The 61,757-nt window shown below is 57.3% G+C and overlaps 2 protein-coding genes and 1 pseudogene across 4 annotated transcripts; 1 reads left to right on the top strand and 2 right to left on the bottom strand.

Moving 5' to 3' along the window:
* Nucleotides 1-26,272: 26,272 nt before the first annotated feature.
* On the bottom strand, nucleotides 26,273-29,525 carry LOC308228787 (annotated as a pseudogene). Its single transcript has 5 exons — nucleotides 28,383-29,525; nucleotides 28,078-28,175; nucleotides 27,262-27,357; nucleotides 26,787-26,843; nucleotides 26,273-26,372 (listed from the first exon to the last, which is right to left on the bottom strand). The product of its transcript is annotated as an uncharacterized misc_RNA (transcript).
* Nucleotides 29,526-32,545: 3,020 nt separating this feature from the next.
* YARS1 (tyrosyl-tRNA synthetase 1) lies at nucleotides 32,546-37,203 on the top strand. 2 transcript variants are annotated; one of them, XM_080632322.1, is made up of 14 exons: nucleotides 32,546-32,583; nucleotides 32,674-32,738; nucleotides 32,882-33,028; nucleotides 33,099-33,274; nucleotides 33,436-33,565; nucleotides 33,890-33,970; nucleotides 34,310-34,402; nucleotides 34,589-34,724; nucleotides 34,911-34,996; nucleotides 35,443-35,578; nucleotides 35,734-35,828; nucleotides 35,936-36,129; nucleotides 36,252-36,393; nucleotides 36,565-37,203. In XM_080632322.1, the coding sequence occupies exons 1-14, from the start codon at nucleotides 32,568-32,570 to the stop codon at nucleotides 36,673-36,675; spliced, it is 1,608 nt and encodes a 535-aa protein (XP_080488448.1). In that variant the 5' UTR covers nucleotides 32,546-32,567; the 3' UTR covers nucleotides 36,676-37,203. The 2 variants fall into 2 exon arrangements, with proteins under 2 accessions (XP_080488448.1, XP_080488449.1); XM_080632323.1 differs by lacking the exon at nucleotides 34,310-34,402.
* On the bottom strand, nucleotides 37,023-60,089 carry NHSL3 (NHS like 3; the record flags this gene model as incomplete). Its single annotated transcript, XM_080632350.1, has 7 exons — nucleotides 37,023-37,141; nucleotides 38,294-41,206; nucleotides 41,294-41,410; nucleotides 41,810-41,927; nucleotides 42,951-43,006; nucleotides 43,442-43,597; nucleotides 59,903-60,089. 7 exons carry the CDS (start codon nucleotides 60,087-60,089, stop codon nucleotides 37,023-37,025), a joined length of 3,666 nt encoding a protein of 1,221 aa, XP_080488476.1.
* Nucleotides 60,090-61,757: the final 1,668 nt, after the last annotated feature.

The following is a 61,757-nucleotide window of genomic DNA, read 5'->3' on the forward strand; positions in this document are numbered from 1 at the left end:
ACCTCAAGTTTTTTGCCCTACCTCTTCGGAAGTGGGAGCAGAGGCCAACCGTTCGTGCTCTACTCCCTGGAATGCTGGGCAGCCCAGCACGGGTGCCAAAGAGGTTCCATTGTAATGGACTTTGAGTTGGGAAATCGAGGAGCGACAGCAATGCGGATGGCACCGTTGCAAAGCTGACTTTCTGCAGAAGAGGCACAGCTCAAGTTTTTTGCCCTGGCTCTTCGGCAGTGGGAGCAGAGGCCAACCGTTCCTGCTCTACTCCCTGGGATGCTGGGCAGCCCAGCACGGGTGCCAAAGAGGTTCCATTGTAATGGACTTTGAGTTGGGAAATCGAGGAGCGACAGCAATGCGGATGGCACCATTGCAAAGCGACTTTCTGCAGAAGAGGCACAGCTCATATTTTTTGCCCTGGCTCTTCGGTTGTGGGAGCAGAGGCCAAACGTTCGTGCTCTAATCCCTGGGATGCTGGGCAGCCCAGCACGGGTGCCAAAGAGGTTCCATTGTAATGGACTTTGAGTTGGGAAATCGAGGAGCGACAGCAATGCGGGTGGCACCGTTGCAAAGCTGACTTTCTGCAGAAGAGGCACAGCTCAAGTTTTTTGCCCTGCCTCTTCGCCTGTGGGAGCAGAGGCCAACCGTTCGTGCTCTACTCCCTGGAATGCTGAGCAGCCCAGCACGGGTGCCAAAGAGGTTCCATTGAAATGGACTTTGAGTTGGGAAATCAAGGAGCGACAGCAATGCGGATGGCACCGTTGCAAAGCTGACTTTCTGCAGAAGAGGCACAGCTCAAGTTTTTTGCCCTGCCTCTTCGGCTGTGGGAGCAGAGCCCAAACGTTCGTGCTCTACTCCATCGGGTGCTGGGCAACCGAGAATGGTGCCAAAGAGGTTCCATTGTAATGGACTTTGAGTTGGGAAATCGAGGAGCGACAGCAATGCGGATGGCACCGTTGCAAAGCTGACTTTCTGCAGAAGAGGCACAGCTCAAGTTTTTTGCCCTGGCTCTTCGGCTGTGGGAGCAGAGCCCAAACATTCGTGCTCTACTCCCTGGGATGCTGGGCAGCCCAGCACGGGTGCCAAAGAGGTTCCATTGTAATGGACTTTGAGTTGGGAAATCGAGGAGCGACAGCAATGCGGATGGCGCCGTTGCAAAGCTGACTTTCTGCAGAAGAGGCACAGCTCAAGTTTTTTGCCCTGCCTCTTCGGCAGTGGGAGCAGAGGCCAACCGTTCGTGCTCTACTCCCTGGGATGCTGGGCAGCCCAGCACGGGTGCCAAAGAGGTTCCATTGTAATGGATTTTGAGTTGGGAAATCGAGGAGCGACAGCAATCCAGATGGCACCGTTGCAAAGCTGACTTTCTGCAGAAGAGGCACACCTCAAGTTTTTTGCCCTGGCTCTTCGCCTGTGGGAGCAGAGGCCAAACGTTCGTGCTCTACTCCCTGGGATTCTGGGCAGCCCAGCACGGGTGCCAAAGAGGTTCCATTCTAATGGACTTTGAGTTGGGAAATCGAGGAGCGACAGCAATGCGGATGGCACCATTGCAAAGCGACTTTCTGCAGAAGAGGCACAGCTCAAGTTTTTTGCCCTGGCTCTTCGACTCTTGGAACAGAGGCCAAACATTCGTACTCTACTCCCTGGAATGCTGGGCAGCCCAGCACGGGTGCCAAAGAGGTTCCTTTGTGATGGAATTTGAGTTGGGAAATCGAGGAGCGACAGCAATGCGGATGGCACCGTTGCAAAGCTGACTTTCTGCAGAAGAGGCACAGCTCAAGTTTTTTGCCCTGGCTCTTCGGCTGTGGGAGCAGAGGCCAACCTTTCGTGCTCTACTCCCTGGAATGCTGGGCAGCCCAGCACGGGTGCCAAAGAGGTTCCATTGTAATGGACTTTGAGTTGGGAACTCGAGGAGCGACAGCAATGCGGATGGCACCATTGCAAAGCTGACTTTCTGCAGAAGAGGCACACCTCAAGTTTTTGCCCTGCCTCTTCGGCAGTGGGAGCAGAGGCCAACCGTTCGTGCTCTACTCCCTGGGATGCTGGGCAGCCGAGCACGGGTGCCAAAGAGGTTCCATTGTAATGGACTTTGAGTTGGGAAATCGAGGAGCGACAGCAATGCGGATGGCACCGTTGCAAAGCTGACTTTCTGCAGAAGAGGCACAGCTCAGGTTTTTTGCCCTGGCTCTTCGGCTGTGGGAGCAGAGGCCAACCGTTCGTGCTCTAATCCCTGGGATGCTGGGCAGCCCAGCACGGGTGCCAAAGAGGTTCCATTGTAATGGACTTTGAGTTGGGAAATCGAGGAGCGACAGCAATGCGGATGGCACCGTTGCAAAGCTGACTTTCTGCAGAAGAGGCACAGCTCAAGTTTCTTGCCCTGGCTCTTCGGCTGTGGGAGCAGAGCCCAAACGTTCGTGCTCTACTCCCTGGGATGCTGGGCAGCCCAGCACGGGTGCCAAAGACGTTCCATTGTAATGGACTTTGAGTTGGGAAATCGAGGAGCGACAGCAATGCGGATGGCACCGTTGCAAAGCTGACTTTCTGCAGAAGAGGCACACCTCAAGTTTTTTGCCCTGCCTCTTCGCCTGTGGGAGCAGAGGCCAACCGTTCGTGGTCTACTCCCTGGGATGCCGGGCAGCCCAGCACGGGTGCCAAAGAGGTTCCATTGTAATGGACTTTGAGTTGGGAAATCGAGGAGCGACAGCAATGCGGATGGCACCATTGCAAAGCGACTTTCTGCAGAAGAGGCACACCTCAAGTTTTTTGCCCTGGCTCTTCGACTCTTGGAACAGAGGCCAAACATTCGAACTCTACTCCCTGGAATGCTGGGCAGCCCAGCACGGGTGCCAAAGAGGTTCCTTTGTGATGGACTTTGAGTTGGGAAATCGAGGAGCGACAGCAATGCGGATGGCACCGTTGCAAAGCTGACTTTCTGCAGAAGAGGCACACCTCAAGTTTTTTGCCCTACCTCTTCGGAAGTGGGAGCAGAGGCCAACCGTTCGTGCTCTACTCCCTGGAATGCTGGGCAGCCCAGCACGGGTGCCAAAGAGGTTCCATTGTAATGGACTTTGAGTTGGGAAATCGAGGAGCGACAGCAATGCGGATGGCACCGTTGCAAAGCTGACTTTCTGCAGAAGAGGCACAGCTCAAGTTTTTTGCCCTGGCTCTTCGGCAGTGGGAGCAGAGGCCAACCGTTCCTGCTCTACTCCCTGGGATGCTGGGCAGCCCAGCACGGGTGCCAAAGAGGTTCCATTGTAATGGACTTTGAGTTGGGAAATCGAGGAGCGACAGCAATGCGGATGGCACCATTGCAAAGCGACTTTCTGCAGAAGAGGCACAGCTCATATTTTTTGCCCTGGCTCTTCGGTTGTGGGAGCAGAGGCCAACCGTTCGTGCTCTAATCCCTGGGATGCTGGGCAGCCGAGCCCGGGTGCCAAAGAGGTTCCATTGTAATGGACTTTGAGTTGGGAAATCGAGGAGAGACAGCAATGCGGGTGGCACCGTTGCAAAGCTGACTTTCTGCAGAAGAGGCACAGCTCAAGTTTTTTGCCCTGCCTCTTCGGCTGTGGGAGCAGAGCCCAAACGTTCGTGCTCTACTCCATCGGGTGCTGGGCAACCGAGAATGGTGCCAAAGAGGTTCCATTGTAATGGACTTTGAGTTGGGAAATCGAGGAGCGACAGCAATGCGGATGGCACCGTTGCAAAGCTGACTTTCTGCAGAAGAGGCAGAGCTCAAGTTTTTTGCCCTGGCTCTTCGGCTGTGGGAGCAGAGGCCAACCGTTCGTGCTCTACTCCCTGGGATGCTGGGCAGCCCAGCACGGGTGCCAAAGAGGTTCCATTGTAATGGACTTTGAGTTGGGAAATCGAGGAGCGACAGCAATGCGGATGGCGCCGTTGCAAAGCTGACTTTCTGCAGAAGAGGCACAGCTCAAGTTTTTTGCCCTGCCTCTTCGGCAGTGGGAGCAGAGGCCAACCGTTCGTGCTCTACTCCCTGGGATGCTGGGCAGCCGAGCACGGGTGCCAAAGAGGTTCCATTCTAATGGACTTTGAGTTGGGAAATCGAGGAGCGACAGCAATGCGGATGGCACCATTGCAAAGCGACTTTCTGCAGAAGAGGCACAGCTCAAGTTTTTTGCCCTGGCTCTTCGACTCTTGGAACAGAGGCCAAACATTCGTACTCTACTCCCTGGAATGCTGGGCAGCCCAGCACGGGTGCCAAAGAGGTTCCTTTGTGATGGAATTTGAGTTGGGAAATCGAGGAGCGACAGCAATGCGGATGGCACCGTTGCAAAGCTGACTTTCTGCAGAAGAGGCACAGCTCAAGTTTTTTGCCCTGGCTCTTCGGCAGTGGGAGCAGAGGCCAACCTTTCGTGCTCTACTCGTTGGAATGCTGGGCAGCCCAGCACGGGTGCCAAAGAGGTTCCATTGTAATGGACTTTGAGTTGGGAACTCGAGGAGCGACAGCAATGCGGATGGCACCATTGCAAAGCTGACTTTCTGCAGAAGAGGCACAGATCAAGTTTTTTGCCCTGCCTCTTCGGCAGTGGGAGCAGAGGCCAACCGTTCGTGCTCTACTCCCTGGGATGCTGGGCAGCCCAGCACGGGTGCCAAAGAGGTTCCATTGTAATGGACTTTGAGTTGGGAAATCGAGGAGCGACAGCAATGCGGATGGCACCGTTGCAAAGCTGACTTTCTGCAGAAGAGGCAGAGCTCAGGTTTTTTGCCCTGGCTCTTCGGCTGTGGGAGCAGAGGCCAACCGTTCGTGCTCTACTCCCTGGGATGCTGGGCAGCCCAGCACGGGTGCCAAAGAGGTTCCATTGTAATGGACTTTGAGTTGGGAAATCGAGGAGCGACAGCAATGCGGATGGCACCGTTGCAAAGCTGACTTTCTGCAGAAAAGGCACACCTCAAGTTTTTTGCCCTGGCTCTTCGGCAGTGGGAGCAGAGGCCAAACGTTCGTACTCTACTCCCTGGGATTCTGGGCAGCCGAGCACGGGTGCCAAAGAGGTTCCATTGTAATGGACTTTGAGTTGGGATATCGAGGAGCGACAGCAATGCGGATGGCACCGTTGCAAAGCTGACTTTCTGCAGAAGAGGCACAGCTCATGTTTTTTGCCCTGCCTCTTCAGCAGTGGGAGCACAGCCCAAACGTTCGTGCTCTACTCCCTGGGATGCTGGGCAGCCGAGCCCGGGTGCCAAAGAGGTTCCATTGTAATGGACTTTGAGTTGGGAAATCGAGGAGCGACAGCAATGCGGATGGCACCGTTGCAAAGCTGACTTTCTGCAGAAGAGGCAGAGCTCAGGTTTTTTGCCCTGGCTCTTCGGCTGTGGGAGCAGAGGCCAACCGTTCGTGCTCTACTCCCTGGGATGCTGGGCAGCCCAGCACGGGTGCCAAAGAGGTTCCATTGTAATGGACTTTGAGTTGGGAAATCGAGGAGCGACAGCAATGCGGATGGCACCGTTGCAAAGCTGACTTTCTGCAGAAAAGGCACACCTCAAATTTTTTGCCCTGGCTCTTCGGCAGTGGGAGCAGAGCCCAAACGTTCGTGCTCTACTCCCTGGGATGCCGGGCAGCCCAGCACGGGTGCCAAAGAGGTTCCATTCTAATGGACTTTGAGTTGGGATATCGAGGAGCGACAGCAATGCGGATGGCACCGTTGCAAAGCTGACTTTCTGCAGAAGAGGCACAGCTCATGTTTTTTGCCCTGCCTCTTCAGCAGTGGGAGCAGAGCCCAAACGTTCGTGCTCTACTCCCTGGGATGCTGGGCAGCCCAGCACGGGTGCCAAAGAGGTTCCATTGTAATGGACTTTGAGTTGGGAAATCGAGGAGCGACAGCAATGCGGATGGCACCGTTGCAAAGCTGACTTTCTGCAGAAGAGGCACAGCTCAAGTTTTTTGCCCTGCCTCTTCGCCTGTGGGAGCAGAGGCCAACCGTTCGTGCTCTACTCCCTGGGATTCTGGGCAGCCCAGCACGGGTGCCAAAGAGGTTCCAGTGTAATGGACTTTGAGTTGGGAAATCGAGGAGCGACAGCAATGCGGATGGCACCATTGCAAAGCGACTTTCTGCAGAAGAGGCACAGCTCAAGTTTTTTGCCCTGCCTCTTCGGCTGTGGGAGCAGAGGCCAACCGTTCGTGCTCTACTCCCTGGGATGCTGGGCAGCCCAGCATGGGTGCCAAAGAGGTTCCATTGTAATGGACTTTGAGTTGGGAAATCGAGGAGCGACAGCAATGCGGATGGCACCGTTGCAAAGCTGACTTTCTGCAGAAGAGGCACAGCTCAAGTTTTTTGCCCTGGCTCTTCGGCTGTGGGAGCAGAGCCCAAACGTTCGTGCTCTACTCCATCGGATGCTGGGCAACCGAGAATGGTGCCAAAGAGGTTCCATTTTAATGGACTTTGAGTTGGGAAATCGAGGAGCGACAGCAATGCGGATGGCATCGTTGCAAAGCTGACTTTCTGCAGAAGAGGCACACCTCAAGTTTTTTGCCCTGGCTCTTCGGCTGTGGGAGCAGAGGCCAAACGTTCGTGCTCTACTCCCTGGGATGCTGGGCAGCCCAGCACGGGTGCCAAAGAGGTTCCATTGTAATGGACTTTGAGTTGGGAAATCGAGGAGCGACAGCAATGCAGATGGCACCGTTGCAAAGCTGACTTTCTGCAGAAGAGGCACAGCTCAAGTTTTTTGCCCTGCCTCTTCGGCTGTGGGAGCAGAGGCCAACCGTTCGTGCTCTACTCCCTGGGATGCTGGGCAGCCCAGCACGGGTGCCAAAGAGGTTCCATTGTAATGGACTTTGAGTTGGGAAATCGAGGAGCGACAGCAATGCGGATGGCACCGTTGCAAAGCTGACTTTCTGCAGAAGAGGCAGAGCTCAGGTTTTTTGCCCTGGCTCTTCGGCTGTGGGAGCAGAGGCCAACCGTTCGTGCTCTACTCCCTGGGATGCTGGGCAGCCCAGCACGGGTGCCAAAGAGGTTCCATTGTAATGGACTTTGAGTTGGGAAATCGAGGAGCGACAGCAATGCGGATGGCACCGTTGCAAAGCTGACTTTCTGCAGAAGAGGCACAGCTCAAGTTTTTTGCCCTGCCTCTTCAGCTGTGGGAGCAGAGCCCAAACGTTCGTGCTCTACTCCCTGGGATTCTGGGCAGCCCAGCACGGGTGCCAAAGAGGTTCCATTCTAATGGACTTTGAGTTGGGAAATCGAGGAGCGACAGCAATGCGGATGGCACCATTGCAAAGCGACTTTCTGCAGAAGAGGCACACCTCAAGTTTTTTGCCCTGGCTCTTCGACTCTTGGAATAGAGGCCAAACATTCGTACTCTACTCCCTGGAATGCTGGGCAGCCCAGCACGGGTGCCAAAGAGGTTCCTTTGTGATGGACTTTGAGTTGGGAAATCGAGGAGCGACAGCAATGCGGATGGCACCGCTGCAAAGCTGACTTTCTGCAGAAGAGGCACACCTCAAGTTTTTTGCCCTGACTCTTCGGCAGTGGGAGCAGAGCCCAAACCTTCGTGCTCTACTCCATCGGATGCTGGGCAGCCCAGCACAGGTGCCAAAGAGGTTCCATTGTAATGGACTTTGAGTTGGGAAATCGAGGATCGACAGCAATGAGGATGGCACCGTTGCAAAGCTGACTTTCTGCAGAAGAGGCACAGCTCAAGTTTTTTGCCCTGCTTCTTCGCCTGAGGGAGCAGAGGCCAACCGTTCCTGCTCTACTCCCTGGGATGCTGGGCAGCCCAGCACGGGCGCCAAAGAGGTTCCATTGTAATGGACTTTGAGTTGGGAAATAGAGGAGCGACAGCAATGCGGGTGGCACCGTTGCAAAGCTGACTTTCTGCAGAAGAGGCACACCTCAAGTTTTTTGCCCTGCCTCTTCGGCTGTGGGAGCAGAGGCCAACCGTTCGTGCTCTACTCCCTGGGATGCTGGGCAACCGAGAATGGTGCCAAAGAGGTTCCATTGTAATGGACTTTGAGTTGGGAAATCGAGGAGCGACAGCAATGCGGATGGCACCGTTGCAAAGCTGACTTTCTGCAGAAGAGGCACACCTCAAGTTTTTTGCCCTGCCTCTTCGGCTGTGGGAGCAGAGGCCAACCGTTCGTGCTCTACTCCCTGGGATGCTGGGCAGCCGAGCACGGGTGCCAAAGAGGTTCCATTGTAATGGACTTTGAGTTGGGAAATCGAGGAGCGACAGCAATGCGGATGGCAACATTGCAAAGCGACTTTCTGCAGAAGAGGCACAGCTCAAGTTTTTTGCCCTGGCTCTTCGGCTGTGGGAGCAGAGGCCAGCCGTTCGTGCTCTACTCCCTGGAATGCTGGGCAGCCGAGCACGGGTGCCAAAGAGGTTCCATTGTAATGGACTTTGAGTTGGGAAATCGAGGAGCGACAGCAATGCGGGTGGCACCGTTGCAAAGCTGACTTTCTGCAGAAGAGGCAGAGCTCAAGTTTTTTGCCCTGGCTCTTCGGCTGTGGGAGCAGAGGCCAAACGCTCGTGCTCTACTCCATCGGATGTTGGCAACCGAGAATGGTGCCAAAGAGGTTCCATTGTAATGGACTTTGAGTTGGGAAATCGAGGAGCGACAGCAATGCGGATGGCTCCGTTGCAAAGCTGACTTTCTGCAGAAGAGGCACAGCTCAAGTTTTTTGCCCTGGCTCTTCGGCTGTGGGAGCAGAGGCCAACCGTTCGTGCTCTACTCCCTGGGATGCTGGGCAGCCCAGCACGGGTGCCAAAGAGGTTCCATTGTAATGGACTTTGAGTTGGGAAATCGAGGAGCGACAGCAATGCGGATGGCACCGTTGCAAAGCTGACTTTCTGCAGAAGAGGCACACCTCAAGTTTTTTGCCCTGGCTCTTCGGCAGTGGGAGCAGAGGCCAACCGTTCGTGCTCTACTCCCTGGGATGCTGGGCAGCCCAGCACGGGTGCCAAAGAGGTTCCATTGTAATGGACTTTGAGTTGGGAAATCGAGGAGCGACAGCAATGCGGATGGCACCGTTGCAAAGCTGACTTTCTGCAGAAGAGGCACACCTCAAGTTTTTTGCCCTGCCTCTTCGGCTGTGGGAGCAGAGGCCAACCGTTCGTGCTCTAATCCTTGGGATGCTGGGCAGCCCAGCACGGGTGCCAAAGAGGTTCCATTGTAATGGACTTTGAGTTGGGAAATCGAGGAGCGACAGCAATGCGGATGGCACCATTGCAAAGCTGACTTTCTGCAGAAGAGGCACACCTCAAGTTTTTTGCCCTGCCTCTTCGGCTGTGGGAGCAGAAGCCAAACGTTCGTGCTCTACTCCCTGGGATGCTGGGCAGCCCAGCACGGGTGCCAAAGAGGTTCCATTGTAATGGACTTTGAGTTGGGAAATCGAGGAGCGACAGCAATGCGGATGGCACCATTGCAAAGCGACTTTCTGCAGAAGAGGCACAGCTCAAGTTTTTTGCCCTGCCTCTTCGGCTGTGGGAGCAGAGGCCAACCGTTCGTGCTCTAATCCTTGGGATGCTGGGCAGCCCAGCACGGGTGCCAAAGAGGTTCCATTGTAATGGACTTTGAGTTGGGAAATCGAGGAGCGACAGCAATGAGGATGGCACCGTTGCAAAGCTGACTTTCTGCAGAAGAGGCACACCTCAAGTTTTTTGCCCTGCCTCTTCGCCTGTGGGAGCAGAGGCCAACCGTTCGTGCTCTACTCCCTGGGATGCTGGGCAGCCGAGAATGGTGCCAAAGAGATTCCATTGTAATGGACTTTGAGTTGGGAAATCGAGGACCGACAGCAATGCGGATGGCACCGTTGCAAAGCTGACTTTCTGCAGAAGAGGCACACCTCAAGTTTTTTGCCCTGGCTCTTCGGCTGTGGGAGCAGAAGCCAACCGTTCGTGCTCTAATCCCTGGGATGCTGGGCAGCTCAGCACGGGTGCCAAAGAGGTTCCATTGTAATGGACTTTGAGTTGGGAAATCGAGGAGCGACAGCAATGCGGATGGCTCCGTTGCAAAGCTGACTTTCTGCAGAAGAGGCAGAGCTCAAGTTTTTTGCCCTGGCTCTTCGGCTGTGGGAGCAGAGGCCAAACGTTCGTGCTCTACTCCCTGGGATTCTGGGCAGCCCAGCACGGGTGCCAAAGAGGTTCCATTGTAATGGACTTTGAGTTGGGAAATCGAGGAGCGACAGCAATGCGGATGGCACCGTTGCAAAGCTGACTTTCTGCAGAAGAGGCACAGCTCAAGTTTTTTGCCCTGCCTCTTCGGCTGTGGGAGCAGAAGCCAAACGTTCGTGCTCTACTCCCTGGGATGCTGGGCAGCCCAGCACGGGTGCCAAAGAGGTTCCATTGTAATGGACTTTGAGTTGGGAAATCGAGGAGCGACAGCAATGAGGATGGCACCGTTGCAAAGCTGACTTTCTGCAGAAGAGGCACACCTCAAGTTTTTTGCCCTGCCTCTTCGGCTGTGGGAGCAGAGGCCAACCGTTCGTGCTCTACTCCCTGGGATGCTGGGCAGCCGAGCATGGGGGCCAAAGAGGTTCCATTCTAATGGACGTTGAGTTGGGAAATCGAGGAGCGACAGCAATGCGGATGGCACCGTTGCAAAGCTGACTTTCTGCAGAAGAGGCACACCTCAAGTTTTTTGCCCTGGCTCTTCGGCTGTGGGAGCAGAGGCCAACCGTTCGTGCTCTACTCCCTGGGATGCTGGGCAGCCCAGCACGGGTGCCAAAGAGGTTCCATTGTAATGGACTTTGAGTTGGGAAATCGAGGAGCAACAGCAATGCGGATGGCACCGTTGCAAAGCTGACTTTCTGCAGAAGAGGCACACCTCAAGTTTTTTGCCCTGCCTCTTCGGCTGTGGGAGCAGAGGCCAACCGTTCGTGCTCTACTCCCTGGGATGCTGGGCAGCCGAGCATGGGGGCCAAAGAGGTTCCATTCTAATGGACTTTGAGTTGGGAAATCGAGGAGCGACAGCAATGCGGATGGCACCGTTGCAAAGCTGACTTTCTGCAGAAGAGGCACAGCTCAAGTTTTTTGCCCTGCCTCTTCAGCTGTGGGAGCAGAGGCCAACCGTTCGTGCTCTACTCCCTGGGATGCTGGGCAGCCCAGCACGGGTGCCAAAGAGGTTCCATTGTAATGGACTTTGAGTTGGGAAATCGAGGAGCGACAGCAATGCAGATGGCACCGTTGCAAAGCGACTTTCTGCAGAAGAGGCACAGCTCAAGTTTTTTGCCCTGCCTCTTCGGCTGTGGGAGCAGAGGCCAACCGTTCGTGCTCTACTCCCTGGGATGCTGGGCAGCCCAGCACGGGTGCCAAAGAGGTTCCATTGTAATGGACTTTGAGTTGGGAAATCGAGGAGCGACAGCAATGCGGATGGCTCCGTTGCAAAGCTGACTTTCTGCAGAAGAGGCACACCTCAAGTTTTTTGCCCTGGCTCTTCGGCTGTGGGAGCAGAGGCCAACCGTTCGTGCTCTACTCCCTGGGATGCTGGGCAGCCCAGCACGGGTGCCAAAGAGGTTCCATTGTAATGGACTTTGAGTTGGGAAATCAAGGAGCGACAGCAATGCGGATGGCACCATTGCAAAGCTGACTTTCTGCAGAAGAGGCACACCTCAAGTTTTTTGCCCTGCCTCTTCGGCAGTGGGAGCAGAAGCCAAACGTTCGTGCTCTACTCCCTGGGATGCTGGGCAGCCCAGCACGGGTGCCAAAGAGGTTCCATTGTAATGGACTTTGAGTTGGGAAATCGAGGAGCGACAGCAATGCGGATGGCACCGTTGCAAAGCGACTTTCTGCAGAAGAGGCACAGCTCAAGTTTTTTGCCCTGCCTCTTCGGCTGTGGGAACAGAGGCCAAACATTCGTGCTCTACTCCATCGGATGCTGGGCAGCCCAGCACGGGTGCCAAAGAGGTTCCATTGTAATGGACTTTGAGTTGGGAAATCGAGGAGCGACAGCAATGCGGATGGCACCATTGCAAAGCTGACTTTCTGCAGAAGAGGCACACCTCAAGTTTTTTGCCCTGCCTCTTCGGCTGTGGGAGCAGAAGCCAAACGTTCGTGCTCTACTCCCTGGGATGCTGGGCAGCCCAGCACGGGTGCCAAAGAGGTTCCATTGTAATGGACTTTGAGTTGGGAAATCGAGGAGCGACAGCAATGAGGATGGCACCGTTGCAAAGCTGACTTTCTGCAGAAGAGGCACACCTCAAGTTTTTTGCCCTGCCTCTTCGCCTGTGGGAGCAGAGGCCAACCGTTCGTGCTCTACTCCCTGGGATGCTGGGCAGCCGAGCATGGGGGCCAAAGAGGTTCCATTCTAATGGACTTTGAGTTGGGAAATCGAGGAGCGACAGCAATGCGGATGGCACCGTTGCAAAGCTGACTTTCTGCAGAAGAGGCACAGATCAAGTTTTTTGCCCTGGCTCTTCGGCTGTGGGAGCAGAGGCCAACCGTTCGTGCTCTACTCCCTGGGATGCTGGGCAGCCGAGCACGGGTGCCAAAGAGGTTCCATTGTAATGGACTTTCAGTTGGGAAATCGAGGAGCAACAGCAATGCGGATGGCACCGTTGCAAAGCTGACTTTCTGCAGAAGAGGCACACCTCAAGTTTTTTGCCCTGGCTCTTCGGCTGTGGGAGCAGAGGCCAACCGTTCGTGCTCTACTCCCTGGGATGCTGGGCAGCCGAGCATGGGGGCCAAAGAGGTTCCATTGTAATGGACTTTGAGTTGGGAAATCGAGGACCGACAGCAATGCGGATGGCACCGTTGCAAAGCTGACTTTCTGCAGAAGAGGCACACCTCAAGTTTTTTGCCCTGCCTCTTCAGCTGTGGGAGCAGAGGCCAACCGTTCGTGCTCTACTCCCTGGGATGCTGGGCAGCCCAGCACGGGTGCCAAAGAGGTTCCATTGTAATGGACTTTGAGTTGGGAAATCGAGGAGCGACAGCAATGCAGATGGCACCGTTGCAAAGCGACTTTCTGCAGAAGAGGCACAGCTCAAGTTTTTTGCCCTGCCTCTTCGGCTGTGGGAGCAGAGGCCAACCGTTCGTGCTCTACTCCCTGGGATGCTGGGCAGCCCAGCACGGGTGCCAAAGAGGTTCCATTGTAATGGACTTTGAGTTGGGAAATCGAGGAGCGACAGCAATGCGGATGGCTCCGTTGCAAAGCTGACTTTCTGCAGAAGAGGCACAGCTCAAGTTTTTTGCCCTGGCTCTTCGGCTGTGGGAGCAGAGGCCAACCGTTCGTGCTCTACTCCCTGGAATGCTGGGCAGCCCAGCACGGGTGCCAAAGAGGTTCCATTGTAATGGACTTTGAGTTGGGAAATCGAGGAGCGACAGCAATGCGGATGGCACCGTTGCAAAGCTGACTTTCTGCAGAAGAGGCACACCTCAAGTTTTTTGCCCTGGCTCTTCGGCTGTGGGAGCAGAGGCCAACCGTTCGTGCTCTACTCCCTGGGATGCTGGGCAACCGAGAATGGTGCCAAAGAGGTTCCATTGTAATGGACTTTGAGTTGGGAAATCGAGGAGCGACAGCAATGCGGATGGCACCATTGCAAAGCTGACTTTCTGCAGAAGAGGCACACCTCAAGTTTTTTGCCCTGGCTCTTCGGCTGTGGGAGCAGAGGCCAAATGTTCGTGCTCTACTCCCTGGGATGCTGGGCAGCCCAGCACGGGTGCCAAAGAGGTTCCATTGTAATGGACTTTGAGTTGGGAAATCGAGGAGCGACAGCAATGCGGATGGCACCGTTGCAAAGCTGAATTTCTGCAGAAGAGGCACACCTCAAGTTTTTTGCCCTGCCTCTTCGGCTGTGGGAGCAGAGGCCAAACGTTCGTGCTCTACTCCCTGGGATGCTGGGCAGCATGGGTGCCAAAGAGGTTCAATTGTAATGGACTTTGAGTTGGGAAATCCAGGAGCGACAGCAATGCGGATGGCACCGTTGCAAAGCTGACTTTCTGCAGAAGAGGCACACCTCAAGTTTTTTGCCCTGCCTCTTCGGCTGTGGGAGCAGAGCCCAAACGTTCGTGCTCTACTCCCTGGGATGCTGGGCAGCCGAGAATGGTGCCAAAGAGGTTCCATTGTAATGGACTTTGAGTTGGGAAATCGAGGAGCGACAGCAATGCGGATGGCACCGTTGCAAAGCTGACTTTCTGCAGAAGAGGCACACCTCAAGTTTTTTGCCCTGCCTCTTCGGCTGTGGGAGCAGAGCCCAAACGTTCGTGCTCTACTCCCTGGGATGCTGGGCAGCCCAGCACGGGTGCCAAAGAGGTTCCATTGTAATGGACTTTGAGTTGGGAAATCGAGGAGCAACAGCAATGCGGATGGCACCGTTGCAAAGCTGACTTTCTGCAGAAGAGGCACACCTCAAGTTTTTTGCCCTGCCTCTTCGGCTGTGGGAGCAGAGGCCAACCGTTCGTGCTCTACTCCCTGGGATGCTGGGCAGCCGAGCATGGGGGCCAAAGAGGTTCCATTCTAATGGACTTTGAGTTGGGAAATCGAGGAGCGACAGCAATGCGGATGGCACCGTTGCAAAGCTGACTTTCTGCAGAAGAGGCACAGCTCAAGTTTTTTGCCCTGCCTCTTCAGCTGTGGGAGCAGAGGCCAACCGTTCGTGCTCTACTCCCTGGGATGCTGGGCAGCCCAGCACGGGTGCCAAAGAGGTTCCATTGTAATGGACTTTGAGTTGGGAAATCGAGGAGCGACAGCAATGCAGATGGCACCGTTGCAAAGCGACTTTCTGCAGAAGAGGCACAGCTCAAGTTTTTTGCCCTGCCTCTTCGGCTGTGGGAGCAGAGGCCAACCGTTCGTGCTCTACTCCCTGGGATGCTGGGCAGCCCAGCACGGGTGCCAAAGAGGTTCCATTGTAATGGACTTTGAGTTGGGAAATCGAGGAGCGACAGCAATGCGGATGGCTCCGTTGCAAAGCTGACTTTCTGCAGAAGAGGCACACCTCAAGTTTTTTGCCCTGGCTCTTCGGCTGTGGGAGCAGAGGCCAACCGTTCGTGCTCTACTCCCTGGGATGCTGGGCAGCCCAGCACGGGTGCCAAAGAGGTTCCATTGTAATGGACTTTGAGTTGGGAAATCAAGGAGCGACAGCAATGCGGATGGCACCATTGCAAAGCTGACTTTCTGCAGAAGAGGCACACCTCAAGTTTTTTGCCCTGCCTCTTCGGCTGTGGGAGCAGAAGCCAAACGTTCGTGCTCTACTCCCTGGGATGCTGGGCAGCCCAGCACGGGTGCCAAAGAGGTTCCATTGTAATGGACTTTGAGTTGGGAAATCGAGGAGCGACAGCAATGCGGATGGCACCGTTGCAAAGCGACTTTCTGCAGAAGAGGCACAGCTCAAGTTTTTTGCCCTGCCTCTTCGGCTGTGGGAACAGAGGCCAAACATTCGTGCTCTACTCCATCGGATGCTGGGCAGCCCAGCACGGGTGCCAAAGAGGTTCCATTGTAATGGACTTTGAGTTGGGAAATCGAGGAGCGACAGCAATGCGGATGGCACCATTGCAAAGCTGACTTTCTGCAGAAGAGGCACACCTCAAGTTTTTTGCCCTGCCTCTTCGGCTGTGGGAGCAGAAGCCAAACGTTCGTGCTCTACTCCCTGGGATGCTGGGCAGCCCAGCACGGGTGCCAAAGAGGTTCCATTGTAATGGACTTTGAGTTGGGAAATCGAGGAGCGACAGCAATGAGGATGGCACCGTTGCAAAGCTGACTTTCTGCAGAAGAGGCACACCTCAAGTTTTTTGCCCTGCCTCTTCGCCTGTGGGAGCAGAGGCCAACCGTTCGTGCTCTACTCCCTGGGATGCTGGGCAGCCGAGCATGGGGGCCAAAGAGGTTCCATTTTAATGGACTTTGAGTTGGGAAATCGAGGAGCGACAGCAATGCGGATGGCACCGTTGCAAAGCTGACTTTCTGCAGAAGAGGCACAGATCAAGTTTTTTGCCCTGGCTCTTCGGCTGTGGGAGCAGAGGCCAACCGTTCGTGCTCTACTCCCTGGGATGCTGGGCAGCCGAGCACGGGTGCCAAAGAGGTTCCATTGTAATGGACTTTGAGTTGGGAAATCGAGGAGCAACAGCAATGCGGATGGCACCGTTGCAAAGCTGACTTTCTGCAGAAGAGGCACACCTCAAGTTTTTTGCCCTGGCTCTTCGGCTGTGGGAGCAGAGGCCAACCGTTCGTGCTCTACTCCCTGGGATGCTGGGCAGCCGAGCATGGGGGCCAAAGAGGTTCCATTGTAATGGACTTTGAGTTGGGAAATCGAGGACCGACAGCAATGCGGATGGCACCGTTGCAAAGCTGACTTTCTGCAGAAGAGGCACACCTCAAGTTTTTTGCCCTGCCTCTTCAGCTGTGGGAGCAGAGGCCAACCGTTCGTGCTCTACTCCCTGGGATGCTGGGCAGCCCAGCACGGGTGCCAAAGAGGTTCCATTGTAATGGACTTTGAGTTGGGAAATCGAGGAGCGACAGCAATGCAGATGGCACCGTTGCAAAGCGACTTTCTGCAGAAGAGGCACACCTCAAGTTTTTTGCCCTGCCTCTTCGGCTGTGGGAGCAGAGGCCAACCGTTCGTGCTCTACTCCCTGGGATGCTGGGCAGCCCAGCACGGGTGCCAAAGAGGTTCCATTGTAATGGACTTTGAGTTGGGAAATCGAGGAGCGACAGCAATGCGGATGGCTCCGTTGCAAAGCTGACTTTCTGCAGAAGAGGCACAGCTCAAGTTTTTTGCCCTGGCTCTTCGGCTGTGGGAGCAGAGGCCAACCGTTCGTGCTCTACTCCCTGGAATGCTGGGCAGCCCAGCACGGGTGCCAAAGAGGTTCCATTGTAATGGACTTTGAGTTGGGAAATCGAGGAGCGACAGCAATGCGGATGGCACCGTTGCAAAGCTGACTTTCTGCAGAAGAGGCACACCTCAAGTTTTTTGCCCTGGCTCTTCGGCTGTGGGAGCAGAGGCCAACCGTTCGTGCTCTACTCCCTGGGATGCTGGGCAGCCCAGCACGGGTGCCAAAGAGGTTCCATTGTAATGGACTTTGAGTTGGGAAATCGAGGAGCGACAGCAATGCGGATGGCACCATTGCAAAGCTGACTTTCTGCAGAAGAGGCACACCTCAAGTTTTTTGCCCTGGCTCTTCGGCTGTGGGAGCAGAGGCCAAATGTTCGTGCTCTACTCCCTGGGATGCTGGGCAGCCCAGCACGGGTGCCAAAGAGGTTCCATTGTAATGGACTTTGAGTTGGGAAATCGAGGAGCGACAGCAATGCGGATGGCACCGTTGCAAAGCTGAATTTCTGCAGAAGAGGCACACCTCAAGTTTTTTGCCCTGCCTCTTCGGCTGTGGGAGCAGAGGCCAAACGTTCGTGCTCTACTCCCTGGGATGCTGGGCAGCATGGGTGCCAAAGAGGTTCAATTGTAATGGACTTTGAGTTGGGAAATCCAGGAGCGACAGCAATGCGGATGGCACCGTTGCAAAGCTGACTTTCTGCAGAAGAGGCACACCTCAAGTTTTTTGCCCTGCCTCTTCGGCTGTGGGAGCAGAGCCCAAACGTTCGTGCTCTACTCCCTGGGATGCTGGGCAGCCGAGAATGGTGCCAAAGAGATTCCATTGTAATGGACTTTGAGTTGGGAAATCGAGGAGCGACAGCAATGCGGATGGCACCGTTGCAAAGCTGACTTTCTGCAGAAGAGGCACACCTCAAGTTTTTTGCCCTGCCTCTTCGGCTGTGGGAGCAGAGCCCAAACGTTCGTGCTCTACTCCCTGGGATGCTGGGCAGCCCAGCACGGGTGCCAAAGAGGTTCCATTGTAATGGACTTTGAGTTGGGAAATCGAGGAGCAACAGCAATGCGGATGGCACCGTTGCAAAGCTGACTTTCTGCAGAAGAGGCACACCTCAAGTTTTTTGCCCTGCCTCTTCGCCTGTGGGAGCAGAGGCCAACCGTTCGTGCTCTACTCCCTGGGATGCTGGGCAGCCGAGCATGGGGGCCAAAGAGGTTCCATTCTAATGGACTTTGAGTTGGGAAATCGAGGAGCGACAGCAATGCGGATGGCACCGTTGCAAAGCTGACTTTCTGCAGAAGAGGCACAGCTCAAGTTTTTTGCCCTGCCTCTTCGCCTGTGGGAGCAGAGGCCAACCGTTCGTGCTCTACTCCCTGGGATGCTGGGCAACCGAGAATGGTGCCAAAGAGGTTCCATTGTAATGGACTTTGAGTTGGGAAATCGAGGAGCGACAGCAATGCGGATGGCACCGTTGCAAAGCTGACTTTCTGCAGAAGAGGCACACCTCAAGTTTTTTGCCCTGGCTCTTCGGCTGTGGAAGCAGAGGACAAACATTCGTGCTCTACTCCCTGGGATGCTGGGCAGCCCAGCACGGGTGCCAAAGAGGTTCCATTGTAATGGACTTTGAGTTGGGAAATCGAGGAGCGACAGCAACGCAAATGGCACCGTTGCAAAGCTGACTGCAGAAGAGGCACAGCTCAAGTTTTTTGCCCTGGCTCTTCGGCTGTGGGAGCAGAGGCCAAACATTCGTGCTCTAGTCCCTGGGATGCTGGGGAGCCGAGAGGGGAGGCATGTATATTTGGATTCTAATGGACTTTGAGTTGGGAAATGGAGGAGCGACAGCAATGCAAATGGCACCGTTGCAAAGGTGACTGTCTGCAGAAGAGGCACAGATCAAGTTTTTTGTCCTGGCTCTTCTGCTCTGGGAACAGAGGCCAAACATTCGTGCTCTAATCCCTGGGATGCTGCTCAGCCGAGAGCGGACGCCACAGAGGTTCCATTGTAATGGACTTTGAGTTGGGAAATCGAGGAGCGACAGCAATGCGGATGGCACCGTTGCAAAGCTGACTTTCTGCAGAAGAGGCACAGCTCAAGTTTTTTGCCCTGGCTCTTCACCTGTGGGAGCAGAGGCCAACCATTCGTGCTCTAATCCCTGGAATGCTGGGCAGCCGAGAGCGGGCGCCATTGAGGTTCCATTCTAATGGATTTGAGTTGGGAAATCGAGGAGCAAAATCAATGCAAATGGCACCGTTGCAAAGCTGACTTTCTGCAGAAGAGGCACAGCTCAAGGTTTTTGTCCTGGCCCTTTGGCTGTGGGAGCAGAGGCCAAACATTCGTGCTCTACTCCCTGGGATGCTGGGTAGCCGAAAGCAGGCGCCACAGAGGTTCCATTCTAATGGACTTTGAGTTGGGAAATCGAGGAGCGACAGCAACGCAAATGGCACCGTTGCAAAGCTGACTGTCTGCAGAAGAGGCACAGCTCAAGTTTTTTGCCCTGGCTCTTCGGCTCTGGGAGAAGAGGCCAAACATTCGTGCTCTACTCCCTGGGATGCTGGGCAGTCGAGAGCGGGCACCACAGAGATTCCTTTCTAATGGACTTTGAGCTGGGAACTCGAGGAGCAACAGCAACGCAAATGGCACCGTTGCAAAGCTGACTGTCTGCAGAAGAGGCACAGCTCAAGTTTTTTGTCCTGGCTTTTCGCCTGTGGGAGCAGAGGACAAACATTCCTGCTCTACTCCCTGGAATGCTGGTCACCCGAGAGCGGGCGCCACAGAGGTTCCATTCTAATGCACTTTTAGTTGAGAAATGGAGGAGCGACAGCAATGGAAATGACACCGTTGCAAAGCTGACTGTCTGCAGAAGAGGCACAGCTCAAGGTTTTTGTCCTGGCTCTTCGGCTGTGGGAGCAGAGGCCAAACATTCGTGCTCTACCCACTGGGATGCTGGTCAGCCGAGAGGGGAGGCATGGATATTTGGATTCTAATGGACTTTGAGTTCGGAAATCGAGGAGCGACAGCAATGCGGATGGCACCGTTGCAAAGCTGACTTTCTGCAGAAGAGGCACAGCTCAAGTTTTTTGCCCTGGCTCTTCGCCTGTGGGAGGAGAGGCCAAACGTTCGTGCTCTACTCCCTGGGATGCTGGGCAGCCGAGAATGGTGCCAAAGAGATTCCATTGTAATGGACTTTGAGTTGGGAAATCGAGGAGCGACAGCAATGCGGATGGCACCGTTGCAAAGCTGACTTTCTGCAGAAGAGGAACAGCTCAAGTTTTTTGCCCTGCCTCTTCGGCTGTGGGAGCAGAGCCCAAACGTTCGTGCTCTACTCCCTGGGATGCTGGGCAACCGAGAATGGTGCCAAAGAGGTTCCATTGTAATGGACTTTGAGTTGGGAAATCGAGGAGCAACAGCAATGCGGATGGCACCGTTGCAAAGCTGACTTTCTGCAGAAGAGGCACACCTCAAGTTTTTTGCCCTGGCTCTTCGGCTGTGGGAGCAGAGGCCAACCGTTCGTGCTCTACTCCCTGGGATGCTGGGCAGCCGAGCATGGGGGCCAAAGAGGTTCCATTGTAATGGACTTTGAGTTGGGAAATCGAGGAGCGACAGCAATGCGGATGGCACCGTTGCAAAGCTGACTTTCTGCAGAAGAGGCACAGCTCAAGTTTTTTGCCCTGCCTCTTCAGCTGTGGGAGCAGAGGCTAACCGTTCGTGCTCTACTCCCTGGGATGCTGGGCAGCCCAGCACGGGTGCCAAAGAGGTTCCATTGTAATGGACTTTGAGTTGGGAAATCAAGGAGCGACAGCAATGCAGATGGCACCGTTGCAAAGCGACTTTCTGCAGAAGAGGCACAGCTCAAGTTTTTTGCCCTGCCTCTTCGGCTGTGGGAGCAGAGGCCAACCGTTCGTGCTCTACTCCCTGGGATGCTGGGCAGCCCAGCACGGGTGCCAAAGAGGTTCCATTGTAATGGACTTTGAGTTGGGAAATCGAGGAGCGACAGCAATGCGGATGGCACCGTTGCAAAGCTGACTTTCTGCAGAAGAGGCAGAGCTCAAGTTTTTTGCCCTGGCTCTTCGGCTGTGGGAGCAGAGGCCAACCGTTCGTGCTCTACTCCCTGGGATGCTGGGCAGCCCAGCACGGGTGCCAAAGAGGTTCCATTGTAATGGACTTTGAGTTGGGAAATCAAGGAGCGACAGCAATGCGGATGGCACCGTTGCAAAGCTGACTTTCTGCAGAAGAGGCACACCTCAAGTTTTTTGCCCTGGCTCTTCGGCTGTGGGAGCAGAGGCCAACCGTTCGTGCTCTACTCCCTGGGATGCTGGGCAGCCCAGCACGGGTGCCAAAGAGGTTCCATTGTAATGGACTTTGAGTTGGGAAATCGAGGAGCGACAGCAATGCGGATGGCACCGTTGCAAAGCTGACTTTCTGCAGAAGAGGCACACCTCAAGTTTTTTGCCCTGGCTCTTCGGCTGTGGGAGAAGAGGACAAACATTCGTGCTCTACTCCCTGGGATGCTGGGCAGTCAAAAGCGGGTGCCACAGAGGTTCCATTGTAATGGACTTTGAGTTGGGAAATCAAGGAGCGACAGCAACGCAAATGGCACCGTTGCAAAGCTGACTGTCTGCAGAAGAGGCACAGCTCAAGTTTTTTGCACTGGCTCTTCGGCTGTGGGAGCAGAGGCCAAACATTCGTGCTCTACTCCCTGGGATGCTGGGGAGCCGAGAGGGGAGGCATGTATATTTGGATTCTAATGGACTTTGAGTTGGGAAATGGAGGAGCGACAGCAATGCAAATGGCACCGTTGCAAAGGTGACTGTCTGCTGAAGAGGCACAGATCAAGTTTTTTGCCCTGCCTCTTCGGCTGTGGGAGCAGAGGCCAACCGTTCGTGCTCTACTCCCTGGGATGCTGGGCAGCCCAGCACGGGTGCCAAAGAGGTTCCATTGTAATGGACTTTGAGTTGGGAAATCGAGGAGCGACAGCAATGCGGATGGCACCATTGCAAAGCTGACTTTCTGCAGAAGAGGCACAGCTCAAGTTTTTTGCCCTGCCTCTTCAGCTGTGGGAGCAGAGGCCAACCGTTCGTGCTCTACTCCCTGGGATTCTGGGCAGCCCAGCACGGGTGCCAAAGAGGTTCCATTGTAATGGACTTTGAGTTGGGAAATCGAGGAGCGACAGCAATGCGGATGGCACCATTGCAAAGCGACTTTCTGCAGAAGAGGCACAGCTCAAGTTTTTTGCCCTGGCTCTTCGACTCTTGGAACAGAGGCCAAACGTTCGTGCTCTACTCCCTGGGATGCTGGGCAACCGAGAATGGTGCCAAAGAGGTTCCATTGTAATGGACTTTGAGTTGGGAACTCGAGGAGCGACAGCAATGCGGATGGCACCGTTGCAAAGCTGACTTTCTGCAGAAGAGGCACACCTCAAGTTTTTTGCCCTGCCTCTTCGCCTGTGGGAGCAGAGGCCAACCGTTCGTGCTCTACTCCCTGGGATGCTGGGCAACCGAGAATGGTGCCAAAGAGGTTCCATTGTAATGGACTTTGAGTTGGGAAATCGAGGAGCGACAGCAATGCGGATGGCACCGTTGCAAAGCTGACTTTCTGCAGAAGAGGCACACCTCAAGTTTTTTGCCCTGGCTCTTCGGCTGTGGGAGAAGAGGACAAACATTCGTGCTCTACTCCCTGGGATGCTGGGCAGTCAAAAGCGGGTGCCACAGAGGTTCCATTGTAATGGACTTTGAGTTGGGAAATCGAGGAGCGACAGCAACGCAAATGGCACCGTTGCAAAGCTGACTGTCTGCAGAAGAGGCACAGCTCAAGTTTTTTGCACTGGCTCTTCGGCTGTGGGAGCAGAGGCCAAACATTCGTGCTCTACTCCCTGGGATGCTGGGGAGCCGAGAGGGGAGGCATGTATATTTGGATTCTAATGGACTTTGAGTTGGGAAATGGAGGAGCGACAGCAATGCAAATGGCACCGTTGCAAAGGTGACTGTCTGCAGAAGAGGCACAGATCAAGTTTTTTGTCCTGGCTCTTCTGCTCTGGGAACAGAGGCCAAACATTCGTGCTCTAATCCCTGGGATGCTGCTCAGCCGAGAGCGGACGCCACAGAGGTTCCATTGTAATGGACTTTGAGTTGGGAAATCGAGGAGCGACAGCAATGCGGATGGCACCGTTGCAAAGCTGACTTTCTGCAGAAGAGGCACAGCTCAAGTTTTTTGCCCTGGCTCTTCACCTGTGGGAGCAGAGGCCAACCATTCGTGCTCTAATCCCTGGAATGCTGGGCAGCCGAGAGCGGGCGCCATAGAGGTTCCATTCTAATGGATTTGAGTTGGGAATTTGAGGAGCAAAATCAATGCAAATGGCACCGTTGCAAAGCTGACTTTCTGCAGAAGAGGCACAGCTCAAGGTTTTTGTCCTGGCCCTTTGGCTGTGGGAGCAGAGGCCAAACATTCGTGCTCTACTCCCTGGGATGCTGGGTAGCCGAAAGCAGGCGCCACAGAGGTTCCATTCTAATGGACTTTGAGTTGGGAAATCGAGGAGCGACAGCAACGCAAATGGCACCGTTGCAAAGCTGACTGTCTGCAGAAGAGGCACAGCTCAAGTTTTTTGCCCTGGCTCTTCGGCTCTGGGAGAAGAGGCCAAACATTCGTGCTCTACTCCCTGGGATGCTGGTCAGTCGAGAGCAGGCACCACAGAGATTCCTTTCTAATGGACTTTGAGCTGGGAAATCGAGGAGCAACAGCAACGCAAATGGCACCGTTGCAAAGCTGACTGTCTGCAGAAGAGGCACAGCTCAAGTTTTTTGTCCTGGCTTTTCGCCTGTGGGAGCAGAGGACAAACATTCGTGCTCTACTCCCTGGGATGCTGGTCACCCGAGAGCGGGCGCCACAGAGGTTCCATTCTAATGCACTTTTAGTTGAGAAATGGAGGAGCGACAGCAATGGAAATGACACCGTTGCAAAGCTGACTGTCTGCAGAAGAGGCACAGCTCAAGGTTTTTGTCCTGGCTCTTCGGCTGTGGGAGCAGAGGCCAAACATTCGTGCTCTACCCACTGGGATGCTGGTCAGCCGAGAGGGGAGGCATGGATATTTGGATTCTAATGGACTTTGAGTTCGGAAATCGAGGAGCGACAGCAACGCAAATGGCACCGTTGCAAAGCTGACTTTCTGCAGAAGAGGCACAGCTCAAGTTTTTTGCCCTGGCTCTTCGCCTGTGGGAGCAGAGGCCAAACATTCGTGCTCTACTCCCTGGGATGCTGGTCAGCCAAGAGCGGGCGCCACAGAGGTTCCATTCTAATGCACTTTTACTTGGGAACTTGAGGAGTAAAGTCAATGCAAATGGCACCATTGCAAAGCTCACTGTCTGCAGAACAGGCACAGCTCAAGTTTTTTGCCCTGCCTCTTCGGCTGTGGGAGCAGAGGCCAAACATTCATGCTCTTCTCACTCAGATGTTGCTCAGCCACTAGCGGAAGCTGCAGATATTTGGATTCAAATGGACTTTTAGTTGGGAAAGCGAGGAGTGACAATAATAAATGCAATTCCTCCTCTGTGTCAGCACAGCTCAAGTCCTGTACCTTCCCTTCACGCTTTCCATCCCAGCAGAAGGAATTTGGGCAGGTGAAAACTCTTTTAAGATGAACCATTCCCCTCAGTCAGCTCAGTCCCAACCAGCAGAGCTCTTTCCAGACAGAGCCTGCTAGCACAGTGTTCATTTGTACTTCACAGATTTCTTTCTCCATATGTTCTCTCACACTATTCTCCCTTTCCCCCTCTTTAAACCTTGTGTTTTAAAGACACTGATCCTTGTTATTACACCAAGGCCAGATGGTCTGTGACTCTTTATACGGTATTTCCTCTTCCCCCTTTCATTCAAGAGGGAAAATAATTTATAAGTTTGTAAGCATCATAAACCTCCATCAAACCAACCAAGCCTCGAGGAGAGCTGCTGGCAGAAACACTTGGGGAAAGCAGTGGATGAAGGCCAGGCAGGAGCTTCCTCAGCTTCCCAGGTCCCTGGGGGTGCACTCAAGTGTTCCTGCTCCAAACAACAGGAGAATACCTCGTCTGAGCAGCAGGTGGGGCAAGCACTGTACCACAGGCACAGCTGCAGTGTTAGTGGCCTGTGAAAGCAGATCTCCTCAAGAGATCTCCTCCAGAGGAGGCCACGAGGATGCTCAGGGGCTGGAGCACTTCCCGTATGGAGCTAGGCTGAGAACATTGGGGCTGCTCAGCCTGGAGAAGAGAAGCTGCGTGGAGACCTCAGAGCAGCTTCCAGTGTCTGAAGGGGGAAACAAGGACAATGGGGAGGGAATCTTCATGGGGACTGGAGCGATAGGACAAGGGGTGATGGGTTCAAACTTAAACAGGGATCATTCAGATTAGACATTAGGCACAAGTTCTTCCCTGTGAGGGTGCTGAGGCGTTGGCACAGGATGCCCAGAGAAGCTGTGGCTGCCCCATCCCTGGCAGTGTACAAGGCCAGGTTGGACAGAGCCTTGGGTCTAGTGTGAGGTGTCCCTGCCCGTGGCAGGGGGTTGGAACTGGGTAATGTTAAGGTCCTTTCTAACCCAAACCATTCTGTGATTCTAAATACAGATGTTTGGGTGAAAAGCAAGAGACAGTTAAGAGCGGGAAATGCGTTTTCTGTTCAGTTTGTCCTTTCCCTGCCCGTTTAAAAATAGGCCTATCCAGCTACAAACACTGCTGAGAGCAAAGTGTGAACGCTCAGTGCCAGGAGACACAGTTACAAAAGCAGGAGCTTCATGAGTTCTGCAGCCTGATACAGAACCAGCCAGAACTGCCAAGGAGAATCTCATCAAGAAGGGCATGATTCCATTTACTGCTGGATAAAGGGCAATAATGAAGTGTGAAGCTAGCAAATGGTCAGCTGGCAGAAAGCTTTTGTGGTCAATTATCAGTTCCAGCCATGCATTTACAAGCAGATGCTCAAATCTCATCTCATTTTTCCAGCAGCTCCAACACAACCTCAGCAGCATTTAGATTCCTATGGGAAGCTGCAAATAAATCTATTAGATTAAGTCTCATCTAAAACTAAAGAGGAAGCCCAGCCACAACCATGAGTTATCTCCCAACTCACTGGATGTGAAAAGTTTACTCTCAGTACAAAAAGATTTCTTCCCAAGAGCTGATGTTCAAACACTGCCCATGTGCCTGCAGCTTTTAGCACACAATCACCGAACACATATAAGCAAGCTGCATTTATACAGAAGTGCAAGGTGCCATGCAGGTAAGTGGAAAGACAAAACCTTTGCTGTAGCCAGCCTGTAATTCACCCAGACAACATATAAGCAAGCAGCAAGAGACAGGATACCGGAACAAATTACATGGAAAAGGAGATAGCAAAGTCAAGCACTACCATAAGACAAACACCAGGAGATTTGCAATACAAAACAGAGCTAAAGATTTTAGCAATATATTAGTTACTGCTTCCCAAAGGGAATTCCTTTGCTGACTGTGAAATCTGCTCATTTTCCTTCAGAAATTCCTTGGGATCATTTTGCCTCTCTGCATCTCCCATGCAAGACACTGCTGCAGATCCCGGTACCCAGAAATGCCACACAGGGACACAGTCAGCCCACTGAGGAGGTGTTCCAGTGGCAACTGGGAAAGCCTATGCTGTCTGTTGGGCTGAATTCCAAGCCTACAGCTATTTGGAATGAGAGGCTTGCACTAATAAGAAAATCAAATTGTGCGCATCACAGACAACCTTCTTCCCCAGCAAAGCAGATCCCTGCTCCACTCTGCAGCCTCCTTCATTTGGAGCTTGATTTTCTGTGACTCACAACATGAGTCTTGCATTTTTAATTTGAAAGAAAGAGAAAACAGGCCATTTGAGCTCTCCTTGCACAGTCCCCTCTACATTACTTATGCTGTATTCATATTCTGGAAAGCAGCCCTGTGGCTATGCAGCTGCTCTTGCTGCCCAGATAAGTGCAGGCACCCTGCACCCAGTCACAAAACTGTCAGCTCCTCCTACCTCAAGAAATGACAATTATTGCACCCATGAACACTCAGAATAGCCACAGTGGGAGGCCAGCTCTGGAAGCTACCAGAACACCCAAGTTCTACCGATCAAGCTCTTACCTGCTCTTTACAAACACCTTCTTTTCACCCTCTGCAGTTGATGGCTCTTGGATGAGACTGTTGGGAGAAGCAATGTTGAAGGTTTCACCAGTAAATCCAAATCTCTGCACTTCAGCTAAAGATTCCCTGGAGTTTCGGTTCATAGCTGTGAACTGACAAGAACAAGTTACCTCCCAAAACAACCAGCCAGAGTTCAGCTCTGCTCTCCAAGTAACACAGGCCTGTTTTGGGAGTATCCCTGATTTACTGCAGCAAGCCCCTTGGGTGATGCTTTCCAGCTATCCCAAACTATGAAACTCATCTGAACCAGTCCTGGAACAAAACTGATTGCTGAACAGGAGCTGGAAGTGGAGCAGTCTTTTATTTCCCTTTGAAAAACAAGTACATTCAAAACGTCAAAGCCTCCAAGCTCAGGAAGCCAGGGTGTCTACCCTCCACCACCAGCACAGCCTTACCCATGCCATCTGGGGGTTACCTGTTGCAGGAGCTGCAGCTTTCTTCATATGGATGTGCACACTCTGGATATAAAGGCTCAAGCTCTGCTTCCAAAATGCATGTGCATTGTTTCAGGCTTTAAAAATAAAGATGGGGGGGCTTTATAGACAATTTATCAAATTAGGTTACAGAAGACAGAGGGTAAGAAGCACCTTGCAGAGCTATTGCAGACAAGAATTCTGATAGCTCCGTTCTGTGACTGCAAAAAAGGAAAGTATGTATTTGAGTAAAGCTGCAAAGATAAAACACTGAGAGCAAAGCAGGAGTGGCAGCTGAGTCACCCAGCACATTGCTGCCTGACCAACAAAAGCAGGAACCTGCAATGAGTCCCCAGAAGCAGCAGATTCTTCACGTTACTTAAGACCACGCTGGGAACAGTAACACAGAACGTTTGAGGACAGCAACCACAAGGAAGAATCAAAGTGACAAACCCAGGCCCAGGAGCACACAAGAGCAGAAGAAACCACCCCTGTGCAGTGCCCAAAGCTGCTCTACTGCTGCCACCTGCAGGAAACCACTGCAGGAGAGCAGCCAAGGAGCCAGCACAAACAGCTCCTCTTCCACCCTGCACACCACTGCCCAGGACTCAGTTATCAACCTTCTTTCTCACTTGGACCAGCCCTATCTTCTTCCTCTCTCATAGCATCTTACAGGGGAAAATAGTAAGTATTCCCCCTCTCCCCCATTTCAGTCCATCTGAAGGAATAAGTAAAAGGAAACACAAACCCAGGAGCACACAACCAACCAAACTGGTTTAGGGACCACAGGGACATTTTGCAGGCTCTTAAGAAATTACCTTTCTTCCTCCTCCTGTGGCACAGGAATAACTTTGCCAGGCTTCTTCCCACTGGTTGTCTCTTCCTGCTCAATCTGGCCTCCAGCTGTATCACCTGACTAGAAAGATAAGAAAAAAGGGGATTAACACCCAATTAAAAAATCATTCCATGTAAGTCTCGATTATACAATTATAAAATCCCACTTGGAAAACCTTTCCTTTCTGTGTAAAAAGGCCCATTTGTGCGCACATGGACACAACTGCAAATATCAGAGTGAAATGGAACTGAAAACATTTTAGCTGCAAGAATTAAGATGTGTGTTTACTTCCATGCTGTTTGATGGCTGTTCTGCTTCTGTGGAATCCCCCTCATCACCCTCCAGAAAGCTCAATTTCCTTGAGAAACAGCTCTTGGTTGCTTTGGGAACTTCTTGGCTCTCAGATCCAGAAGATGGTGTGGAACACCTCAGCACCAGAGGCACTGAACCATCCTCAGCAGGATTGTGGTTGGCAGAGGGCACACATCTTCCCCCACCATCATCACAGAAGTCAGGCATGTGGCTGCTGGTAAGAGGAGTCTTCCTCAAGCTTTGCCAGCCATTGGACATCAAATCCTCCAAGGAAGCTTCAAGATCACAGCTATGAGCAGTTTTATCACTGCTGACTGTTTCTAAAGCTTCTTTTTCAGCTTCCTCCAAACAGTTGTCCTCCAGAAGCTCACCCACATCACCAGCATCAGTTGGGCTAAGATTCAGAAGCTCCTGGATGTCAAGGTCAAAGAGCATGTGAGCTACTTGGGTTGACTGCAGGAGGTTCTCATCCAAACCACACTTTCATTCAGAAGGCTGGGATAACCTTCAGAACTGACTGAAGAAGACTCTTTGAACAGAGGTTCATTTGGGTTCTCTGTGATCACATCTGCCCTGATGGCTGATGCCCCAATGTTCCTGCTGCTCTCGTCCTTTTCACTCTCTCCATCCACATTTTAGCTCAGAGCTGTCTTTCTAGTTAGGTACTGCTCAGATTCCACACAATCATCTGCCAAGATTTCCTGGATCTCTTCCTCAGTGAAATTGAAAGGAGAATTCCCTTCTTCACTGTCTGACAGTGCCAACAAGGCATCCTCTGGCTCACTACCATCAAAACATCTGCTGATGTCTAAAGAAATGGCCACATCATCATATTTTGATGCAGAAGAACTGGCAACAAGGTTGTTATGGCCAGCATCATCCAGAAAACAAGGGGATCCTTGAAAGCAGGCAGGGCCTGGGGAACAGAGCAGCAGTTCTCTTGCTGGGTCTGGAGTGCTACAGTCATGACGCAGCACACAGGCTTTCTTTGCTGACTGCAGGGCCTGAACCTGCTCTGAGGAATCCAATAGTCTTCGCTCTGGGAACTGTACTATCAACAGTAGGCTTAAATTCATGACAAAGACAAACACCAGAGGTGTGAGGGGAATGGTTGTCCATGTTGCTGCTGGTTCCTGTGTCTCAGTGATCCTGTGCCCTCTGCTTACAGCTCTAGAAGCTCATTCTCAGGTTCATCTGATGCTGGTGCCCTTTGATCAGCCTTCAGAAATCAGCAGGAGTCAGCTCCAACCTGCCAGGAAAACCAACATCTTAAAGAACCTCAAGTGTTTTCCAAAGCAGCAGTGATGTGAAGGGGAAAGCAAAGCCACCAGCTGAGGCACAATGTTAACTCACAATCTTCATTACCTCTACTCCAGACCATTTTAGGTCTTAACACCACACAGTAACAACCAGTCCTTCATTCCCTGGGTGTTCTCACACACAAGGTTGTTTGGCTTTCTCAATCAGGACTAACACAAGTCCTACTCACTAACACAGTCCCTGCCATCTCCTCCAGAGCTGCTGTAAACCAGTCACTCCAATACCAGCATTCACAGGTTACTTTCTTTACGACCTCACATTCAAAGTGCAGAGCACCCTTGAGGTGTTAAACACAGCTTCAGAGATGCTCCCAGGGCCTCAGTGATACCAAATAAATAAGGTCTTTTTTTGGGGTAGGAAAAACTAAGCAAGCAAAGTAACTGCCAGGGAGGTCTGAGGACATTCAGCAGCTCTTAGTCACTACCACACTCATACACAGCATGTTTTATAGTGAGAGATGAGAAGATAAAGAAGCTTCCCGTAAAATTCCATAGTTTAGAAGCATTCACAAACAAAACCTGTTTTCCTCCCGGAGAGGACTCACACTAACATCAATCTTTTGACTTGGATGCCCTGCATTTGACTCTCACCCAGCAGGAGAATCTGGGCTAAGAAAAGGTATTTCCTGTCCTCTTTGACCAAGGGATTTAAAGGAAAATACCTTGTGTCTTTCCACTGCTTTCAAAACAAGGGGGGAATAAACCCCAGGGAGTTCTGCTGCTTCTCCATTATTCTGCCCAACCAATAAAATTCAGCACTGTCAGGATAATGCTTTCACCACAGTGAAGGAAGAAAATACCTCGGGAATCAACTACACGCATACAAAACCTACGCAAGAACACACAGAGCCATAAGCAGTCCTCCCAAGGCTTGTCTGGAGCTCTGCAATTTAGCTCCAAGTGCTTCAAAAGACAAATAGAAGTAAATGAAACCTGGATCGGGTCCCAGAGTGCAGCAGGATCTAGCTCCTAACTGATAAGGACCTGAAAAGAACCAAAATGCTTTAAGCCTTTTAGCTGGAACAAAAAGTACATTTGGGGATGTTTACACACTCCGCTTGCAGACAGGGAACTGGTTTCTCTACTGCTGTGACCTTCCCAAGTCACCTAAATGCAGCCTACGCTGGGGCTGTACTTTCAATCTGACATCAGCTGATTCAGAAGCAGAACTCTGGTAACAGTGATTCATGAGCCCAGACAGAACCCCCTGCAATTCCCAATGAGTGGAATTCAGGGGCTGTTTGAGGGTTTTAAACCCTCAATAACAGCTTTAATGGCTCTGAAACTGACGTAAGACAACACTGCCCCTTTCACCCCACCCCTCATTCCAGCACTGGTGCTTGCGCAGTCAGACCATGCTGGAGCCATCGCATCCCCATTGCTATGGATGTGCCCTTCTCCCTGGGGCTGCCAAAGGAAGGCTCCTTGGAAAGTGTCGTGGTTTAAGCCCAGGCCGTAAATTAGAACCACGCAGTCTACTTCTCCCACCACCACCTTTCTTCCCTCCACTCCTGGAGGGACAGGGAGGAGAATCAAAAGAATGCAACTCCCACGGGTTGAGATAAGAACAGTTTAATAACTAAGGTATAACACAAATCACTACTGCTACCACCAATAATAATAATGATAAAGGAAATAACAAGGAAGAGAATACAACCGCTCACCGACCGGTACCTCACCCCCACCCTGCAGTGTTCCAGCCCTTCCAGGCGACTCTGTTCTACCCTAGGCATGACATGCTGTGGTATGGAATACCTCTTTGGCTAGTTTGGGTCAGGTGTCCTGTCCCTGCTTCCTCCCGATTTCTCCTCCTCCCTGGCACAGCATGAGACTCACAAAGTCCTTGGTCAAGGTAAACATTCTGACCAGCAACTGAAAACATCGGCTTTATCAGTGTTATTCCCAGGCCGAAAGTCAAAACCACAGCACTGCACCAGCTACCCAGAAGGAGAAAAACTGACTGCTGCTGCTAAACCAGGACAGAAAGTTACATGTTTTGCCATAGAAGCACGCACTGGTTTGTGTTGGAAGGGACCTTAAAGCTCATCCAGCTCCAACCCCTGCCACGGGCAGGGACATCTTCCACTGGAGCAGCTTGCTCCAAGCCCCTGTGTCCAACCTGGCCTTGAACACTGCCAGGGATGGGGCAGCCACAGCTTCTCTGGGCACCCTGGGCCAGTGCCTCAGCATCCTCATAGGGAAGAGCTTCTGCCTAAGAGCTCATCTCAATCTCCCCTCAGGCAGGTTAAATCCATTCCCCTTGGCCCGTCCCTACAGGCCCTTGTCCAAAGCTCCTCTCCAGGTTTCCTGTAGCCCCTTTAGGTATTTCTGTGGGTGTCTTCAATGAACACCGAGAGCCAAAGACAATGCTACCAAGACACATCCACCTCCAATGCCCACTGCAGCACCGGCTCCGCTCACACCAGTTACGGGACCGCCCTTCCGTCCGCGGGCACCGCCCGGGGCCGCCCAACCGGCGCCTCAGCCGCGGAGCCGGGGCCACCCTGAGGGAGGAGCCGGGCCCGCCCCTGCCGGCTGGGGCTGCTGCCGGGCCGCCCGGGCGTTGGGTGTCCCCCGGAGCCGTGGCTCGGAGCAGAGCAGCGATGAACCCCACATAAACGAAGCAAACGACACAAAGGGACCTAAAAGGCCCTAAAAGCGGCAGTAGAAACCCCCACGCCGAGCTCACCCTCCGCCATCTTAACGGCGCGGGCAGCCCGCCCCCTCTCTGAGGCGCTGCCTGATTGGCGGAGCGCGGCCACGCCCCTTCCTCATCGGCAGCTCGGCGCTCTGGCGGAGGAAGTGACGTGCAGGCGCGTCAGGCGAGTGCCGAGCGGGGCTGATGCAAGCTGGGGGAGGTTGGTGGGGCCAGGCCGGGGACATCGGGGAGGCCGCGGGGCTTGAGGGGGTTCCGGGGTGTTCCGGTAACACCGACTCGTTCCCTGCAGCCGCCGCCATGGAGCCCGCGCCCGGCCCGCAGGAGAAGTATCAGCTCATCACCCGGAACCTGCAGGTGTGGGGCGTGGGGGGGCCGCGGCAGGATCAGGCCGCGGGGCCGTGCTGCAGGTGGGGTGGGCTGGGGCCTGGGCACGGCTGGGGCTCGGCTCACAGCGGGTTCCCCGGGGGACTCAGCCGCGTCTCGCTCGTCCTCCACAGGAGGTGCTGGGGGAGGATAAGCTCATGGCCATCCTGAAGGAGCGAGAGCTGAAGATCTACTGGGGCACGGCCACCACGGGCAAGCCTCACGTTGCCTACTTCGTGCCCATGTCCAAGATCGCAGACTTCCTGAAGGCTGGATGTGAGGTACAGAGCTGGGCTGGCGGCTTTGTCACCGTGCTGGTGGATGGGAAGCGACTGTCCCCCTCTGTTGTAGGTGACCATACTCTTTGCTGACCTCCACGCTTACCTGGACAACATGAAGGCGCCCTGGGAGCTGCTGGAGTTGCGGACTCGCTATTATGAGAATGTGATCAAAGCCGTGCTGGAGAGCATTGGGGTCCCCCTGGAGAAACTGAAGTTCGTCCAGGGCACTGACTACCAGCTCAGCAAGTGAGTCCTGTGGGGAAGGGAGAGCTCTGAGCCTGCTCCCAAGCACTGCCATTTAGGAACAAAGTGGAGGTGCTTCCAGGCTTTGGCTCCTTGATGTAGCCAGAAGCAGCGCTAAAAGATGTTCCCCTCCTTGGTGCTCACAGTGCTGCCCCTTCCCACAGGGAATACACGCTGGACGTGTATCGCCTCTCGTCCATGGTGACGCAGCACGACGCCAAGAAGGCAGGAGCAGAGGTGGTGAAGGAGGTGGAGCACCCATTGCTGAGTGGTTTGCTCTACCCTAGCCTGCAGGTAGGTTGTGGTGAGACAGGTTGGCAGAGCCTCTTAGCCAGGGAGGTGCAGGGACACATGAAGCTGAAGGCCAAGGTCCTTATATTCCATGCCAGTATTCCATCTGGCAGCAGCACAAAGCATAAGCCAAGCACAGAGCTGCTTTACAGCGGCTCTGGGCAGCTGCAGGACAGGAGGCAGCCCGGAGAGCTCCTGTCCTTCCCGGGGTGGGAGTGCCCTGGCAGAGGCTGGGCAGATCCTGGGGGCAGGCAGGACTCTGAAGGCTGAGCACAGCTGGAGTGTGGGATCTTGGGCCCAGGCTCAGCACTGCGTGTGTCTCTGCAGGCCCTGGATGAGGAATACCTCAAGGTCGATGCACAGTTTGGAGGAGTTGATCAGAGGAAGATATTCACCTTTGCAGAGAAGGTCAGTGAATGGGGGTGTTTCTGAGCTCTCTGCCGTGCTGGTGGCTGGGGCACAGCTCAAACACTCACTAATCCATTAGGGCAAGTGAGCTTGTGATGTTGGTTGGCACCACAGTGTTCTTCGTACCTCCTGCTGCTGCTCTCCTGGTCAGTAGGGCTCTGGGTTGCTGCCACACGCTCCTGGCTGTGGCTGTTTGCACCCTGTGAGCTCATGATAGCTTTCTGGGTCCTGTTATTCTGGGTCCCCAATTATCCAGGGCCAGGAGCACACAGGGGTTGTGAGTTAAAGCTGATCTTCAAAGGAGCATTACCCATGACTTGTCACTTTGCTTTTTCCCAGTACCTTCCTTCCCTGGGCTATGCCAAGCGCGTCCATTTGATGAACCCGATGGTTCCTGGTCTGACAGGCAGCAAAATGAGCTCCTCAGAAGAGGTTGGTCCCTGAGCAGCGAGCGGCTGAGGTCAACGGTTCTGCAGGGGGACAGGTTAATGGCTGGGAGAGGAGAAGCTGCACCCCAAGGGTTCTTGAGGTCTAAGAAGAAGTTGCAGCAACTCCAGCATGAGCTGGCTCTTTTGGGGGAGAAACTGGGTAAAGGGCTGTGGAAATCTCTTCCTGCAGGACTCAAAGATTGATCTTCTGGACCGCAAGGAGGATGTGAAGAAGAAGTTGAAGAAGGCTTTCTGTGAGCCAGGGAACGTGGAGAACAACGGGGTCCTCTCCTTCATCAAGCACGTCCTCTTTCCCCTCAAGTCAGGTGAGGGGCTTGGCACTGGGTCTAGCTTTTCCTGTGGGTAAAAGGAGGGGATGGGAGCATGTGTCCCATGGAGCAGGCTCCTGTGTCCCCTAGGTGCTCCTCCCAGCCCTGGGGTGAGTAATTTATGTGGCTGAGCAGGGAGGCTTTGCTCGAGTTAATCTGAGCCTTAACATCTGTGTGTGGCAGAGTTTGTGGTTCTGCGAGAGGAGAAATGGGGAGGAAACAAAACCTACACAGCATATGAGGCCCTGGAGAAGGACTTTGCTGAGCAGGTGAGTGCCAGTGGGGACCGAACACTGTCCCTGGGGCTCCTGGGGGCTTTCTGGAGGGCTCAGAGCAGCAGTGGGAGATGTGTGGAGGAGAGCCCAGTGGCTGTAGGATGGCAGGGTGCTCCCACCCAGGAAAGCCCAAAGGTGAGAGGATGGGTGAAGGATGTGGTGCCACCAACTGTCCTGGTGTGGGACAGGACCACGGCAGCCACATCCTGGAACAGAGCAGCAGTTGGACTGTTCTCAGCTGTTCCCAGTTGAAGCTGGAAGCAAAAGTGTCCAGAAAAGGGGCTTTGGTGTCCGAGGGGGAATTAGGCCAAGGGTTGGGGTTCATCTCCCTGCCCTGCTTGCTGTCCAGTTCCATCTCTCTGGCCTCAGTGACTCAGGTTCTGCCACTCCTCTGCCCTGGAGGAAACCGTGCAGGAACCTGTCTGTTTGTCTTGGTACAGGTTGTGCATCCTGGGGACCTCAAGAACTCGGTGGAAGTGGCCCTGAACAAGCTGCTTGACCCTATCAGAGAGAAATTCAACAGCCCAGAGCTGAAGAAGCTGACAAACGCAGCGTATCCCGACCCCTCCAAAGCCAGTAAGGAGGTGCTGGGAGCTCGGGGAAATGGGTCCTGGCCAGGCAGGATGGGTTGGGATGGAGCCAGGGAATTCAGGGTCCCTGCATGCTCCCCAGGGCTTGGCCAGCTCCTTGGGTTTATGCCACATGGTGTGAATGTTCCCTTTGCGTTGCAGAGCCTGCAGAGAAGGGCACCAAGAACTCGGAGCCGGAGAACGTGGTCCCATCCCGGCTGGACATCCGTGTTGGCAAAGTGATTAGTGTGGAAAAGGTGGGGGCACGACAGGGAGAGGGGAGTGACCTTCTCACATGGGGGCACACAGGGGGTGTGTGGGATCTGTCCCTTTCCCTTCTCCTCACCTTGCTTCCGCATGGCAGCACCCAGATGCTGACAGCCTGTACGTGGAGAAGATCGATGTGGGGGAGCCTGAACCCCGCACTGTGGTCAGTGGCCTGGTGCAGTTTGTCCCCAAGGAGCAGCTGCAGGACAGGCTGGTGGTGCTGCTTTGCAACCTCAAACCCCAGAAGATGAGGGGTGTGGAGTCACAGGGCATGGTGCTGTGTGCCTCCAGGTGAGAGAAGGGGACAAGGGGGACGTACCCCTCCAGAGGTGCAGTCTGGACCCCCCCGTGGGGCTGAGGGGTAGGGGGGTGCTGCCTCAGGGTGACTCTGCTTCCTTCACACCTCTCTGCAGCGTGGGGGAGCCGCGGCTGGTGGAGCCCCTGGACCCGCCGGCTGGGTGCTGTGCTGGGGAGCGCGTCTACGTGGAGGGTTATGAAGGTGGGCAGCCCGATGAGGAGCTCAAGCCAAAGAAGAAGGTCTTTGAGAAGCTGCAGGTGAGATGCCACTGTCCCCACCTCTGGGTGACCCCAAATGCTGGCACTTAGTGGCTGTGTTTGCTGCTATCAGCCAAGCCATGGAGGGGACAGACCTCCCCACTACTGCACAAGGTGCTGCTGTCCCACTGGCAGCCCAAGCGTGACTTTGCCCCCTGCTCTGCCCCCCAGGCCGACTTCCGCGTCTCTGAGGACTGTGTGGCCCAGTGGAAGCAGAGAAACTTCCTGACCAAGCTGGGGAGAGTCTCATGTAAGAGCCTCAAGGGTGGGAGCATCAGCTAACAAGTGCCAGTGCCTCCTGCCTGGGTCCCACCAGCACCTCGGCCTCTCCTCCTCGTCTCTGCCATCTCCTCCCCGGTCTGAGCCGGGGGCTCAGCCCTGCAGGACCTGGAGGCTCTGGGACTCAATTTGCAGCCTCCTCTTGTGGAGAGCTGCCTCCAGCATCCCCCTCGCCCCGGGCCTGCTCAGTTGGAGGCTGGCGGTGGCACCTAAAGGACCTGTGTGACTTGTGCTGTGGCTCTACTCTGGGGCCACTGGCTAACTCCCAGTATGGAGTGGGTGCTCTGCTGCTGGTCCCTGCTGGCACAGCTTGGGTGCTGCAGCGAGGGCAGAAAGGGAAAGCTGCTTGCTCAAACCTGTGTTGCTGCTATCAGAGCTGGGGGCAGCTGCCCAGCACCACGCAGGCCCCGTCCCATTCTCCATGCTTGGGGCTGTGGCTGTGGCTGGTGCTGCTCCATGGCCAGGAGCCCTGGAGGGGGACACAGGCCATAAGCACTGACTTGGCAACCATCTGTCTGTTGTAAACCCCAATAAAATGTCAAGCTGAGTGCACTGGGGTCTGTCTGTGCAGGAGAAGGGGCTGAGCTGCAGCCAGCCCTGCTCCTGTGTTCTGATGCTGCACAAGCCCTCTGTGCAAGCAGTGGGGCCAGGATTTAGCCTGCTGGGGCTCTGTGCCTGCCGCAGAGCTCGATGCCAGCGGGAAGGGCAGTGCTGCGTGGTGAGGCCATAAGCCAGGAAGCACAGGAGGCAGGAAGCTTCGCTCATCAGTTTTACCAGCCAGGTACAGAGCTCTGAGCAGCCACTCGGTAGCGGGTTGGTTGCGTTTGGTTTGGTTTGTTTGGGTTGTTTGGTGTTTTTTACAATCAAAGAAATCAAAACATGACCCGAGCTTACAGAAACGGAAAGCAAGGCTCTACCCTGGGGCCTGAAGGGGCTCCCCCTCCACCCTGCAGCCAGTGATCAGTGCTGGCCAAGAGCTCCTCTTGCCTTTCCATCAAGGCCCTGGTCCCTTCCCAACCAGTGCCTCCATCCCATCCTGCTGCTCCTGCCCATGTCCCTCAGGCACTGCCGTGGCCGAAGCCTTCCCATTCCCTTGCCCAAAGTGCTTCAGTTCCTCGCTGGCCGGGAGCAGAGCGGCTCCAGCATCTTCGGCCCCTGTGCTCCTGTCTCTGCTCCCAGCAGCAGTGGCAGGGAAGGAGGTGCTGGCTCTGGACACGGGCCTCGAGTCCAGTAAAAAATAAAAGCAAAGTAAAGCTGTAGTACTTAGGAAAGTGAAACCAACACCATTTTTGCATAAATATCATCAAGGCCGTGGAGGCTAAGGCTGTTTGCTTCCTGTATTAAGTTAAGTGACAGTTCCACACTCATCCGTTGACCTGCTCAGGTCCCTGAGAGATTTGGATTCCTGTCCACGGGGGCACCAGTCCTGCAGCTCCATCCTTCAGGCTGTCTCTCCCCGTCCATCTGCAAGGCAGGAGGGAAGAGCCCATCAGCCACCCTGAGCTCCCTGCCCCAAGCCTGGCCCCGTGCTTCCCAGTGCCTCCCCAACACAGCCCAAGCTCAGCATCCTGAGCACAACAGCAGCATCACCCCATGGTGGGGCTGAATGGGGCCCACGTACCTTGTGCGGGGAGATGCTGAGCCGGTGGCTCTGTGCTGCTCCTGCCCTTCGGTGGCTCTGTGCTGCTCCTGCCCTCCGTCCCCGCGGCCGCTGTTCCCACCGGCTCGCTCTTAGTCCTGCTCTCATCCGCTGGCACCCCCTTGGCCTTGCCATCCGGCACAGGGGATGCCAGTGCCTCTGCCCCCAGTGCCTTTGGGCTTAGCGGGGAAGGAGCCGGCCCTGGACCCAGCGAAGGTTTCTTGGCTACCGGAGGGGGGATCTTGCCAGGTTTTCGGTGGGCTTGAGCCTTGCCGGGGCCCTGCTGAGCTGCAGCCGGGGCTGCCAAGCGCTGCCCCGAGAAATTCATCAGCTCGGCCACCAAGTTCCTCTTCAGGTCAGCCTGTGCCTCAGGGGACGAGGCCGTCTCCAGCACCAGCTTCTTGGAGCTCTTGGCGAAGATGAAGCTGGCGGTGGAGGCTGGCGACTTGTGCCTGGGGGAGAGCTGCCCATCGCCGGGGGGGCCCTCGGGTCCCTGCGGCGCCGCTCGGCTGTGTGACGGCTTCTCTGCAGCCTCACCGGCAGCCAAAGCAGCAGCCTTGAGGTGCACGGCGTGATGGAGCTGGCTCGAAGGCACCGTGTCTGTGGCAGGAAGGGGCTGCCTCGTGGACAGAGCCCGGCGGACAGGCTTCTGCGGTGCCGGCCGCTCCTCGGTGCTGGTGGCGGTGGTGCTGGTGGCTGGCTCCACGCTCACGGAGCGCAGCCGCACCATCTGCAGCAGCGAGGGCGTGACGATGGGCAGGCTGGCGTCCTCCTTGGCCACGGGGCTGCTCTTGCTCCGCGGCACTGGCTCCTTCTTGGTGTCTGCCCGTAGGCCGTTGGCCACCTTCTTAAGGGGCAGAGGAGCTGGAGCTGAGAGCATGGGGAGAGGTGGTGGCGGCGGCGGCACTGTGGCCTCAGGAGCGGACACAGCAGGGGCAGGCGGCTGCGATGCTGCGGCCGTCGGGGTTTGCTGCTGGCTGCGTGAGGACACGGTGGATGAGGAGGAGGAGGAGGAAGCAGCCTCTGGGCTCGGTGCCGCTTTCTGCCCGGACACTGCAGCGGTCGCCGCATCAGGGAGGCTGCAGAAATAGGCTTCATCCGGAGGGGGGAAGTCTGCCATGGACAAGTCGTGCTCCTCGGGAGCCGGCGGAGGTGGCGGGGGCCAGGCAGTGTCAGTGGGGGCCTCACTGGTGGCCGGGGGGGGCTCCTCTGCCTTCTTTGCTGGTGGGGGAGGCGGGTGGTAGGCAGGCGGCGGCGATGGCGGCGGAGACTTGGTGCTGGGCTTGGCTGAGGGCTCCGGGCAGGCAGCGGTGGGCACCGGTGGGTCCGGTGAGGGCAACCGGGAGGCAGCACCGGCTGTGGGCTGCTGGGGCTTGGTGGGTGGTGGGGAGAAGGGAGCGGGCACCTTGGGGTGAGGCGGGATGATGAACCGGTCTGAGCGGCATGGCAGCATCTCGGGGGGAGCCGGGTCCGAGGCTGAGGAGGAGATGGAGGTGAGGGATGAGGACACAGAGAGCGCAGGTGACTGCAGGGAGCAGACCCGGTCTGGTTTCTGTGGCTGAGCTCTGCCCGGGGACACAGACGGGGGTCCCAGCCCCTTGGTGGGCAGCGTGGGGGTCCCGCTCTGGCTGGAGTAGCCACTGGAGGGGGACATGGTGCGGTCAGACCCATCCGGGCAGCTCCACTTGGGCTGAGCCTGCGGCTCCCTCAGCACCACCGTCACCCCGGGGCTGCCCCGCGATGCCTCAGGGGAGCTGGCACCAGCCAGGCTCTCGGAGCGGAGGCTGCTGGTCTCGCTCAGCGACGATGGGGAGAAGACCTCATCCTCGGCTGCGGGGCTGAAGGGCTCGGGGCGCGGGGACCAGGGCGTGCTGCTCTCCCGCTGGGACCGCCGGTCGGGCTTGGGGGGCAACCCCAGCACCTTGGGCTCCCCCTCGGCCGCTTGGTGCAGCGAGTGGGTCCTGCGAGGTGGGGCTGGGGGCTTCTTCATCTTCCTGAGGGACACGCTGCGGGTGGAGGAGCGCTCGCTGGCCAGGCTGCCCGTGTCCGAGCCCTCCGCCTGGCTGCTTGTGCTATAGGCAGGGGATGCCCGGCCACTGCTCCCCGCCACCACCAAAAGCCTGGGGGCTGCGGGCACAGGGCCCGTGTTTGGCTTGGAGCAGGAGCTGGCAAAGCTGGCGGAGCTGTAGATGCTGACTTGGTCAGCGTCGGAGCGAGTGGCAGCATCCACCTGGCTGCGTGGCCCTGCCTCGGGCTGCCGGTGCTCAGAGCCCCCCTGGGAGGAGATAGTGGAGCTGTTGGACACGATGGTCTCCGTGGACTGCGAGTGGCTCCAGTTGTCGCTGGAGGAGGAGTGCTCGCGGCTGCGGGCGCTGCTCTCCGAGAAGCGGGCGAGGGAGCGCACTGAGGCCGGGCTGGATGACACCAGGCTGCAGCGGCTCAGCGTCCGCACGCTGCTGCGCGTCAGGGCCACCACGTCCACCATGGGCGGCAGGATGGCATTGGGGATGATCTTGGACAGGTAGGTGCCTTGGGGTGAGATGGACATGACAGGGCTCAGCAGCTCCGGGGGGCTGGTGTTGGTGGTCATGCCCGGCACAGCCAGAGACTTTGGCCTCACCATCGGTGACAGCTTGGCCGCTGTCTTCCTCCCCAGCAATGTGTCGTCGTAGTAAACCCGGTTGATGTGCTTCTGCAGCGCCGCGTCTGCCTCCTCCAAGGCTCCCAGGCAGACGTGGGCTCCCCCGGGAACAGGCTCCAGCTTCCCGTCAATGGTGGGGATGCGGACGGCTTCGCCGGAGACCTGCCCCCCGTTCAGCAGGGGCTGTGGTGCTCGGTTGCCCCCCTGCCCATCAGCCTCGGTGCACCCCTTGGCTTCCCGGCTGCTCCTGAGACCTGGGAGCAGGGAGAGATGAAGCCAGTGTGATCCCGAGGCAATCAGAGCCTGGGCAATGAGACCAGACCCTAAAAATCCCCCCTTACCCAGCTCCTTCTGGACATGCTGGGGGATGCCCAGCACCGTCGTCCTCCTCTCCTTCCTCTTCTTGCCAGCCCTCTCCGAGGATTTGGGAAAAGAATCATGTGGGCGGAAGGTGGAACCTGTGAGAGGCATGAGAGGGTCCAGCCGGCATGAGAGGGACCCTTGCCAGGGCATTCCCAGTGTCCCCAGCACCCCTCTATTGCCAGAGATGCTCTAGGACGAGTCTGGCTCAAGCGCTCGGAGCAGCCTGGAGAGGCACCAGCAGCTGCCAAGCAGCCACAGAGAGGAGCCACAGCAGGGAGGAGACAGTCTGTGTGTCCGTCTGTCCCCCTCGCCCAGCCCTAACGCTCTGACTCAGCCCCAGTTATTCGCCTCTCTCCAAGGGCCCCCAGATCCCTGCTCTGGCTCACGGCCATGACAAAGCAGAGCCCAGTTTTCCTGCCATGTACCCCAGATCCCATTGCACTCTCTTGGCTTGTGCCCCCCCCCAGCTGCCCAGCCAGCGCCCCCCCAGGTACCTTTCCGCTGGATCATCTCGGAGCGGATGGAGAGGGCGTCCTCGGAGGTGCTGTCCATGGCACAGGAGGCCGCCCGGCTCCGGAAGGACGCGCTGTCATCCTCCGAGGATGCGCAGGACTGCGGGCAGGGAGCGGGCTGAGGGAGCGGGGACGGAGCTGCCCCGACCCCCGCCAGGCCCCTTCTCTGCCTCAAACTGACTCCGCAGCCCAGACAAAAGCTTCTCCGAGGGCCAAAGGCTGAGTCAGCCGCGCCGGCATCCAGAGTCCTCCCACCAGGAGCGGGGCCGGGACCGGCCCCAGGGACCCCACACGGCCCCGCAGCCCCATGGAGGGCCGGGAACCTCGCAGCCACGCCAAGCTGACAACAGCCCCATGGCATCTGCCTGCCCCAGAGCTGGGGGGCTGCGATGTGCAGGGACAGGGACATGGAGGCAGCGGCACCCCTTCAGCACAGCCCTGCCATGGGCAGAGCTTTCCGTGTCCCCCCATCCTTCCAAAGCACAGGCGGAGGTTGGGATGGGACTCATCAGTGTGAGTCACCATCCAGCCCCTCCACCCTGAGCTCCCCAGGGGCCCTGCTCACCCCGGAGCTCCCCATTTCCAGCTTCCAAGGGGTTAATGGGGCCGAGGGGCAGCGCGATTGAGCAAACACGGGCAGGGAGGCGCTGGCAGCGGGGTCAGAGCTCCGGGAAGCAGCAAAGCCCAGCACAGCCAAGAGAGGGGGAGTTTCTCCTCGTCAGTAGCCAGGGAGGGGCCCAGCCACCGGGATGGACACGGATAATGGTTCCCATCGCGCTGCCCGATCACCCCAGCTTCCTCAGAGCTGTCAGCAGCACCAGTGGGGTGCGAGGGGGGACAGAGGGATGTGGGCAGGGTGGGGGTCCTGGGGCACAGCCCCAGAAAGCAGGGCAGGACGTGAAGGTGGAGGACAGGGATGGTGACAGTGGCTCGGGATAACATGAAGGGACACACAGCCCCTTCGTGCTCTGCAACCCCCCCAGCCATGGTCCTGCAGATGGGGCTGGTTCCCCATCTGCCCCCAAACACAGCCAGGGGGGACAGAGGAGCCACCCTGTGTCCCCTCAGCCCCAGGGCACTGCAGAGCGCTGTGGGGCAGAGCCAGCTTCTCATCAGGGCTCACCTGGAGGCTGTTGGTGTCCCCGTGGTCCCAGGCACTTTTGGTTTGCTTCTGCTTCTCTGCGGAGGGAAGACAGGAGCTGAATCCCTGCGGGAGAGCCCCTGGAGCCACCAGCCACGGACAGGGCTCCCAGCTCCGTCAGCGCTGCCCCAGCACCGGCTCCAGCCCCAGCACTGGACTCTGGTCAGCCCCATCGCACCGCCCACCAGCCGGTGCTGTGTCCTCCACCGTGCCCCCATGCCACCCCCAGCACTATCCATTAGGTTGGCTTTAAAGAAGAAATTCTTCCCTGTGAGGGTGCTGAGGCGCTGGCACAGGGTGCCCAGAGAAGCTGTGGCTGCCCCATACCTGGCAGTGTTCAAGGCCAGGTTGGACACAGGGGCTTGGAGCAAGCTGCTCCAGTGGAAGGGGTCCCTGCCCGTGGCAGGGGTTGGAGCTGGACAAGCTTTAAGGTCCCTTCAACCCAAACCAGCCTGGGGTTCTATGGCACCTACCCTGGTGCTGCAGGGACTTCAGTCCCTGCTGGGCCTGGTTGTGCAGCTCCTCGAGGTGCGGGGGCCGCGTGGTGGGGAAGAAGACGTTGTCGGGACATTCCTCGCCCGCTGTGTACTGCACGCTGAGCCGCTTCTCCGCCTCGCTCTTGGCAGCGCCTGCAGACACAGAGGGGTCAGCGTGGCTGGGGAGGCACAGGCAGCACACCCCAAGCACAGGATGCAGCCCCAGCACGCTGGGTGATGGCAGTCAGCCCAAGGGGATGTTATCCCGCTCAGCTCTCAAACACCGTGTGGGGAATCATCTCCCAAGGCTCTGCCCGGCCGGTCAATGTGCCGGAGCCAGGCTGTCTCTGCAGGGATTTCTCCCCACTGGCTGGAGCAGGGCTGGGGCACAGCAGCATCTTCCTCCCCAGCACCTTCGTGGTAGTGACTGGGGATGCTGTGGGCAGCTGAGAAGGGGCAGCGCAGGGGGATGAAACAAGGATGGAAGTACGATGGCCTTCCCTTTGGAGGGTTACATCATCCCCGGGCTTTGCAAAACAAGAGCAGAGACTTACCCTGTGCCCAGGCAGGCCCTGCACAGACAAGGGAAACTGAGACCCCAGAGGACCCAAATCCTCCCTCTGAGCCCCCCCGGGTGCTGGGGCTCCCATATGCCACGCCAGGGCTGGCACAGGGCTACCCATGCCTAATCTCGTAGCCCCCTTCCTGCAAACCAGCACCCAGGGGTGCCCACGACAGGCTCCAGGTGCTTGCTGGGGGTTGCTCCTGGCATTGCCCAGCCCTGCCTGCTGCGAAGCCTCAAACTTGCTGCCTGGAAAACCCATAATTTCAAGCTGAGGAAGGGGCAGGACGAGCACAGGGAAGCACTGGGGCTGGCGGCAGCACCCCGGGGATGCAGGCACCTGCTGCTCAGCATCCCCGGCACCACGCACCCGTCCCCTGTGTCCCCGTGGCCCCTGTCCCCTCCCGGCCAGGCACTAAGGTGGCTGCGCTCTGGCACACAAAGGAGCAGGCCCTGAACAATGGAGCCGGCGCTCTCCGTGCCGCGCCATGCCGGCCTCTGCTTCCCCAGCATCCCGGCATGGCGAGTGGACAAGGAGCACGGCCAGCCTGGGAGCGCAGGTGGTGGCACAGGGCAAACCCTGTGCTGGTGCTGGGTCCTTAGGGGACACAAGATACCCACACGCACTCCCCTCATCACGTTCCTCTTCCCCTCAGCCCTTTTCTCTCCCAGTTTCAGCAGCCCCTCGCCCAACATCTTTTCCCCTCCCGCACACTCGGAGCCGCCTTCCGGCGAGTAGAGCGCAGTGATTTACTCCATTAACTTGCCAGTGGATGATGCTGGGGCTGGGGTGACCTTCCCTGCTCATCCCCCTGGGATGGCACCCCCAATCCCTGCCCGCTGCAGCGCCAGGACCAGGGGGTCCTGGAGGCCGGGGCTGTGTAAGGACAAGGCGCTTCTCCCTCCCTCCATCCCGTTCACTCACCCTTCTTCTTGAAGAAAGCCAGGAGCGAAGAGAGGTTCCTGCCCATGAAAACCACCATGGTGGACCGGGGAGGAGGTCTGGGGCTCTGCCTATTGTGCCAGGGCTGCTCTGGCCCAGCCGTGTGCCAGAGAGGCGGGTGCCAGCGGCTCCACGCTCCCACTCCGCGGCCTCATCCGCACGGCAGGAGGATGCTCAGCGGGCAAAGAGGCTCCGGCGCAGCCGCCTGGTGCGGGGAAAAGCCTGACCCGGGGAGGGGACAGCCCCGGCTGCGCCCACCCTGCTCCGGGAGGAGAGCGGGGCTCCTCCTCTGGCCTCCCCGTCACCCCCAGGCTCCCGCCTCCATCCCTGCACGGCACAGCCCACAGCCATAGGTTCCACAGGCTCAGGGCCAGGATTTCCCCAACTCCCCCCTTTTTTTACCCTCAGGGCCCCTCAGGACCCTCCTCACTTGCTCCCCACTGGGCACAGCATCCCTGCAAACCAGTTGCTCGCTTCCACAACAGTGCAGCCAACCGGGAGGAGCTGGGAGGCTTCCCCTCCCGTGAACACCAGCCCTTGGGATATGGCACAGCAGAGCCAATGGTGCTGGCATTCCCCTGGCATTCCTGCTCCTCATTCATCCCCGGTGCACCCCGGGACCTGGTACCCACCGCAGCCGCTCAGCCCTGCGATGGAGAGCCCCGATCCCGGCACAGCTCAGCCCATGGCAGGGGGACACGAGCTATCATGGAGCACTGGTCCTTAGGGACAGGCCAACCAGCACGGCTCTGTCACAGTCACAAGAGCTGGCAGCGCGGTGGGAGAACAAGGTCTCTTAGACCAGCCTAACCAGTAGGCACAGGGCACGTGAAGGCAGGGGCAGAAATACCAGTGGCCAGGAGCTGACATGGCCCGTGGCACTGAGAGCACACGAGGTGCTGCGTGCTCCTGGGGTGGCTGCAGGCAGGCTCCCTGCAACACCAGTGGCCCAGCAGAAGGGGATTTGCCCTGGCCATCAGCCCCAGGTCCCTCAGGTAGCTCCGTCCCTCCCATCTACAGGCATTTTGCCCCAGAAGGTGAAGAGCTCCCAGTACTGACCCAGCAGCAGGGAGGTCCTGGTGCCAGCCATGCCAACCTGTCAAACCCTCCTCCTGCCCATCTGCTCCCCATGGGCTGTGCCCAGGGTTTGCTGCAGCAAGACAGAGGTTGGGCTGCATTCAGAGCAGCGTTACCCAAAGCAGAGCACGAGGGTCCCACCAGACCCCAAGCATTGAATGCACAGCCCAAAGGGCAGTTTAACCTTGCCAAGGGCACCTCTGTGTCCCTGGCTGGGCAGATCCAGGCTTAGCAAGGATTTCTGCATCTCCTTCATGCCCCAAACAGCAAACACAAGCAGTGCCCTGCAGCCCCTGCTATGGATAACCCAGTACTGGGGCAGGATGGGCTCACCCAGAAGGTGCCGGCAGCCACAGGCAGCCGTTTCCCAGCTCTTTGTACAGCACAAGTGGAAAAGGGATATAATGAAAGGGCTGAGGATGCACAAAGCAGGCAGCCACGTGCTGCCCTCTCCTCTCTGAGCTGCCCGGCATGAGCCCTGTGAGGGCCTCAGGCAAACACAGCCAAGAGCCACCACTCGTCTCCAGCCCTCTGGGATCCACCTCTGCATGGATGGAGCTGAACCTGGAATCTCCCTACAAAGCCTCCCATGGGTGAAGGGGGACGGTCCCTGCTGTGCTGCTGGTCCAGGATCCAGGTCTGCTGATGGATGCTGCTGTAAGGACATTCCCAGTGTCAACAGACAGCTCCTGTTCTTCCTCCCTGTATGGGCCTCATCACCTGCAAGGACCCAGACAGCCTCAGGAGCGTCCCTTGCTGACACAGATGCGTCCCTCTCCTGAATGTGAACCTCTGTGGCTTGGGGCAGGAGGAGCTCAGCATTGTTCTGCAATCCCCAAAGGATAATCTGGGCAGGGCACCACGGCCACCACCCAATTGGGGCTGGAGCAGAGCCTGGCCATGGAGGAGCATCATGACGAGGGCTGGAGCATGGTGTTACAGAAGAGCAGCCTCCGCTCCCCCTCCACTCCTCAACCTTCACTATCGCATCCTCCTTGCCTCATGTGTCAACACAGAAACCTACTGCAAAGCGGATGGGGAAAGGGAGGAAAAGCCAGGAGGGAGAGAGGCCTGATCCTGCGGCACAGGCTGAGGATCCTGGTGGGCTGAGGAAGCCACCGGTGCTGGTAGCAACAAGCCCGGCTGGAGCTGGCGTCCCATCCCTTGTGCATTCCTTGTGCCATGCCCTGGATCATCCCGTCCCCTCCAGGCTCAGCAGTGCTGATCTGACATGTGTCTCATACCCACACGGCAGCAGGATCCTCCTGGAGAAGGAGCTGGAGGTCCCTCAGGGCCGGGCACCCTCTCAAGGATGCCCTCCCTGACTTGGAGCCGGTATTCACTGCTATCGGTGTCAGCAATGGTCCAGAGGGAGCAAAGCATCCCCACAGCAAGGCAAATTGATAGCAAGGGGCACAGAATGCCAGGGAACCCACCACACTACGGTGGGAATGGGAAGGGCTGCCCAAGGGGAAGCCCAGAGCTGAGACCCCAAAGGAACACAACTGGGGCTGCGCAGCCCCGGGCCAGCGATGCTGCAAGTGGGGTACGGTGCTGGCTCAGCTCCCTCCTGGACCTGGCTTAGCCCCGATGCTGCTCTTCAATTGGGCAGAGCCGGAGGAGACAATCCTGGCTCCTGTCCCCGTCCCCGCCAGGCCTGTGCCTCCTGCAAGCAGCAGGTTTGGCCAGACCCAGCTGCAAGCATCCACCTCTGCCTGCACGGCACTGCCTCGACTTGTCTGCTCCCTGCGCAGCGGCGGGTCCTGCGGCAGGAGGCAGGGAACAGGCAGCAGCTCCCGGCCTGCCCCTTCCACCACTGACTCACCGGGGAGGAATGGGGAGGAGTGGGAGCAGGCAGGGGGGTGGGAAAGGGGCTGTGAGGTCCCCAGGGGAGGAAGGGGAGGGAACCTGCCTGCTGTGTCCTGCTCGGTGGGATGCAGACCTTGCCTCCCTCCTCCCGTGCTGCAGAGAGCAGCAAGAAGGCAGCAAGAAACCCCCTGCCCCATGGGGTTGATGCTCTCCCACCACTCTGGGGCTCCTTCCCACCACGCTGCTCCCAGGTGTGCACCCAGGCCTGGGGACTGCTCTGCTCCCCATCCTGAAAGGGAGCAAAGCAGTGGTTGCCTGCAGACGCCATAGGTAACACTAATGGGGTGCACCATGAACTCCAGCCCTAAGAGACAGCAATCAGCACGGGGGCCCTGCCACAGCTCCAGGAGCCCCTGTGCTCTGTGCCAGCATCCAGCCCCTCTGTTCCAATATTCAGCCCTTCTGCTCCAGCACCAGCCCCTCTTCCCTTCCAAACCAGCCTCTCCCCTTGCAGCCAGATCCCCCGCTGGTGGGATGGTGCAGGCAGCCTTGCCGGGATATCTCCCTGGAATATCAGGAGTGATGACAGCTCTTTATGAGCCCAAGCGTGCTCATCATTCCCTGGGCCCATCAGCTGTGCTCAGGCAGCTCCATGATCCCAGGTGGGACCTGGCACCTGCTTGGGCTACCCTGCCCTGCTCTGTGCCTCAACCTTCAGCTGCGGAGGGGCTGTGACAAACACCCTGGCCATCCTTGTTCCCCCTGCATAGGATCCGTGCCCTGGGACACGCCACGGGACCGTGCTCTCTGCAGGCAGGATAAGAGCGCATTGATGTTTATCATGGCTGAGGCCACACAGCCCCCACTGTGAGCCCGGGGGCTGCTCCTTGCCTTTGGCCTCGCATGGGGGCTGCTGCTTCAGCCAGGAAAACAGCTCCACAAAGCAAATAAACCCAAGCCAGTGCGTGCTGCTGGCTCCATGCTCCAACACGATCCCACGCAGAGGCTGAAATTAAACTCATTTCAAATGGGAAAACAAACTTGGGTCAGTTTTCTTCCTCTAAGTCCCGTTGCAGAAAGCATCACCTCGGTGAGCCAGCAGGCCATGGCGAAGGATGAAGGCTTAGAGGAGAACCATCGCCCAGCCACGGCTGCTGTCCTGGCAGGATCACACCAGTTGTGCAACTCGGCCCTGACCTCGCTGCTGCCCTGCACATGCCCCACAGGCAACGCATGCGGTGACACGCAACGTCTCCTGCTCCATGCATTATCATGGAGCCATGGTGAGGGTCTGGCAGCAGCCCATGGTGGGGTCCCAGCCCCGGGCAGGGAGGCAGGACCACCGCGATGACGGATTGTGCTTTATCCCAGCCCCTGCTCCAGCCCAGCGGAGCCTCTGTCCAAGTCCAACCACATCCCCACCCCACGCTCGTCCCCTCCCCGGAGAAGCCACCAAACAGGTTTGAAGGTAAATAACAGCCTTCCCCAGCCAGGAGCCGGATCCAGGCAGGATCGGCCCAGGTGGGGAGCGTAGGGTGGGAGAGGGTGACGGGCAGAGCCTCAAAAGCAACACGGAGCCAGGATGGCAGCGCCGGCAGCACGCGGGGATGGGGACAGACCCCTGGCACCTCCTCCTTCCAAAGTGCACAGCTTTATCACAGCTTCACCTTCCCTCCGTGTCCTCTCCTCCGCCTCCCATGCAGGCGGCTCCCTGCCGCATCCCCACAGCGCGTGCCGTCATGCCTGGCGTTTTTGCCGGTACCCGGGTGCTGTGTAAGCGTGCCTGTCGCAGCAGGTACTTGGCTCCACGCAGGAGCAAATCCAGGAGACGGATTAGGGACAAGACCTTGCAGGTTTTTCCATGCAGGGATCCACCGTCCTGTGAGCAGCTCCCAACCCCACTCCTGCCTACAGGTATCTGGCTCAGCAGTGCTGGTAGAAAGCAGCGAGGAGCTGGCCATCTTCCACCAGGGATTGAGATGGACACAGTGATGTGGGATCAGAGGAGGAGATGGGACAGGAGCTGTCAGATGGGGCTGAAGCTGCCACCAAACTGGAGGTGGGGGGGATAACCAGCAGCACAACGGCAGGTCCCATCCCTGCCTCTTGGTGACGGGGCGCATGCCAAGTGGGCACGGCATGGCATGTCAGAGCCAAGCGCTGGAGGCAGCTTCCTGCCTGGGACATCCATGGATCATAGAATCAGAGTGGTTTGGGATGAAGGGACCTTAAAGCTCATCCAGCTCCAACCCCTGCCACAGGCAGGGACCCCTTCCACTGGAGCAGCTTGCTCCAAGCCCCTGTGTCCAACCTGGCCTTGAACACTGCCAGGGATGGGGCAGCCACAGCTTCTCTGGGCACCCTGTGCCAGCGCCTCAGCACCCTCACAGGGAAGATCTTCCTTATATCCAACCTGAACTCCCCCTGTTTCAGTTTGAACCCATCACCCCTTGTCCTGTCCCTACAGTCCCCGATGAAGAGCCCCTCTCCAGCATCCTCACCTCCTCCCGTGCTCCAGGACCGGGAAGGGGCACCGGGAAGGGCTTGGCCACCGCCATGCTGGAGAACCGCCTGTGTAAATCCCGGCTCATCCCATGCCGGGCGGGCCCCTGCCCTTATCTGCTCTGGGGCTGTTTACGGAGCCGGCCCAGCGTGGGTCTGGCACAAAGAGACGCCGCGAAGCTGGAAGACGCCCAGAGCCGTCCAGCCCACCCTGGAGCTGCTGCCGGGAGCCTCATGGCCATGGGCCACCCCTTGACCCGGACCGTGTGTGCCTGCAGCCTGCCCCTGCACCCATCCATCGGGACATGTCGGCAGCAGCCACATCCCCATGGACTCGGTGGGCGCAGCCTGGTTGGGTGCCACGTTCTTTCACCCTGACTCAGCCGGGCCCGGCGGGGCCATCCCGATAAGGAGGTGATAAGAGGCTTTACTCTCCCTGGTGCTCAAGGACCTTCCCCAGCAGCTCCTGCTGCGGATGATCCCAGGGAGGAGACGCAGGGGATGTACCCGGGAGCAAGCCGGGCTCTGCTCCCGCACAGGGACACGGGTTTGGCACTGATTGAAGCACAGTGGGGACACCCAGGCAGGGAGCAGGTTGCAGGCAGCTGCTTGCAGCAGGCAGAGCCATCCCGGCAGCCCTCAGCCATGCTCTTGCTTGGCCAACCCTGTCCCTGGGACCACTGCTGTGGTCCTTCAGGATCAAAAGATGCCCAACACCACCCTCCACATGGTGGAAGCACAAAGGCAGCTGCTGGTGCCTCCCCAGGCCTGACCTGTCAGCAATTGGCACAATGGGACCAAACTGGTGCTCCCAAAGCAACCAGGGATGCAAAGATGAGAACTGGGGGATGCTGGCCCAATTGCCCACCATATGTAATTAGCTTCTGACCCAAACTCCAGAAGCACCCATGGTCTGTGGGCAAGGCAGGGGCGAGATGAGAGCGACTGCAGGGTCCCGTGGTTGGGTGCTGGGCACCCTGCCCCCAGCCGGTGATCCCGCTTCGCCCTCCGAAATGCTGAAGCGACACAATGCAAATTCTTTGGCTTTGTGGCCACTGCACGGTTGCCATGGAGCTGCTGCAGAGAACAAACACAACTCGACCCATGTTTTCTCAGCACCTTCCACCCCATGGCCTTTGCCTTGCCGGGTCTGTCCCCCAGCTCTATGGCATGGTCCCATATGGCACAGGGCATCTTTCCCCAGGGCATCTTCCAGCCAGCCCTGGAGAAGGGCAGCAGTGGCAGCACACTGACAGCCCCACAGTCCCAGCTGAGGGACTGGCAAAGGGGCACCCAAGCCTGGTGGGGAATGGAGAGGTCTGGATAGGGACAGCACAAGGGAAGAGCTGCACCAGGGATGCTCACAAACCACCTCACCCAGGGAGGCGGCTCACCCCATCACCTGCATCGCTGCAGGTCAGGGCAGAGCCAGGGAAGAGCAGGAACCCAGCTACAACGTGGTGGCACCAAACCCTTCCTGCACGGAGACCACAACCAGAGGATGACTTTGGTGGAGGTGAGGTGGACAGTGAGGAGCCTATAGTGAAGGAGATGCTGCCCTTGCACAGCCACAGGCCACTGGGGACTCGTGCCTCAGTTTCCCCAGGCACCAAGTGGGTGCTACCAGCCTGAGCGCCTCCAGGTTCTCCCCATCCCAGCCCCCCAAGCCTGTGAGGGATTGGCTCCAACCCTGTTTTCCCTGAGGACGGCTCAGCTCAGCTCACCTGGGCTGTAAAGACTGAGGGAAACAGGAGGGATGGCGGGGCTGGGGTTCACACAGGGCTGGCAGAGAAAACCATCCCCTTGTCCCCTCTCGATCCCACTAACCCCACTCCCACCGACCCCAGATCCTGCTCTTGTGCCCATCAAGTCCCTTCCTTGATTCAGGCCAGGCTGGGGTGTGGGGACAGTTTAACAACATCGGCAGGGAAATCAGCAACTGTGGGATGGGGATGAGGTTTCTGCAAGAGACCTTTCCTCTCTGCATCGCTGTGCTCCAGAGGAGGAACCATAGAGGGAGATCACCACGACCAGACACCCTGCATGGCTGCTGATTCCATATGTGGGTCCAGACCAGTGCAGGACCCTTTCCCCCACCCCTATTCCCCATAGACAAGATTCTTCCCTGCCCCATGTCTCCTCCTGGGCTTTTCAGCTGCATCCATTGAGCAGGAGCATAAAGCAGCAGAGTAATCAGTGCATGGACAGACAGACACGCGCAGAGTGAAGGGGCACTTGTGCAGGACGGATACAGGGGGGGAGCATCCCGGTGCTCTCCACAAACATTCCCAAACCCACTGCTCCCCAGGCACGGTAAGGGGAGCCAACGCACGGGGAGGAAGGTGACGACGCAGCCCCGAGTCCCTGCTCTGGGACACGGCTTGGAAAACCAAACTGGGAACTAAACCTCAGCGGGTGACCGCGTCCTCATAGCGCAGGCGAGCCCATGGCTGATGCCTCGCATGCCTGCACAGCCCCTGCGCGCAGCCAGGCTCAATTCCTGGGGCCGGAGGGGCTGACCCTGTGCTGGGTGAGAGCGAAGCCTCCAGCCCAGCCCCACGCCGCGGTGCGGAGACCAGAGGGCAATGAACGCTCCCGCAGGAGCCACGGAGCCGAGATCCGCCGTGCCCCGTCCCCACGCAGCCCCCCCATGGCTCCTACCTGCGCCCGGCTTCCCGGCGCGGCCGAAGAGCCAGGAGGAGCCGGCCCTGGCGCCCGCTGGGCTCTTCTTGCGGTGCGCGTTGCCCATGAGCGGCTCTCGCCCTCCACCGCAGCCGGTGGAGGAGGCCGAGGTGCTACATGGCGGGGCCCCGGCGTGGCCCGGGCGGCCGCGGCACGCAGCGGCGCTCAGCCGCCGGCTCCCATCCCTCCTGTTCGCGGAGCTCGGCTCCCGCAGGCGGCGGTGCCGGAGCCAATGGCACAGGCAGAGAGGAGGGGCCTGCCCCAATCATCCCTCGGATCCCACAGCACCCTCCCAGCACCATCCCTCCGCAAGGGCGCTGGGTGCCACGGCCACAGCGAGCGGGTGAAGGGAGATCAGTCCCCAAACGTCCCCAGACGTCGGCACAACCAGACCCGGCACCCGCCTCCATCCCCGCTCCCACCTCCCTGGAGTTTGCCACGCTCCACCGAGCAGCCACCATTTGAATCTGTCCCTGAGCACAGCTCCAACAGCCGAAACTACAGCCCCGCTCCTGGGTCTGGAGGGTCCCAGCCCCATGGGGACACCCCAGCCAAGCCCAGCACGGCAAAGGCACGGCAAAAGCTAGAACAGGGTTTCCAAGGCAGGAGCACAGCGCCTGAAGACCCGGGCTGGGTCAAGCCGCTGCGCAACCTCCGGGCGAGCACCCACATGCCCGAAGGTGGATGTTAATTTAACCCCCGCCACCCTCGCCATGGTCACTGGAACAAGTCACACAACTGGGGGACCCATAGGGACATCCGCGTCCAGATCAGCTCACGGTGCTGGCACCTCTATCCTGTGCCCTCGCTGCTGCTCCAGACCCCGCTCCTGCCGAATGGGGCTTTCCAGCAGTGAGCGGCCAGGGGAAGAGCAGCTCAGAGCACGGGCAGCGCTGCCCCAACCCTGCACGGACAAGCCCGAAACACGGGCACGAGCCTGTTCCCTCCTGAGCCCAGCTTTCCCTCGGGATTTCTAATGAGAACACGAAATGCTGCGAGGGCAGGGAGGGGTCAGCCAGGGAGGGGGCAGCTCCTGCTGGCGATGTTTTCTGTTCCGTAGGTGATTCATCAAAGGCTGGGATGAATAGGAAGGAGGGCGCTGCGGGAAAGGCACAAAACCGGGGAGTGAAAAATAGGAATAAAGCGGAAAGCTCAAGCGGCAGCTTTGTGCTGACCTTCCAAGGCGACGGGCAGTGAATTCAGGCTACTTCTCCCCAGTGGAGTATTGATGGTTCCGTTTCTCACCAGCTTGGTTTGCTGCCCCAAAGGCACAGCAGAGACCACCCTGTGCCACCGACAGGGCCTGTCCCCAGGCACTGCTGCTCTGTCTGCAGTGGGAGCTGTTAAGAGAATGGGGGGATCCAGTGGAAAACTATTCCCTGTTTCCCATTATTGGCTGTACCCAGTTCAAGGGGCAACTTTTCCATCTTGGGGCAGGCAGGATTAAACACAGTCATGGTCAAAACTGCAATAAATGAGAGGTCTCTGCCCACTGATGGGGGAAGACGAAGATTTGGATCAACAAGGGGCATCTCCAGCCTGGGACAGGGCTTCCTCCCTCCCTGGGATGTCCATTCCCTCACAGCAGCTCCAAAGCAGGGTGCAGAGACCTCCCCATGCCATGCAGTCCCCTCCCCAGTGACATAGGAGGCTCCTCTGCAGCCACACAACAGCTTTCCCAGCAGAGCCCTTGGAGTTCTCTCTCTGCAAGGAAAGGAGAGGCTGGAGCCTGCGACTGCCCCAGATACAGTGAGACACTTCCCAAAACAGACGCCCACTGCTCCAGCACCTGCCTTGGGAATGCTGGCAGCACCGGCACCAGAGCTTCACCGCCCCCAGCCACAGCCTCGGATGCACCAAGGGGGCTCCAAGCAGGAGCTGAGCCCCAAGAGCCCAGCAAAGCCCACGTGTGCCATAAATATCCAAGTGGCTTCTCTGAGCTGGAACAATTCCAATGGGGTAACTCAGAGCCACGTGGAAACCTGGCTCCTGCTTCCCCTGGGGCCCATGGCTTGGTCATGCTGACTGGAAGCAGCTCCAGCATCCCCACAGGCCTGCATCACTGCTTGGGGATACAAACCCCTTGGAAGCCCACGGACAGGCTGCACTGCCCCTGGCTGCTCTCATCCTTCCTCCCAGCACCCAGAAATCCACTGGGAAAACATGGCAGGAGAAGGGAAGCATTTGCAGCTTCCTCAGGACGCAATTCCCAGCACACTACAAAACCCAGCTGTAAAATGCCTGGTGGGAAGTGGGGGCAAGGGATGCTGCCTCCAGGCACAGCCCCTTCTCCAGAACCCCCCAGCTGTATTCATAGAGAGCACTCTGATAGCAGCACGGAGCTGGGAGCAGGGGGAAGCTGCTCACGAGATAGATACACATCTCATCATCATCATCATCGCAGCGTGACTGCCACAGGCACATCTGATGTCCCACAGTCACACGCTCCCTCAGGCAGCTGAGCCAGCCCACACCAGGGTGGCAGGGACCCCTCTGCGCTGGCCCAGGGGGAACGATTCCTCCCTCCTGGTGTTTTCTCCATCGTTCCCACTGTTTCCTAACCCTGATGCCGTCGCCAAGCAAACACAGAGCAGGAGCTGAGATGCCTGAATGAGAAAGGAATTCAGCCCTTGTTCCCTTCACGGGGAAGTAAAGCTCAGCGAGGCAAAGGTAACACCAAAACCCCACTTGAGATCCCCAATCATTAACAGAAATACATAACCAGAAGGGTTTCAGACGATTTCCTGCTCCAGCCAGAGCATGGGCCCATGACAGCCCCAGCTCCAGCCTGCAGGAGCAGCAGGAGCTCAGCTCCCTGCTCTGGATGAGGTGCTTTGAACCCATGCACAGCAACAGCCACAGACACCAGCCCAAGGCTCCGGCTTCTGCTTGGCAGGGAAATGCTTTTTCACTTCGTGCTTGCCCAGCTCTTCACCTTCCAGCAGCTTATGTTCCATCGCGGCCGGAGCGCGAGTCAATGATGATATTGTCTTATGAAATAAGAGCTTCCTCCTAAAGGGAAATATGACTCCAGCGAAATGGTTTTATCGGATCTGATGGAACGTTATTCGCAGGGGTAATTCTTCCAGTTGTCTCCAGGTGGAATAGCTGTGGTTGCAGACACACCTCTCTTTGTTCATGGCAGGGCCACTCGCCACGGCCAGGCCAGGCAGGGCATTCCTGCTGCTCACATCTTCTGAAGCATCACTCTTTGCCTTGTGCACGTTAACAAACCCGTTCCCACACACGCACGGGAATGACGCTGGGAGCGGGAGCAGCGGGGCTCAGGACCAAACCACACAGCCCCTGTTTACACCAGAGCAAGCACCACGCAGCAGCAGGGGATGGAGGAAACCAAGCGCCCGGCGAGATTTCACATCTCTTCTTACCAGACCAATACACAGGGACAGCCCCACGCTGCCTCCAGGGCTCATGCACTCCCAGCACTGCACAGCATTGAGCCCACTGCAGCCCAGCCGCTACCACCCCACCACACACAGAGCAAAGCCACCTCGTGCCGTGTACGAGCACTTGCTGATGTTAGAAAGCAGCTGGGCCCATCGAGAGCTTTATTTTTAACCCCACGGTATGTGTGTGTCCATCCCAGTCAGGAAATCTCTTGCTGCTGGACGAATCTGGCATCAGAAAGGGAAAGAAAAGAATCCAACCCCAATTTAATCCTTCTGGAACATCAATTCCTTCACTTCATCAGCGAGTTAAGAAGGAATGTTGTGTGAATTAAGGAGACTATTGCGAAACTGGGATAAAGCAGCAGCCAAATCCAGACTAAACCCACTGGCAGGTGGCAGGACTCAGGAGCAGGCTCACTGCAGTGGTGCCAGCGAGGGGTAAGAGGCTGCCTTCGCAACAGAGGAGAAGAAAAAGCTTTCAGCTTCCTTGCTTCCAGCAAGACAAAACCAGGAGCAAAGCAAAGCCTAAGCACCTCAATTCCTTGCTCCACATTGGACCCTTGGTACAGCCCAGGTGCAATCCCTGCCTCGGTTCCCATCCCAGGGGTTAACGGCTCCTCTGCCTCCAAAGGTTATTGTGGAAATAAACAGAGGGGAATGGCAAGGCACTGGGATACCGCAGGGATGGGGTCATTGGGTGCTGGGCTGTGTACAGGTAAAACAGCCTGGGGCTGGTGGCACCCTGGCAGCTGCTGCATGCTCCAGGATGCGGCCCTGCAGCTCACAGCAGCAATTCCCTTGCAGCAGAGTTTAACTGCTAACAGGGGGATGCTGAGCCAATGGGGCCTGTTTGCACAAACAGGGCACAGCATCCAGCTGGGAAACGGGAGAGGGCTCAACTTCCAGCCCCAAAGCTGCTGCTGTTCCCTATGGAAGAGGGAGCCTGGAACTGCCCACAAGCAGGATTACTGTACTGTGCCTTTCCTCTACACAGCTCAGCTCTTTGAGCAGCCAGAGATAGGATCTCCGATTAGATGGGCCCATGGGATTCATCCAAAGTGGAAATGCTTTCATCCTCCTGCTCCCATGGTTTCAGTGCTGAGCAATTCCAACCTCACCAACACCCAGGTCATGAACGAGCAGATGCCCAGGCTGAGAACTGGTCCTAACCTATGTCTCCCCAAGACAGCTTCTCTCCTTCCTCCCCATCCTGTGCAGTCCCTTCCCACAACCAGGATGTAACAGGAACAGTCGGATGTGCCCTGTCCCCACTCCACAGCCAAAGCCACCTGCAGGAACAGCAGAGTGATGAGGAACTGAAGGGCCATGGCCTGATCCAAACCACCCCCAGCACTGTGCACACCCAGGGGGAAGGCACCCAGAGCCACCAGGACCTGCTGAAGCTCTCCCCATCCCACAGCTCCCAGCTGATAATTGAAACAATTCCCAACTGGGGCAGGGCACATCCAAGCTGCTTCCTCACCCTGCACCACAGAGCAAGCTGATGCCAGAGGGGAGGGAGGCCTAGAGAGGAGGGAAGGGTCCAGCAGCCCTGGGCTGGCCATGGCACTACACAGCCCCTGCATCACCAGCATGGACCACGGGCAGGTGATGGGGCAGCTCTCCTGGATGCAGGGATATCCAATGGAGCAGGCTGCTCCACAGGTTGTGCTGGTGATGCCCCATCCCTGGCAGTGTTTGAGGCCAGGCTGGACAGAGCTTTGAGTGACAAGATCTAATGTGAGGCATCCCTGCCTACAGCAGGAGGTTGGAACTGGATGATCTTAAGGTCCTTTCCAACCCAAACCATTCCATGATTGCATGTGAGGGGTGCTGTGGTGAGCAGGCTGGAGGTCCCCGAGCAGTGACTCCGCATTTCAGCCGGTGATGTTATGGTTTTATGGGGAAGGAAAAAAAAGGAAAGGAAAGGGCTGGCAGCGTTGCTGGAGGCGTTTCTGCGCCGCAAGAGGAACATCACATGCTCCAGCACATCTCTTTTACTGCTCAGGTTTCAGCGCTGGGCCGTGGCAGCGGCGTCCATGCGTGATGGGCCAGGAGGCGGCACTGGCAGCATCCGATGGAGCGGCTCAAGCAGAGAGCTCAGCCTCTTCCCAAGACCCTTCCGCGTCTCCACAGCCACTCCTTTCCTATCGCAGATTTCGGTGTGCTTTTCCAAGCAGTGAACATGCCTGCATGCGGCCCTGGGTGCCTGGGAATTCGCTCCCTGGGGCAAAGTGAGGCAGAAAGTCCCTGGCATTTGGGTGCTGCAGGAGCAGCCTCTCCCCTGGCATGAGCGTGGTGATGTCCCCACAGGGAGGGCAGCCGAGGGACCCCGATGGCACAGGGTGGGACAGGCCGAGCACTGCTCCTGTGCCCGGGGTGACACCTCCACCTCGCCAGGACACCGACGACTGCACAGCAAGCACCAAGGAGAAGAGCATGACCAGGCACGCCACCACCCAGCGCTGCACTGAATGTCCCATCTCAGAGGCTGAGCCCATAGATCCCTGGAACACAGCCCCAGGGTAGCAAAGAGGAAAGGGCACCCACAGCACCTTGTGCTGGTCAGGCGGCAGGGATGTGGCTGGGCTATGGAGCAGCACCCCACAGACTGGCTGGGGTGAGGCCATATCTAGGGCAGGAAGGGCCACACCTGGAGCACGCAAACACCCTTCCCAGGAGGAGGAGGAGGAGGCAGCGTCTGGCTTCCCTCCAGGTTTCCCTCAGCCCCAGTGACCTTCTGACTCAGCGGGGAGAGAACCTACCCAGTGAACCAGCACCAGCCCTCAGGGCCGGGGCAAGATTGCACCAGGGAATGCTGGATTCCGCCTGCTGCTGCTGCTGCCACAGCCACAGTGGCCACACAGCCCCTATGGCCACCACCACCACAGCCACCACGTCCTACACCCGCGGTTCAGCCACTTCCTCTGCCACCAAGGCCAGCATCTCCATCACAGCCAGCACCACCGACCCTCTGTGGCCACCACTGTGACCACGCTTTGGTCACCACCATGGCCAGAGCCTCCACCCCTCCTCAGCCACCACTGAGACCTCCCTTTGGTCACCACCCCTTGGCTTCTACTGCATCCTCTCCTTGCTCACCTCAACGGCCACCTTGAGCTCTCCTTGGCCACCTCCATGGCCACCACTGTGACTCCCCTTGGGCCACTGCCAGGACCACTCCTCAACACTTCCTTGGCCACTTCCATGGCCCCCACCCCAACACCTTCTTGCCCACTTCCATGGGCTCACTCTGAGCCCATCGTGGACACTTCTGTGGCCACTCCTTGGTCACCCGTGTCCACGTCCCTGCCCTGACCCTCCTCACCTACCCCAATGGCCTCACCCCAACCCCTTCATGGTCCCCAACCCGACTCCTCCTCAAGCACCTCCTTGGACCCCATCACACCGCCTCCTTGCCCATCACCACGGCCCCGCCATGCCCCTCACCGCGGCCCCTCCTCGCCCCTCACCTCTCCCGTCCGCCGTCCCCGGGGAGCTGCCGCTCTTCCTCCTCCGCCGCCGCCCGCGGAGCCAGCTCAGTGCCCGGCGCAGGGAGCCCGCCCGGGCCTTCCGCCGCTGCGGGGCAGCCGCTGCCGCTCCGCCGCCGCGCTCCGGGTCCCGCTCTCCGCCCTCCGCAGGTGCAGCCCCGGCGGACATGGCCGCGGCGGGCAGCGCCCCGCACCGCCCCGCACCGCCCAGCACCGCCGGCAGCCGCTGCCCATAGGGCCGGGCCCGCCCGGCTCCCGCTGCAGCCCCGGCCCCGCTCCGGGCTCCCGCCGAGCGCCCGGCGCAGAAGGAAAGTTTCTGCGGGGCGGGGCTGTGCGGGAAGCTCCGCCCGCACCGGGGCCCGCCCCCCCCCCACCCGCAGGTGGCCCCGGTGGCAGGGGGGACACTCCCGGACCCAGGGCACCGGCACCGGGTGAACCCCTCCTCGGTGTGCGCTGCCCCGGGGAGCCGCGGCTTTGTCCGTGCAGCGCGGAGGGACCGTGCGGGGGCAACCGGGGGCTGCTCCCACCCTTTGGGATCCCCATTTCCCACCCATCTGATCCTGAGCGTCAGCGGGGAGAACCGGAGCAAAACAGTGAGCACAAGACTGGAGCACGGAACCACAGCATCGTCATCCCTGGAGCCGTGTCCTGCGGGTCCCGGTGTCCTGCAGTTCCATGGCAGTGAAGGGAACCTGGTGCTGGTGGCCGTGTCCTGCCCTTGCACAGAGAGAAGGACACTGTTCCCAAAGACCATCCGATCTGGATGTACCTGAGGCCGCATGAAACACCCTGTGCCACACTGCTCCAGTGCTGCAAAAGGATGACATGTGAGGAGTCCCTGCCTATGGCAGGGGGTTGGAACTGGATGATCTTAAGGTCCTTTGAACCCAACCATTCTGTGATTCCATGATTCTCTGATCCAGCTGCAAGGGGAATACAGGATGCACTGGGCTGGAGTGGCAACACATCCCAGCAGCGAGCAGGCTGGTGGCAGGACATGGGGATATGAGGCTGGCAAGGAAACAAGTGGATCCTACTGCATTTCCACGCTCCCAGCTCAGCCAGGTTTGGGTCCCTGGATGCGTTTCCTGATGTGGAAAGCTGCATCTTTGTGTTCAAGCCGCATCCTTCCCGGAGGCTCGCAAGGGCCTGGCTGCAGGCCCAGAGGAGGATGCCAACCATTCGAAATGACTGGAAGAGTTTATAAAGCGAGCAGCCTGTCCATCCCATCAGCTTCCCAGCCTTTCTGTCTCCCGTGGGATTCAGGGGCAGTGCAAACCTGAGTGCTGCTGCTGTGATCAGGGATGGGGACACAGCACCGAACCTGGGGTGATGCCTGCAAGGGGCTGGGGCTCATCATGCTTTTGTGTCTCTGCTTCCCATTCCCCTCCTTCATCCCCTTGAATCATGACTGGAGACCTCAGTGAGTGCTGAAACAGTTGGAAAGCAATTTCCTAGCACCCTCCTGTACCCCCCATGATCCCAGGGGAATGGCTCCTTCCCAGCGGGTGGGCTGGGTATGGGGTGAACTACACTGGGGAAGAGCTGATCCCTAATGAGGGTGATTGTGTTGACTTCCCACAGCTGGCTCTGACCTCCAAGTCATCAGCCTCCATAAAAAGATCCTACCAAGGCAGAGAGGTGGGGGCTACCCCAAGAGCCCCCAGTGCCTGATCCCTGGGAGGTGACATCCCAAGCATCACCTAAGGGTGCTCACGTCAGCCACCAGCCGTGGCATCGCATGCTTCAGCTCCTGCCCCTTGCACTGGGACAGCACCAGCACGGTGCAGCCAGGGAAGGCTCTTGCTCGTCCTCTGCCCCATTCCCTGCCCCTCGC

Source organism: Psittacula echo, assembly GCF_963264785.1.
Source record: "Psittacula echo genome assembly, chromosome: 21".
NCBI classification, from domain to species: Eukaryota; Metazoa; Chordata; class Aves; order Psittaciformes; family Psittacidae; genus Psittacula; species Psittacula echo.

Excerpts from the sequence above, each read along its gene's own strand:
- YARS1 (XM_080632322.1), top strand. Across the intron at positions 32,739-32,881 it reads TCATCACCCGGAACCTGCAG|GAGGTGCTGGGGGAGGATAA; the intron begins GTGTGGGGCGTG and ends CGTCCTCCACAG. Across the intron at positions 34,403-34,588 it reads AAATGAGCTCCTCAGAAGAG|GACTCAAAGATTGATCTTCT; the intron begins GTTGGTCCCTGA and ends CTCTTCCTGCAG.